Source organism: Lactuca saligna, chromosome 9 (genome assembly GCF_052625555.1).
Source record: "Lactuca saligna cultivar CGN05327 chromosome 9, ASM5262555v1, whole genome shotgun sequence".
Lineage (NCBI taxonomy): Eukaryota > Viridiplantae > Streptophyta > Magnoliopsida > Asterales > Asteraceae > Lactuca > Lactuca saligna.
Genome location: NC_136425.1, coordinates 143,474,628 through 143,546,716, shown reverse-complemented (window position 1 = coordinate 143,546,716; position 72,089 = coordinate 143,474,628). Strand labels below are relative to the sequence as shown.

Genomic DNA, 72,089 nt, shown 5'->3' with positions numbered 1-72,089 from the left:
AAAAAATTATTAGTAAGGTTAAAGTAATCTTTTTATATGTACAATGGGACATATATACTATAATTTGTTAAAAGCATAAGAATGCAACCTATTAACTTTTAAATTTAAGGACTAGACAATAATTTAATCTATAAAATATGTTGTTATTTTGTTCCAATCAATGACATACTTACTAATTGTTTTTGGCTAATATTATACATACCCCTAATTACTTCATATGCCACATGTATGAGTGAGTGTGTTAGTGTACACCCCATAATTTAACTTTTTACATGAGTATGATGTAAATATAATAGAACACTTGTTTTTGCGTCCCTTCAGTCATGTCTTAAATCTATACAAATTAATCATATGTAATTAGATTTTTTTATCCCTTGAGTCATGTCTTAAATCTATACAAAATCTATCATATGTAATTAGATATTTTAGAGCCAATACATTGTGAAAACAAGGAAATAAAACAAATTGCTATTTCTTGAGTTAAATGCAAGGAAAATATAAAGAATGTTGCTATTTCATCCTATACTTTTTTACCGAATTAATTTTTGTGCTAAATGCTAGAAATAAACAAAATACAATGTTATTTCTTGCATTCAATTTATTTGTTGACCAAATTATTTTTTTTGGTAAATTTTAAGTAGTTAGATAATTTAGGAAAAACCAATAAAAGTATGGTGTTTTTCTTGCATTTTAACCCTCTTACGTTAAATTTCAAAATATCAGGAACGAATGTTGAAACTAGAAAAGCAACGACCAAATATTTTGGAGAACCTTTCATGATTTCATTTAGCATGGTGCATATTAGTTAGGTAACATCCACGATAGATAGAATGCATCCTCCCTCATGCATTAGGTAATTACTATTTTCCAGTGAAAAAGAAATTCGTAAATGTAAGTTATAAAGTATATAAACGAAGAGACAATACATGCATTTTTATTAAATTCCATCATGTGTTATATATATATATATATATATATATATATATATATATATATATATATATATATATATATATAAAAGGTGTGGTTTAAATAAGAACCACAAAAGATTAAGAACCCCCATTAATTAGTAAATGTTTACATGATATTCTTATTAAACATGTTAAAATCCTTAATTTTTTTTTCTCTTTTTGATATGAAAAGAGCAAAATTGAAATTTTTGCAGACTAATATTTTCATTATTATATGCTTTCATATTTTAACACAAAACTTATATAAAATACAAGTTTATACAGTCCATTTATAGTTTAATACATAAAATTCACAATTTAATACAAACTATTTTACAACAATTCACAAACTCATAGAAATCAAAAACCTAAACTCTATTACCACCACCAAACGCTGCCAACAACCACCTGTAATATCATCGTAATCAACATTTCTTTTAAATCAGATTTGTAAATTAAGTCATGCATTAACAACTTAAATATTAAATTCACACTTTAATAAAACCATTTAATTCACTCATTTTGAATTAAATGCAAAACTACTAAAAAAAAACTAATACATTCTTACATACTTATAAAACACAAAAAATAAATATATTAAGAAGAATATCAACAAAAAAATTATATATAAATCATTCATATTTTAACATAAATTATAAAAAATTCACAGCAAAATACATTCAATTCACAGTTTAAATAGAAAATTCACAGTTTAATTCAGCAAAATACATTCAATTCATATGCATACCTTCAAATTTATAGGCTATTGCTAATTCTTTCAAAGTTTATTTACATAAATTTTCACAATTTAAATTTTACGTACTTTATTCAAAATTAGATAAAATCATATTTGTGTATAATGCTTCTTTTATCTTATATTTGATAAACAAACAAAAAACTTATAAATTATCACAACATAATATCAGTCAATTCACAACTTAATATACTATATTTACAGTTTCATATACAAAATTCACAGCTTAATATAATCAATTTATAGTTTGAACAACAAATTCACAGTTTAACACACAGAAAGTCACAACTTAATATATAAAATTCACAGTTTAATATACAAAAAGTATGCATTCACCACAATATTATTAACTTGAAACTCTTAATACAATCAATTCACAACTTAATACAATAAATTCTGAGTTTAATATACAAAATTCACAACTTAATATATTCAATTCACAGTTTAAACATGAAATCCACAACTTAATGCATTTAATTAATAGTTTAAAACACAAATATCACAATTTAAATTTTACATAATTTATTCAAATTTAGATACAATCATATATGTGTATAATGCTTCTTTCATTTTATATTTCAAAAGCAAACAAAAAAATTATAAAATAAATCCACGACTTAATACTAGTCAATTTACAACTTAATACAGTCAATTCACAATTTAATACACAAAATTCATAGCTTAATATAGTCAATCCACATTTTAAACAGAAAATACAGAACTTAATACAGTCAATTCACAGTTTAAAACATAAAAATCACAGCTTAATAACTAAAATTCACAGCTTAATGCAATAAATTCACAATTTAATACATAAAAAGTATGCATACACTATCATATTATCAATTTAAAACTATTAATCCAATAAATTCACAACTTAATACAAAAAAAATTCATAATTTTAATATACAAATATCACAAATTAATATAATCAATTCACAATTTAAATAGTAAATTCACAATTTAATGTGATCAGTTCACAGTTTAAAACACAAATATCACAACTTAATACACCAGTTCAATATAATGATTTGTTTATAATTCACAACTTAATACACCAACTTAAACATGGATTTGCAACTTAAAGACTCACAATAATTTATTTAGGTATTTCATCAAACACCTTGTATGTCAAAATTTAAGAATAAATAATATTTATTCCTTAACTTCCATAGAATAGTCTCATGATAAAAGTTTGTTTACTATATATTATACTATGTATTTTATTGTTAAATTAAAGCTTATATAATTTAAGAATTAATGTCTCTATAATTCTTAATTAGTCACCATCTTTATATGATTCTTAATAACCAATAACTTATATGCGTCAAAAGAAAAGTAAAAAAATGGAAAAGAATACATACCATTTTTTTATTATGCTCAGCACCTTTGGAAATGAAAATTTCTCGTTCCAAGCATAGTAATAGATTGATATCCTTGCACACTGTTCAAGCATCTCCAAAACGTCATTAAAGAACTTCAAAATCACTTCTCAAAATCTCCGATTTTAGTTCTAAACATAATTTATTTAAAAGTTCTCGCCAAAACAGATCTCATACGTAACCCACTGATCCTTTGAGAGAACAATTGTTTTTGCCGAAAATCATGACAAAAAAACACTGATCCTTTGATAGAACAATTTTAATGTTGATAAAATTTTGTTCAATGAATAATTTTGAAACTCAAAATCTAAAAAAAATATATACAAATAAAGAAAAAGTTGGGCATATATATCTAAACCGCTATCCTTTGTACTTTTATATTTTATTGGACTCGCATGAGTCAACAAGACCTGATAGTGCACCAAATGGACCACTTTTAGGCGAGCATATCCCATCATACGCTTCCAGATTTTGCAATTTAGAATCCTTGGTTCAGTGCCTATATAGCTTTCTCATGTGCTTCATTCTGTCTCTTTTATCTCACTACAAAACATCTAACAATAATTATTAGTTTCTGCACGAAATTCCAAACATGTTTTAAGAAAATTGTCGCTAATGACAACGAAAAGGGACCAAGAATCTTGACACATTTGCTAGACAACAGCAAAGAGCCAACGACTTACGACTCCTTATTCAAACAAAACAAAACCTTATAATTACTTCAGATCCGTTGAACAGAATCTGCATCTCCAATATGGCGGTAGAACTTGAACTCCAACCTCTGGATTCCACCAACGACAAAGACGACGACAACACAATAAGAACTGGTAAAAGACAGAGTAAAAAACACATTTTTTTGTGAGTTTTTTGGATTATTGAAAAGGGTACGTGTCTGAAACTATATGAATTGAAACCAGGCACGTTATGGAGCACGATTGCACATATCATAACAGCGGTGATTGGCTCCGGTGTATTGTCGCTGGCTTGGAGCACGGCGCAGCTTGGTTGGATCGGAGGTCCGGTTGCGTTGTTCTGCTTTGCGTTTGTGACGTACGTCTCTGCCACTCTTATGTCAGATTGCTACCGGTCACCTGATCCGATCACCGGAGCTAGAAACCGGTCTTTTACAGATGCTGTCAGAGTTATCCTCGGTGAAAAACAAGCATGGATATGCGGTTTGCTTCAGTATGTGAGCTTTTATGGAACTGGGATTGCTTATGTGGTGACGACAGCGACGTGTATGAGGTAAAAAGTAAAAACTCTCCTAATTACGTTTTCATTTTCGTTCATGACAATTCGTGTGATTAGTTAACGTCGGCGACTTTTCTTTCTTTCCATAAGTGCGATTCGTAAATCCGGTTGCTATCATACACAAGGACACGATGCTGAGTGCTACTACAAACGCAACATTTACATGTTGTTGTTCGGAGTGGTGGAGGTTGTAATGTCACAGATACCGGATTTCCATAGCATGGTGTGGGTGTCTGTTGTTGCAGCGGCGATGTCGTTTTGCTACGCTTCTATTGGTTTCGGGCTTGGTTGTGCTCAAGTAATTGGTATGATATGATATGATTAGATTAAGACATTAAGTGATTAATTAACAACAAACGCCTTCATAATTCATATTTCAATCTCAGTTTTGATTTATTTCATGACATGAAAACAGAAAATGGTACGATCGCCGGGAGCATCACCGGAGCTCCGGCTGCTAGTGTAGCTCACAAATTATGGATAACTTTTCAAGCACTTGGGGACATAGCATTCGCGTATCCATATGCTATTATCCTTTTAGAAATTCAGGTTAGAATTAATTTCCGTTATGATAAATGATAATCATAAGATCTATATATATATATACATGTTACATGGTGTTTGATGAAATAAGTTGAAACTTGAAGGATACTGTGAAGTCGCCACCAGCGGAGAACAAGGTTGCAAAAAGGGCGTCGGCGATTGCGATTCTGTTGACGACTTTTTTCTACCTTGGATGTGGATGCTTTGGATATGCAGCCTTTGGGAAGGATACACCTGGAAATCTTTTGACAGGATTTGGATTTTACGAGCCTTATTGGCTTGTTGACTTTGCAAATGCATGCATTATAATACATCTGATCGGAGGATATCAAGTAAATCTTCATTTTCTTGGTGACCTTAAAAGTCAAATTGTTTCTTTTTGTAAAGTTAATTACAACTTTTTGTTTTTATTGAAACAAAAGCTATTCAGTCAGCCAGTATTTGCGTTTTCCGAGAGATGGTTCACCGGAAAGTTCCCCAACAGTGGATTTCTGACGAAGTTCTATGAACTGAAGCTGCCATTGTTGCCGGTTTTTCGATTAAATCTGTTCAGGCTATGTTTTAGAACAGCTTACGTGGCATCAACCACCGGAATTGCGTTGGTGTTTCCATACTTCAATGAGATTTTGGGTGTGTTGGGAGCATTGAACCTGTGGCCGTTGGCCATATATTTTCCGGTGGAGATGTATATAGTGCAACGAAGGGTGGAAGCTTGGAGCAGAAAGTGGGTGGTTCTTGAAATATTCAGTGGCGTTTTGATGGTGGTGTCGGTGGTGGCTCTGGTTGGATCGGTAGCTGGACTCATTGAAGCAAAATCGAAGTAGTTGAAATCGAGTAATCTCATTATATATATAGTAAATCAATTTCATAGGTTTAGATGCATATTTATAAATGAAATGAAAATTGTTAGATGCATATTTATGTGGTTTTTCCAATGAAAATTATATATTTTGGGCCTATTTAATGAGTTATTTAACATTCTATAATTTCTTATATTTGTTAGGGATATTTACAAAAATCTATAATAATAATAATAATAATAATAATAATAATAAAGAAAGAAAATCTACAAAAATAGTCTTTCTAACTTATAAAATAGTCCATGTTTTAATAGAAGTGGACCCTGCTTCTCATAAAATTATATAAATAATTCATGCTAAAAGAAAAATTACATAAATTATCCTTGTGTTATACAAAACTAAAGAAATGATCAATTGTCTAATAACAAAATACTGAATGTTCCCTTTGGAAGAGAACGTTATAAAAATTATATGCAAAAGATAAGATTAAAAAATCAACGCAAGGCGTGAGCCACCCCACCAGTTAACCAAAATATTCCATCGGCACTACATTTCAAGTTCAATAGAAGTGAGATTCATGATTGACTCTCAAGACATAATCATATCTGATTTAAGCAATTGAACATATATTATAGTTTTAGAATTAAATACATAGAAAAAGGTATTTGTAGATTAAAAGTATGAAATGTGATAAACACGAACGTTTTAAGTCCAAGTATTGCGTCAAGGAGTATTTCTGTAACTTTTTTATATACAGACCATTTGTATAATTTTCTCTTACATACAAGGACCAATTCTATAAATCCTACATGATAACCATTACAAAGGCATTTCTTTAATTTTTGTCTTTAGATGGGACACCGAATATTTCTAAAGTATTTTCTCAAAACAAGGTCAATCATTGCTAATTTTAAACGAAAAATCTAGTGAGGGCTCATTTTGTTTTAAGGATTGTTTTAGTAATTTTTTATATAAGGACAACTTTTGAAATTCTTCACAAAAGAGGGACCATTTATGTCATTTTAAAAAAATTAATATTCTTTGACACGACCTTATGAACAAGGAATTAAGTAGAATATCTTGTCATGAGAATTATTTCCACAATTATATATATATATATATATATATATATATATATATATATATATATATATATATATAGCGCGCACGCGCACACGCGCTATTTCAGAAACTTTTTCTCAAAACACGAACCACTTCATCCATTTTATAAAAGTTATGTTCATTGACATAATGTTTAGAAATTGGTTAACCGATAAAGATACATTTACTTGATGCGCTGTCTAAGAGAGAGATCCAAGTTCTAGTATCCTGCTATGTAACATTCATAAAATGTCATAAAATTTTAAACTTTTCCAAACCAACCAAAAATCATAATTGTTTACATAATAGTTTTCGAAACATGTTTATCATCAGATTTTTTCTCAAAATCACAAAACATAATATGAGGAGGTGCACGATCACGACTTCGCTTTTCCGTGATCCTCTGAGGTACCTAAAAAATAATCCAAATCTGTAAGTCCAACGCTTAGTGATGTAACATCGGTTCTCAGGTATGAGAATTTTATTAAAAAGGCAAAATTTTCCCTTAGAACTCGTCCAGTAGAAGGCCACAACTCGACGTGTTGAAAGTCTTTGTGTCGCGGATCTTTTTGGACCAACTCGACGAGTTGATGGCTGATTAAGAAACCATAATTTTTAGGGTGTTGCACCCTATTTAAAGGCCTTAAACCCTTTAGGTGGTCTCCTTACTCGTCTCCCATGTCCAGAAAACTCTAACTCGTGCAATCTCTTCCATATTTGTGTGTAAGAGAGCTTGAAGAGTGTTTTCTTGGTGTTCTTTTGAAGAAGCTTGAAGGTTGAAGTGGTTTGTGTGGAAAGGATGCTATAGATCCAAAATCTTCTTTCTTGTTGCAGTCATTTGGATGTATAAATCGACACCTTGCTTATCTATAGCTTAGATCTCATTCCCTGAAAGTTTATTGTCATATTGGCTCATTTTTGGTTCTGTTCTTGGTTTAAGCATGTCATGAAGTCATAACTTCAGATCTGGATGTCTTGTGGCCTCATTGGGCTTAAAGTTTCAAGCTTTATCTAGATCTAGGCTTTCTTCATGTACTAAGTCCCTTAATAAGCATTCTTTGAGTGTTTTAGCCTCTTTGTGTTATGCATAGATGTAAACTTAGCAACTTTACGTGGTTTTTCAGCACTTGAGTTCCGAATCTACGTTCTAAAGCGTTACACTTAATGAAAAAGGATTGAATATGTTAAGATGGGAAAATTCAACGAGTTGTCTATCAACGCAACAAGTTGGCTGGGGTTTTCCCGATTCTCAAATTACCAAAGGAACTCGATAAGTTGGTAGGTGCACTCGATGAGTTGGGTATGAATGGTTTTGAGAATTCTAACACTCCTATGGTGTACATGCAACCCTAGATACCTTGGATCTATGTTTTCTCTATTATACATGCAAACTTTCAGTTTTCCACGGTATCATCCTAACTAGCATATTATGGAGTATATACAATACAAAAAGCTAGTTGAATGACATACATTTTCTTGTAGCTTGAAACCTTAAGCCTTTAAGAGCCTAGCACCCCAAGTGTGATGCCTCAAATGCTTCACACAACACTACCAACAATAGAGGAACTTGAGAAGAGATTACTTGCACTCATAAAATCAGCTATCCCTCTTGTCTTTCACTTAAGTGTCGATTTTGGTAGCTATAAGGTTTCTTATACAGTGTGACACAACTAGGGTTACACCATGCAAACCCTAATGTGCATGACTTTCCACATTCCTCATGTTGCATGGGTTTTAACCTCCATGGAGTACCCATGGGTCACCACATGGGTTTAGCTCAACATAAGGAACTATGGATCATAAGCCCACTTTATAAGAATGAATGATTAACACAATCAATCCCCATATATTTAATTAGTCTATTTTGATCACAAAATTAATTCCAAATTGATTCTTGATCATTACTAATTAAATAATATGATTTCATATTAATATATTAGAGCTTATAATATATTAATAAATCATAAATATCCTCTTCTCAAAAATCCATCCTACAAATTGTTCTGGTGCCATGCAACCCAAATGGACCATGCTACTATCGGGTCAAGTACATACCAATTATAGTTATGGGCTTAGACACTAAATCCAATAGTCTCCCACTTGGATAAGTCTGATAACTATAACTACAAGTACGACTTAAAACATCGAATATCAATCGTAGCTCTTAAAAGCCTCTGTCGATCTGAGTTGCTCCATTTTAGATAAGTGATCATATAATCCTCTGTTCTCAAGATATCAGTTGGACAAATACATGAAACAATGTCGTACTTATTGTCCATCAGTTTGTTTCTCGATATCCGATTTGTTTGACATAGAGCTTAATCAAACACATCAATTTAGTTTTGACCGGACCCGGTATATAGGTCAAAAACAAAATCATCGAGGGGGCCAAGATATAGCTTTTAATCCTCCAATGACTAAAAGGAATAGATAAACTTCGACTCATATGCTTGCACTAACTACTCATCAAATTGTACACAACATCAGGTTTTATAGCATCAAGTTACTGAAGTGGTTTCGTACTATCAATGCACAAACAATCATAGTCAACAACTCATATCTCTTGGTTTAAAGACTTATATGATATTATCGTCTCACGATCACTCAAGATAAATTCCATGAAGTGATACAAGTGAGCGTGGGTTTAATCCAATACTCAGACCTTATGAGTACTCATGAATGTTGCAACAAACTTTGCTATGTCTAATACAATCCAGACAAATCTACAAGCCAAATTCATGACAGTCTTGCTTCAATACTTACTTCCAAAGTATGATCGACCGTGGATAGTTTGAATAATATAATTATTCTGGAAGTAAAAAATGCAAAATGAAATAATAGTAAATGATTGACACAAGATTGTACCATACTAGTAAAAAAACACCTTTTATTTAAGCATCAAATGTCAGTTACATTTCAACTATTACAAGTTTTGAAAGCTATCTAATAATTAAAACTAATATCATCCTTCAGCCCAATGTGTCTCACATGATGTAAATGCTTAACCATACTTAGTCCCTTCGTGAGGGGGTCTGTTGGGTTCTCATTCGATGATACCCTCTTTGCCACGAGGAGTCCTTCTTCTATTCGATGTCTAATGAAGTGGTATTTTCTGTCGATGTGCCTAGATCTGTCATGATCCCTTGGTTCCTTAGCTAAGGCAACTGCACTCTCAATGTCACATAAAATCTCCATAGGCTCCTTTATAGCTGGTACAACTTCAAGGTCTCCGATGAAGTTCTTTGGCCATATTACCTCCTTTTCCGCCTCGCTTGCTGCTACGTACTCTGATTCACATGTTGAATCAGCTATTGTCCCCTGCTTGGAACTTTTCCAAGTTATTGCTCGTCCATTCTGGGTAAAGACCTAGCCCGACTGAGAGCGGAAATTATCTATGTCGGTCTGAAAGTTGGCGTCACTATACTCCATCACTCTAAAGCCATCACTCCCACTGAGGGTAAGGACCCAGTCCTTAGTCCTCCACAGGTACTTGAGAATGTTCTTTACCGCAGTCAACTGAGCCTTGCTAGGATTCCCTTGATATTTGTTGACCATGCTGAAAGCAAAGGACACATCAGTACGAGTACAAGTCATACCATACATGATCGAGCCAACAACAGAAGCATATAGTATTCGAATCATCTCAGCTATCTCATCCTCTGTACTCGGACTCTAAGTTTTACTCAGTTTGGCGTTGCTCTGGATCAACAAGTCACCTTCCTTGGAATCCTGCATGCTGAAGCTTTTCAACACCTTATCCAAGTAGGTACTTTGACTAAGTCCAATTAGTCTCTTACTCATGTCTCTCAATATCCTTACGCCAAGAATATAGGCAACTTCTCCAAGGTCCTTCATAGCGAAACACTTCCTAAGCCAGGACTTAACCTCCTACAAGGTTGGGATGTCATTTCCTATGAGTAGTATGTCATCCACATACAATACTATAAAGCTAACTATGCTCTTACTAGCTTTGAAATATACACAGAACTCATCCTCGCTCCTCGAAAATCTAAACTCTTTGACTTTCTCATCGAAACAAAGATTCCATCTACGAGATGCTTGTTTCAATCCATAAATGGATTTCTCAAGCTTACACACTCTATTAGGGTACTTTGCATTGACAAAGCCCTCTGGTTGACTCATGTAAACATCCTCAGCCAACTTTCCATTAAGGAAAGCGGTTTTGACATCCATTTGCCATATTTCATAATCATGAAATGCAGCAATGGCTAGCATAACTCTAATAGACTTAATCTTCGCTACTGGTGAGAATGTCTCATCATAATCAACTCCCGGAGTTTAAGTGAAGCCCTTCACAACCAGTCGCGCCTTATAAGTGTGTACTTTCCCATCCATGTTGGTCTTCTTCATGACGATCTATTTGCACCCGACTGTCTTACGACCCGATAAATTGTCAACCAAGTTCCAAACTTGATTGCCATACATGAATTGAGTCCCGTTGTCCATCTCCTCTTTCCATTTAGCAGACTCGGGGCCTGCCATGGCTTCCTTGTAGTTGTTAGGTTCATCTAAATTTACCAGTGTGCTATCACTGATAAATGAATCACCTTCCGCAGTAATATGGAAACCATAAAACTTAGGTGGAACTCTAACTCTATTAGAGCGCCTCAAAGGTACAAACTCGTCAATCGGCTCAACAAAAGTTTCCTCCTCAAGTTGATCGCTAGTGTTTGAGGTTCCTTCACCGCTTGACTCTTGAAGTTCTTCAAGGTCAATTTGCCTCCCACTATCTGCTTGGCTTATGAGCTCTCTCTCACGAAAGACTCCTCTCCTCACAATGAAGACAACATTATCACTCGGTCTGTAGAAGAGATAACCAAAGGATTTTTGTGGGTAGCCAATGAAAATACACTGCTTACTACGAGGTTTGAACTTTTCGTGAGTCTCGCGTCTCACGAAAGCCTCACAACCCCAAACCTTGATGTGGTCTAATGTGGGAGCTTTCCCTATCCACATCACATGAGGTGTTTTGGAAACCTTCTTGGTAGGGACTAAATTAAGGATATGGGAGTCAGTCTCTAAGGCATACCCCCAAAATGAGATTGGTAACAAATCTCGACTCATCATGGAACGAACCATGTCCAATAGGGTTTGGTTGCACCTCTCAGCCACACCATTAAGTTGTGGTGTCCTAGGTGGTGTCCACTATGAAACAATTTCACACTCCTTAAGATAGTCTAGGAACTCGATACTAAGATACTCACCGACTCGATCAGATCGTAACATCTTTATCTTCCTGCCCAGCTGATTCCCCACTTCTTGTTTAAACTCTTTGAATTTCTCAAAGGTTTCTAGCTTATGCTTGATTAAGTAGACATAGTCATATCTAATATAATCATCAATAAAAGTCACATAGAAGTGTTAGCATCACTTGTGGCGGTTCTGAAGGGCCCACACACATCTGTGTGTATGAGATCCTACAAACCTTCACCCCGTTCACAAGTACCAGTGAAGGGTGATTTGTTCATCTTTCCAAGTAAGCAAGATTTCCAAGTGTCATCCGACCTTAAGTCGAATGACTCCAAAACTCCAACCTTTTGGAGTTGGCCTATGCACTTCTTGCTGACATGTCCAAGACGACAATGCCACAAGCATACTTTATCCAATTCATTGGAAGAATCGATATGCAACACATTATTTCCTAAGTTGTCTACAACATTCACAATTTCATATACACCATTACAAGGTAATGTTTTAAAATTAAAAAATATATATATAATAAGCATTTATAGCACCGATTTCATTATCAAATGAAAAAATATAGCCTTGTTTGTACAAACCATGAAAAGAAATAATATTTCTCGCCATATCAGACAAGTAGCAACAATGATTCAAATCTATTTCTAACCCACTACTAAGCAATAAAGAGTAAACACCAACCTTGGTGATAGGTGAAACCTTCCTATTCCCCATGATCAAGTTTATCTTCCCGTGCTCCACATCCTTGCTTCTTTTTAGGCCTTGCACATCAGAACAATTGTGAAATCCATAACCTGTGTCAAGAACCCAAGAATTAGAACGCGATGAGTTTTTAGATAGAATAGTATAAATACCTGCATGGGTGGGTTTAACCTTCCCATCCTTGACATCCTGCAAGTATTTGGGGAAGCTTCGCTTCCAGTGCCCTTTATCGTGATAGTAGAAACACTCTGTTTCTTTAGGAACAAAAGAGGGATCAGTAGAACCAGCTTTGGTCCCACTTGAAGAGGATCCATCAAGAGACTTTTCCGTGCGGCTCTTTGAAGGAGCCTTCCTCATCTTCTCTTTCCCTTGTCCAATTTCCAGAATAAGGGCGGTTGCGGTAGGATTAGATAAAACATTTTTACCTTTGAGATTACTTTCAGCGGTCCTTAAAAGCCCTTGAAGTTTGCTGAGTGTGGCCTCCTCCTTGTTCATATGATAGGTCATGCCGAATTGATCATAACATGGAGGTAAGGAGTGTAGAATGATATCTATGGTCAGCTCCTCAGGAAGGTTCACATTCAACTTAAGCAAACGGTCCACAAACCTTTGCATATTCTGCAAGTAGCCCGTGATGGGTTCTCCATCCTTTATCTTTGTTGTAATCATGGAGCAGATGATTTCATACCTCTCTTGACGAGCACTCTGATGGTATCTATCCATCAGGTCTTGGTGCATCTCAAAAGGATAAAAGTCCTCATAGGACTTTCGGAGTTCAGCTGTCATGGGGACCAACATGATACAAGACACCTTGGTAGCATCCTTCTCATGTGCCCTAAACTCAGCGATCTCCTCAGGAGTAGCATAAGACTCATCGATTTCCTTAAGCTCCTTGTCGAGGACATATTCCTTGTCCTTATAGCGAGTGACCATCCTGGTGTTCCTAATCTAGTCATTGAAGTTGGACCCATCAAAGATGACTCTCCCACAAAGGTTCATGAGAAAGAAGGAGCCAGTAGGGTTTGAATCAAAAGCAGTGTTGGAAGACATCTGAAAAAGAAGAAAGACAAAGTTTAGATTAGATAAAGAGTCCTTAATATAACACCCAAAATGAAATATTAAGGCTAGGACCCAACACAATATTTTACAAATTGGAAGAGGGATTCCATATTCCAACTTTCAAAATATTTGAAGGTAGGTAAATGACGATTTACCAATTTCCACCATGAAAAACGAAATACTTATTAAGTTTTAATTGGATTGAAATTCCTAGATCCTTTAGGATTCATTGAACAATTCAATGGCATGTTTAAATCTCGATTATGTCTTTCAGGTTTGTGACTGAGATATCGAGGAACACAAACAAGGTGTGAATAACCATGCAAAATGTGCTTGGTACTCCCGATGTCATTTATCACCCAATAAACATGTTGGTTAACCACACACGCTCCATTGATCTTATAATAAACATCGAGCCACCCTTCGCCACCCATACTAGTCCAAGTTAATGTGCCTGTAACATCCATAAAATCATGACAAAATTCAAATTTTTAAAAAACATTGAAAATACCACTAGTTATTACAAAAAGGTTTCCAAAACAGTTTCATATCAGAGTTCCCAAAAATCATAATCATAAACCAAGGAAAGTGTACGGTCACGCCTTTGCCTTCCCGCAGTCATCCACCAAACCTGAAATAATAATCAATAAATGTAAGCTCGAAGGCTTAGTGAGTTACCCCCAAAATACCAACCTCATATAACCATAAACATATCATATAACAAGCACCGAACAACCATGCATCTCGAGTCTATAGAGTGACTGGTATGCCCGCACCGGGCCTTCAGTCCACCTGGTCCACTTTCTGAGTCTACAATATGACTGGACCGACCGCATCGGGCCTTCAGTCTATCTGGTCCACTCTCCGAGCCTCGGCACGTTTGGACCGCCCTCGCGGGGCCTTCAGCTTGTCCAGACCGCTCGTCGGGCCTTCGGCCTGACTATGTGCCCTCACGGGTCTGCAGTCTATTCGGTTCGCCCTGGGTATGTTGGCCTACAGCACAAAGCAGTACCCGCCTCAACCCAAACCCCAACCAAACAATCATGTGCACATAAACAGATAATCACTGAACAGTCCATATATAACAAACCAATCTAACAGATCATATCGCATAGCAACATCCTATTCAGGATACCGACCTAACAGGTCACTAACATAGTACCATTCTATATACCAGGATACCGACCTAAACCAGGTCACTAACATAATACCATCCTATATACCAACATACCGACCTAAACCATGTCACTAACATAGTATAGTCCTAATTACCAGGACGCCAATCTAACATATCAATAAGCATATCAAACAAATACAAGTGTAACACTCTAAAAATTCAAACCAATTTAAACTTTTCAAAAACAACCCAGTTTCGTTAAATTATTACAAAAAGGTTTTCAATACAATTATTATCAGAGTCTTCCTAGAACCATATTGTAAAACATAAACATGAGGAGCGGTACGATCACACCTTCGCCTTGCCACGGTCTCCTGAAGTACCTGAAAAACATTAAACCACAACTGTAAGCCCGAAAGCTTAGTGAGATTCCCCCAAAATACCAACCACATATACCACGCATAACATATCATAACCGAACAGAACAACCATGCACTTCGGGTCTACTATGTGACTGGTCCGCCGCACCAGGCCTTCAGTCCACCTGGTCTACCCTCCGTGTCTAGCCATATCCCTCGAGTCTGTAGTGTGGTTGGTCCGCCAGCACCAGGCCTTCAACCCACCTGGTCCACTCTCTGAGTCTACAGTATCACTGGTCCGCCCGCATCGGCCATTCAGTCGGCCTGGTCCACTCTCCGAGCCTCGGTACGTCTGGTCTGCCCTCGTGGGGCCTACAGCCTATCCGGACCGCTTGTTGGGCCTTCGGGATAACCGGTCCGCCCTGTGTATGTTGCCCTACAACACAAAGTAGGACCCGCCTCAACCTAACCCTAGTCAAACAACCATATGCACATAAACATACAATCATATAACAATTCACATCCAATCAAACCGATCTAGCAGATCACATAACATAACATACTCTAAATAGAATACCGACCTAACCGGTCACTAGCATAGCATCATCCTACATACAGGATACCGACCTTAACCAGGTCTCTAACATATACCATCCTAACTACCAGGATGCAAACATAGCAAAGCAACAACATAACACGATACCCGGATTACAATCCGATAAAGGGCCGACCTTGGTGCCTTAGACCCTGTTGACATAGTGAGGATAACTCACCTTGCAATTGTTGATTGAAAAGATAAGATCACGCTGCTCCAACCTCCGACACGAACTCCACACCTGATAATACCAAAAAACTGAACCCAAAAATACCAATAATTACCAAAATGCCCTTGGAAGTCAACTGGTCAACTCTTGGTCAAAGTTAAAGTCCTCAGTCAAAGTCAAACTTCTTGACTGACCCTACTCGCCGAGTCCCTCAACTCTGAAAAATCCCATCTCAACTCACTGAGTCATCCCTTGACTCACCGATTCTCAGCTTAACCATAAAAGGCTAGGACCTCAAGACCAGACTCGTCGAGTCCAAGAACAGACTCGCTGAGTCCAAGGCTATCTTCAACCAACTCGCCGAGTTTCTTCCTATCTTCATGCAACTCGCCGAGTACACCCATGTGACTTGCCGAGTACCACTAGCTCTTAACCCATACAGAGGCTTTCCAAGCCATGCAGGGGTTCCAATCTATAGATCTACTCTTCCACAAGCTATTCCTTACGTAAAGTTGCAAACTTTACGTGAATCTAAAGAGATCTAAGCATAATATACTCTAGGGTTAGGGTTTGGGACAAAAGAACTTCACCACCGACTCTTGAGCATAGACTTTATGGCTTCTGGATCATTAACAACCTAGATCTAAGGTAGCAACCTTAGATCTTACACCAAACTTGAGATAGACCTCATTCATACCATAAAAACCCCCACAATTGATAGATCTAGATGCACAAAAGCTCAAACAGCAGATTATTACCTCAAATGAAAACTCCAACTGAAGAATAAGCTAAATCTCTGCAAAGTCCCTTGCTCCAACCTTCTTGTTCTTCACTTCCCCTCCAAGATTTCCTCCTCCAAGGCTCTATATGCTCTCCAACTCTCTCACAACCGAAAGCTAGGGTTTCTGGACTTCAAGGGAGAGTAAAGAGGCTGGGGAGAGGGTATTATGTTCTTTATATAGGGCTCAACCCTCGGGATTATGATTTTCTCCATACAGCACCAACTCACCGAGTCCACCCATGCGACTCGCCGAGTTGGTCACTTAACACGCGACCTGACACGCGAATCAACTCGCCGAGTCTATCCATCGACTCGCCAAGTTGACCCTCTTACTTACACTATTAGCCCTTTAACTTTACTTCTGAATTTCTAGGATATTACAACAAGTATACAATCTGAGAAAGGGCCGACCGTGGTGCCTTAGACCCTATTGTTATAGTGAGGATAACTCACCTCGAAATGCCGATCTGAACCGAAGAAGCAGATTCTTGAACCACCGCCTCACCGATAATCCCGAACTATCCAAAATAGCAAAAAGAATTCAATAAACGGGAATATAAATCTTGACCACGAATCCCACATATTACAATAGTCCAATTTGCCTTTCCTCTAATTTGGGCCAAGGCCCAACACCGAATCCATTATCCTCAAGTTCATATGACAAGGCCCATCATCGGCCCAACTTTCCAAATTGGGCCCAACCACCTAATTTGGCCTAAACCCAATATTAATTACCAAGACTCGGCCCAAAACACCATATCCATAAAGTCCAGCAAAGGTCCAAGCCCAGCTAGTCCTTAAATTGTTACACATAAAAATTTCAAACCAATTTAAACTTTTTATACATGTCAAGTTCATCAAAACATTACAACTTTGTTTTCAAAATATTGGTTATCAGAGTTTTTCCCAGAAACATAAATATAATAGGAGGAGCAGTACGATCATGCCTGCGCCTTGTCGCGATCCTCTAATGTTCCTGAAACAATAAACTGAAACTGTAAGCCCGAAAGCTTAGTGAGTTACCCCCAAATACCGATACACATACAGTCCATATAGCAATATCAACATTAGCATATCATATCAATAAAACAGAACAACATGCATTGGGCCCACAACTTTACAAGCTGGATTACCCCATGGGCCCTCAGTACGAGTCTGGAATGCCTACCGGGCCCTCAGCTCGTATATGGAATGCCATCGAGCCCTCAGTGCGAGTCTGGAACGCCTACCGGGCCCTCAGCTTGTATCTGGAATGCTTCCGAGTCCTCAGTATGAGTCTGGAATGCCTATCAGGCCCTCAGATCATATCTGGAATACTCACGGGTTTGTTGGCTACCGCACGGAGCAGTACAACCTCAACCCACCCCACATAACATGTCGACATGTAACAAATAAATGCACATATAGATAATCAATCAGTGTCACAGGCAGTCCTACAGATCTACCCGACTAGCATATCAACTGGAATACATTACTAACTCAGCTTATCATATCAATAACTACTGAGATATCAAATCCAATGGGCCGACCTTGGTGCCTTAGACCCCTTAGTATAATGAGGATAACTCACCTTGAAGATGTCAGCTTGGTAAATAATCAAAGTTCTCCGATCACTTGTCAAAGACTCCACCACCTATTACCATAATATGACATGCTCATAAGTCCTTCACCTTATAAGGTGCTCCATAAACCACTAGTCAACCCCTGGACATAGTCAAAGTCCCCAATCAAGGTCAACAGTCTATGTTGACCTTAACTCGCCGAGTACACTTGGGTACTCGCCGATTTCTCTGAAGCACATTCCAACTCGTCGAGTCATCGGAGTGACTCGTCGAGTTCCTTTGAATCTTCGATCAACCCTTAAGGCCACCCATCGAGTTCCCTCCTTGAACTCGACGGACATACATGCGAACGTGTCCTAGTTAAAACTCACCCGACTCGCCGAGTTGTTATTCAACCCGTCGAATCTTATGGCAATCTTCATCGGATTCGTCGAGTTGTTCTTCCAACTCGTCGAGTTCACGACCATCTTCATGTGACTCGCCAAGTCAACTGTGCGACTCGCCGAGTTCATTCAGTCATTTTATCATGCAGACAACTTTTAAGCCATGGCAAGGCCCCAAATTGTAGATCCAACCTCCTTAGGCATGCTTATCATGTAAAGTTGCAAACTTTACGTGCATGCAAGGCTCCAATGCCGTAAAAAGCCTAAACTATGCTTGAAATGGGGTTTTACACATAGGGAGGGGCTCAAACTTGCCAAAACTAATAACTTTATGGTCCCTTAATCCTCAGAGAGTTCAGATCGGAAGTTACAACTTCAGATCTTGGCTTATACTCTAGAAAATGACTTTATAATCCAACCAAGAATCCTAATCTCCAACCAAGGATGTCTAAAAGGAAATACAAGGAGGATAACAGCTTGATACCTTCCCAAGAGATGACAAATGGAGTAGATCCAGATTTCCCCCAAGCTCCTTGCTTCAAACCACTTGCTTCCCAAGCTCTTTTCACCAAAATCCCCTTCCAAGGCTTCAAACACACAATGCACACAAACACATGTATTAGGGTTTGATAAGAGACTGCAAAGAGACTGAAAGAGGTTTGTGTTCCCTTAAATAGGGTGCACAACCCTGGGATTTAGGGTTTCAGCTGCCAGCTCCTACTCGTCGAGTCCCAATATGGACTCATCGAGTAGGTCACTTAACCCGCGATCCTTCCCACTGCTACTCAACGAGTAGATCAACCGACTCTTCGAGTAGGGATTAACCCTAAAACTCGTATTTAGACAATACCTAAGAATCGGGGTGTTACATAAACGGCCAACACTCGAAGCCCAAATAACATAAGCCCAACAGAGGAAGCACGCGGGGCGTACTCCGATTCATGTTGACTGGAAAATGGGGTCATTGACCCTGTACACTGGGCGTACAACTTCCTACGCGTGGTGTATGCGAGTTTCACAAAAATCCTATTAAGTGCTTAATGGCTTAAGCACTTAAACCCAAACTTCAGATCCATCGACCAAAAATGCCTAGGAGTCATAAAGCCTCAAACTTTATCACTTTGGACGTCCATAAAGTTCTTAATCCAAGGTCTTAATCCATTAAGACCTTTCTACTACTTGCATGGGACCTCAAAAGCCATTGGGACCTCATTTTTATCACTCAACGCCCCATCAAGAGTCTAAAAGGACAGATCATTTCATCCAAAACACAACATACATCATCTTGGAACTTTTGGGACAAGAAAGGGTTCCAAAATGCTAAAATGGATAGATATATGATATACAAGCATAAAGTTTGAAGCTTTTTACCTTCTGGAGCTTCAAGGACACTAACCAACTTCAAATCTACAAGCCAATCTTCTTCTCCAACTTCTTGGTGCAATGCCTTCACTCCAAGAGCTCAAAACACCCACCAACTCACACTCTCACACACGAACTAGGGTTTGGGATGTTTCTGAAGGATAGAGGCTAAGAATGGTGAGAGAAAATGAACCATAAGGATGTTTATATAGCTCTCAAACCGGGACATTAGAGTTTCCATCTTTTATGAGTACGTCCAGCGTACACAAGTACCCTCAGCGTACTAGGGCGCGCCCTAGTACCCTCAGCGTACCCTTATGTATGCGTAGCGTACTCCTCCTGGTCCCAAAAATTACAACTTAGCCCTTGGGATCTTATTGCTTTACCCTTCCATCCCAAGGGACTACAATAACAATTTTTGGGATGTTACAGTGTCGGTTGACCGTGCATGCTCCATTAACGACTTGGCAAGGTGCAAAGTGCAATTTTCATGGATTAGCATTAATTTCACATTTTCCTAATGTAACTAAGATTTGGAATATATAAAAAGTTTAGTTGCTTTATTACTATCATTATACTTAATGATAATTCTAGTCCTATCCTACCCATTCTGCTAACGACCCTCCACCAGTCAAGCAAGTGGTGTGTGAGAGTGGACACCCATTAAACTGTCATTTTATAGGCAGTAACCTTATACCCCCCCCCCCCCCCCCTTTATAGACTAGTTTCGTGAATGAGGCCTACTAACGGTAAGATTGACTTTGTCTTATATATATATATATATATATATATATATATATATATATATATATATATATATATATATATTAAACTTTTAAAATTCTAAGGTTTGGAATTAAAATATGCTAAAGTGTAACTTTACAAATTCCAAAACTTGAGGGAAAGTTTTGAAACTTCCCAAAACTTTTCAAGTCCATAACCTATGCGTTTTAATGGCTTTTTAAAGAAGTGACTTTTCATTTTCCATAACTTGAGGAAAAGTTATGGAGCACATTAAAGGCCATTAAGATCATCAATTAAACTAACAAACATGTCAAGTAATGTCTGTGATCTAGATTAAACATATATGAACAAGACAATTCATATCAAACAAATTTCATGTAATTAGCCTAACCATATAAACTAGTACAAAACATAAAACTTTGACGATTATCTTTTTAATTAGATTATCATGATCATTACCACATCAAAAACAGGTTTATAAGTTCAAAAACAGTTTAGGGTAATGATCCTAATCCAATTTCAGCTTTAAAATTAAAAAATCTGCATTTTAGAGCACCACCTCGTCGAGTGCATGAACTGACTCAAGGAGTTGGTCAGTTTTTAAGGGTGACTCATCGAGTTTGTCAGTGGACACGATGAGTCTACTATCCAGTATGCAGAAAATGATTTTTTTCAAGCTTTGAACACAAGTAGCATCAAGTATAATTGAAAACAAACCTAGGTTCTGATACCACTATAGAGTTTTGAGAATTCTAACACTCCTATGGTGTACATGCAACCCTAGATACCTTGGATCTATGTTTTATCTATTATACATGCAAACTTTCAATTTTCCAAGGTATCATCCTAACTAGCATATTATGGAGTATATACAATACAAAAATCTAGTTGAATGGCATACCTTTTCTTGTAGCTTGAAACCTTAAGCCTTTAAGAGCCTAGCACCCCAAGTGTGATGTCTCAAATGCTTCACACAACACCACCAACAATGGAGGAACTTGAGAAGAGATTACTTCCATTCACAAAATCGTCTAGCCCTCTTGTCTTTCACTTAAGTGTCGATTTTGGTAGCTATAAGGCTTCTTATATAGTGTGACACAACTATGGTTACACCATGCAAACCCTAATGTGCATGACTTTCCATATTTCTCATGCTCCATGGGTTTTAACCTCCATGGAGTACTCATGGGTCACCAAGGATCTATGGATCATAAGCCCACTTTATAAGAATGAATGATTTACACAATCAATCCCAATATATGCAATTAGTCTCTTTTAATCACAAAATTATTTCCGAATTGATTCTTGATCAATACTAATTAGATGATATGATTTCATATTAATATATTAGAACTTATAATATATTAATAAATCATAAATATCCTCTTCTCAAAAATCCATCCTACAAATTGTTTTGGTGTCATGCAACCCAAATGGATCATGCTATTCTCTGGTCAAGTACATATCAATTATAGTTATCCTCTCATATTACTGCTACCACACTAAACACAGTCAAACCAACCCTAATCACTATAGGGTAATAATCCATAACTGAAGGTCCAAATCATAATCCTTATCACAAAGGGTAAAAGACCCTTTTACTCTTCCTACTCTAGGCCTAATAAGCCATGGCCTAAGGCCTAACTAACCTGAAGCCCAAAATGACCCAAATAGGCTTCAGGTGAGTATGTCGTGCGTACATAATGCCTACGCCCAACATATTGGATCTTATCCGAAATCGGAAAAGGTCCTATCCCATTACGTTGTGCGTACCAGGAGGCTACGCCCAATGTACTCACCAGGTGTCCAAAACTTAACTTTAAGTACTTAATGATTTAAGACCAGTCGTCTAAACCACAAATCTTGCTCTTGGGGATGTCTTAAATGATAACGTCAACAACTTGATGCCTTTACATGGATCAATAAGTCAAAAATCCAAACCCTAAGGCTAAAGTATGCTTTATTGTCTAAGATCTCATGCATGGATGAATGGAGTGTCCAAGCTCCCAACTTTATGACTTTATAAGCTCATAATGATCAAAAATGATACTCAAAACAATTAAGAACAACCCTAGTCTCAAAAGTCCAAATCTTGGGACCATAACACAACATAACATAGTCAAAATCTAGATCTAGAAAAAGAAGGATAAAGGTATGTAACGACCAAAAATTTCAACAAAATTTAACTTTTCAAAAACAACCCAGTTTAATCATGTTATTACAAAAAGGTTTTCAATACATTTATTATCAGAGTATTCCCAGTTCCATATCATAAAACATAAACACGAGGAGCGGTACGATCACGCCTTTGCCTTGCCACGGTCTCCTGAAGAACCTGAAAAACATTAAACCACAACTGTAAGCCCGAAAGCTTAGTGAGATACCCCTAAAATACCAACCACATATACCACACACATAACATGCTATATCATATCGAATCACAGAACAGCCATGCATATCGGGTCTACTGTGTGACTGGTCCGCCGTACCGGCCAACAGTCCACCTGATCCACCCTCCGCGTCTAGCCATATACATCGAGTCTGCAGTGTGGTTGGTCCGCCCGCACCGGGCCTTCAATCCACCTGGTCCACTCTCTGAGTCTACAGTATGACTGGTCCGCCCGCATTGGGCCTTCAGTCGGCCTGGTCCACTCTCCAAGCCTCGGCATGTCTGGTCCGCCCTCGTGGGGCCTACAGCCTATCCGGACCGCTCGCTAAGCCTTCAGAATAACCGGTCTGCCCTGGGTATGTTGGCCTACAGCACAAAGCAGGTCCCGCCTCAACCCAACCCCATTCAACAACCATGTGCACATAAACAAACAATCATATAACAATTCATATTCAATCAAACCGATCTAGCAGATAACGTAACACAACATACCCTAAGCAGGATACCGACCTAACCGCTCACTAGCATAGCATCACCCTATATACCAGGATACCGACCTTAACCAGGTCTTTAACGAATACCATCTTAACTACTAGGATGCAAACATAGTAAAACAACAACATAACAACAATACTCGGATTACAATCCGATAAAGGGCCGACCTTGGTGCCTTAGACCCTGTTGATATAGTGAGGATAACTCACCTCACAACTGCTGACTGGAAAGATAAGATCGAGATGCTCCGACCACTGGCTAGCACCAACACTGAACTCAAACAAAAGCCAATAATTACCAAAATGCCCTTAGAAGTCAACTGGTCAACTCTTGGTCAAAGTCAAAGTCAAAGTCAACCTTCTGGCTGACTATACTCGCCGAGTCAGTCCGCTGACTTGCCGAGTCCCCCAATACTGAAAAGGACCCCCTTCCAGCTCACTGAGTCATCCCTTGACTCATTGATTCTTAGCTTAACCAGGAAAGGCTAAGACCTCAAGAACAGACTCGCCGAGTCCAAGGCTATCTTCAACCAACTCGTCGAGTTGTTCTTCAAACTCGTCGAGTTCTTGCCTGCCTTCAAGCAACTCGCCGAGTACACCCTTGTGACTCGCCGAGTACCACTTGTTCTTAACCCATACAGAAGCCTTTCAGGCCATGCAATTGATCCAAAACGTAGATCTACCCTTCTACAACCCTTCCATCACGTAAAGTGGCAAACTTTACGTGAATCCAAAGAGATCTAGGAATTTTACACTCTAAGCTAGGTTTTGGGACAAGATGGCTTCACCAATCACTCAATAACATAGACTTTAATGCACTCTAGACCTTCTCCATTCCAGATCTGAGGTAGCAACCTCATATCTAACCTTCAAACTCTAAATACCACAAGCCAAACTTTCCATAGAACCCAAAAATGATGAATCTACATGAATAGCAGCCCAAAAATGAGATAATACCTCAAAGAGAAGCCCCTAACAGCAAGGAAATCCGAATCTAAGCAAAGCCCCTTGCTCCAAGCCTCCTAACTCTCCAAGATCTTCCTCCAACATTCTTCTCCAAGGCTCAAATGCACTCAAATCCTTCACAATCACGTTTCTAGGGTTTTCTGGACTTCAAGGGAAGGTAAGGAGGCTGGGAGAGGGTATAATGTCCTTTATATAGGGCTCATCCCCTGAAATTCGGGTTTTCTTCGCACAACGCCTACTCGCCGAGTCCAGCTTTGGACTCGCCAAGTTGGCCACTTAACACGCGACCTGAGTCGCGACCCTACTCGCCGAGTCCACCCATGGACTCGCCGAGTTGTCCTTTAAATTTACACTTTGAACCCCGAACTTGCACTCCTGGACTCGGGATGTTACAAGATACAACCTTTATACCTCTACAAGCTTGCAAGGATAATGGAAGTTTTGGATCTAAGAGTTTGACCTTCTTCAAGCTTCATTGGTTGACTTCTTCTTCTTCTAAGAGCACTAAAAACCCACAAAAATCACTCAAAGGTCTCAAACTTTGCTAAAGGGGGCTAGGGTTTCGAATATCAACTTTGGGGTGAAAGGAGGTTAAGAATGAAGAGGCTACAAGGGGTCATAAGGTGTTTAAATAGGGTCAAAACCCAAAATTATGGTTTGAGGTTTTCACGAGTATATATGACGTACCTCCACGTATACCCAGTGTATTAGCGAGAGTCTGAGTCCAAAAAATAAAAGAGTTACACATGGTGTAGCTCCCACGTATGCCATGTGTAGGGACTAAAATGCAAACTTTTTGGATTGTTAAGCTTAAAATGAAAAGTAACTGAAATTGAATGTTACAATTCTCCCCTACTTGAATCAGACTTCATCTTCGTAGTCCACCTCCACAAACAATTGTGGATAGTGCTCTTTCATCTCCTCAACAAGCTCCTATGTCCACTCCGAGCCTTTATGGTGTTGCCACTACACCTTCACTCAGCTTACTTCCTTGCTCCATAGGGTCTTTGTCTTCTTATCGAGGATCGTGATCGGTCTCTCAAGATAACTCAAGCGCTCATCCACCTATATATCCTCCAAAGGAACCACTACGGAATCATCAACCAAACACTTCCGTAACTAAGAGACGTGAAAAGTGATGTGAATCTGACTGAGCTCCTCGGGTATCCAAATGATAGATAAACCTACCCACCCGAGCAATAACCTTGAAAGGGCCGATATATCTGAGGCCCAACTTACCCCAATTCCTGAACCGAATGACACCTTTCCATGGTGACACCTTCAAGAGTACCATATCCCCAACCTAAAATTCCATATCTAACTGGGGTCTATCATTGTAACTCTTCTGTCGACTCTACGCGGTCTGTAATCTCCTGTGTACCTATTGGATCACCTCGGTAATCTGGAGCATCACCTCCATTGTAACGCCCGCAAATCCGGGCTAGTCAATTTAGAGGCAATAGGGGTCGAAAATGACTTTTCTACAAAAGGTTATTTAGAATAAATAATCTTAACCAAGTTGTAGAATATGTCACAAGGTTTCCGTACATATAAAGAACGCCGAAATCCGAGTTATAACGAAGAAGTTATGGCCCGTCGAAGTTTCGCGACGGAACCGGTACGGCACCGGGAAGCGTAAATAGTGAATTTAAGATGGAGGACTTTTTAGCCTTAGTGATCTAAATGAAATTCGTAGAATATGTTAATCTAAGAGCGTCGATAAAAAGAACGCCCAAATCTGACTTCGTATGAGGAAGTTATGATTTTTCTAAGATTCGGCTTAGTAGTGTACAGCCCGAAACTCGAATTTTAGTTCGAGTGGTTTTTGGCTTACGCGACCTAAATGAGAGTTGAATATCTCATTAATAGGAACTCAACGGTAAAAAGACATACGGAAACGGAGTCCGTATGAAGGAGTTATGAATTCTTCACGGTCATTTAACAGTCTAAACGCCTCTTACTGTTAAATTTGAGATCGGTCGAGAATTAGCCGACGGAGTCTTAATGAAAGTTGTAGATCTTGATTTTACCTACGCGTGGATATAAAGAACGTCGAAAACGGAGCTCGTATGCAAAAGTTATGATTTTTCTAAGTTTGAAGGCTAATACGCGATAGGGGGTGACGTGGCACCACCAGAATTGGACACGTGGCACCACCAGAAGGGTGCCACATGCACCAACTCGGCGAGTCATGATTCAGACTCGGCAATTCCATCAGGTTTTTCCACTATAAATAGAGGTATCGGGTTCCATTCATTCTCACACCTTCCAAACCTTCTTTCTCTCTCTAAACTCTCTCTCTAAGCCTCCCTAACCCCCCAAAGCCTAGGGTAACTCCCTAGCACGAGGCGGAAGCCCCGGAGTGCCCGACGGCTCCGAGAAAAGAGCCTTTCGGCTCGGGAAACGCTACTCCAGCGAAGCCCGGTTTTGCGAAAAACCCGCTGTAAGTGAGCTACGCCTACGCTAGTTTTAATATAGCTTCTAATTAATTATAGTAACATTATTAGGACCTTAAAATAATTATTTGGGCTATTATTATGAGTTATATTGAGTGTTATTTAACGCTTATATAATAATAATAATAGTCAGACTATTGATTTGTCGCGGATATCGGTAGACTAAACCCTAGTGGTGTTGATAATATGTTTTATCGAAGGAAAGTTGTTTTGAGAGTATCGAAGCGTTGACCGAGTGTTGAGTCACCACCTTTCAAGTGAGTGCATAGTTAATTTCATCTTACACATAGATATGAAGTATTTTATATAAATTACGTGCTATGTGTGCATATTATCTGAATACTTTTTGTCTATGCTGGATGAACGATTTTATAAATGATTTAAACTGTATATGTATTTTATATCTATGATAATGTTGGGGTAAAACATGGGTAGATGATGATGATGGATAAAAGTTGAAATAGTGGAACATTAGTAGCATGAACCTAGTGCCCTATAGGTATACATTGGCAGCAGTGGACCTAGTACCCTATAGATGAGCACTGGCAGCTGCGCCACAACCCGTAGATGTTTCAGATCTACGGTAAACATCCTAGCAGCTGCACTCTAAGGACAGTATCGGCAGCTGCGCCTAATAGGGAGCCTTATGACCATGACAGTAGCGTTTAAAGGTCAATACCGGCAGAAGCGCCTCATAGAAAATGTCCCAATTCTGGCAGTTGCGCCTAAGTGACAAGATTAGCAGTTGCGCTTGACCAATGTGTCATTGGCAACAATGGACTTCATGTTGTTTCCTTAGGATGATCCTTAGAAATGAATTAATGAGAAATAACTGATTCTTAGGGTAGACCCTTAAGAATAAAGAAGATAATGGGGATGGGTAATTGGGTTGATTGTTTGATTATTTAAACATAATAATTATATTATTATGGGTTGAAAACCCTATGTACTCACCAGGTTTCCCAACCTGACCCACTCAGTTTATTTATGTCACAGGTGTTGATATGAAGTCACATTACACTGAGAGATTAAAGAGATGTAGATCACTAGTGTAAATAAATGTAAGTTCTGTTTATACTTATGTTCCTGTATTGACGATGACATCCCAAACGTTTTAAAATGAATAAAATACGTTTCTTCGAAAATGTTTTAATAACGTATTTATCGTGTTTTTCTGCGAACGAATTCCGCAACATTTTTATTAAAAGAAGAACTCTGATTTTTATAAAGCATAAACAAAATCGGTCTTTTGTAGCCGTGAAAATGGGGATGTCACATCCATGCTACCCATAACTAGTTTACCGACCTCACCCCAGCAAATCGGGGTCCGACACTTTCTCCCGTAAAGCATATCAAAAGGGGTTCTATCAATACTGGCGTGGTAGTTGTTGTTGTAAGAAAATTCAACCGATAGAAGATACGTATCCCAGCTACCGCCAAAATCCAATACACATGCTCGAAGAATATCCTCCAAGGTCTGGATAGTCCGCTCACTCTGATCATTAGTCTGCAGATGAAAAGTTGTGTTGAAGTGCAACCGAGTACCCAACTCCTCATGAAACATCTTCCAAAACCTGGAAGTGAACCGAACATTCGGATCCGAAACCACCGAGACGGGAACCCCATGCCATGCTACAACCTCCTGGATATAGACATATGCTAACTTCTCCGCATAAATGCTCTCCTGAATAGGGATGAAATGCGCAATCTTGGTCAATCAATCCAGGATGACTCAAATCGAATCCACCCCTCATGCGGTTCGTAGTAGCTTTGTGATAAAATCTATCATGATCTCTTCTTATTTCCAAACGGGAACAGAGCAAAGAGACATTAATGCATCGCCAATAATGGAGGATGTGTTTCGGTGAATAGAGCGGAGAGACAGAGAAGCAATGCCGGTGATGGAGGGTGGCTACTAGAGTTAGGAGCTGATTTAAGTGTGATGTGAGGTGTTTGAGGGTATGAAAAAACATCATGAAAGAAAAGGTTAGAGTGAGGGTTAAATTTATTTTTAGTAAAATTAGTTTAAAAAATATAAAATAAATAAAACAGTTAAAAAAATCATTTTAGATGGGTAAATTCTCAACTAGCCAAGAAAATAAAACCACAAATACGAAACATGTTTCGATAGTTGTCCGCACCATATCCATCATAGAGACCAATAATTTTGTTTTAAAAAAAATAGTTCTTTGTTTTTTTTGTCCACGTCATCTAATAAAACCAATATCAATCGAAACATATAAAATGATAAATCTAATAAAATCAATGTCAATTGAAACATATAAAATGATAAACTTAATATCAACTTTAAACGTGTAAAATGACAAAATCAATAATAAAAATTAATGCATGAACAAAATTTAATATAGTGGTTTTTTATAAGATTGCGGTAATTACTTTTATTTTGCTAATTTTGACATTTTGATAGTCACAAGAAAACTGCAAAAAAGGAAAAAGATAATTAGAATTTCAATGACAACGTAGAGGTTTCTTGTTAAAAAAAAAATCAACAAATTAATTGATAAGGTAAAATGGTAAATCACATATAATATGATTCTTTTGTATTTCATCTTTTTTTTTTTTTTTAAATTAAAACAAAACCAGGCAAATAATATATAATTCATTAATATTTTGGTATTTGTCCTTTTTAAATTGAAACAAACATTCACTTGTCTACTCCTATATTTTTATCATTTGTACCAATGTAAATAGAACCTTAACATTTGGCTGAAAAGAACAGTCAACTTTCGATACCTGTGGGCCACAAATGTATATTTTATATTAAACCAAAATCAAATCATGTATCTGTCCCATTACTTCTCAACTTTTGTAATACGCAAACATTTCTTAATAACATACCCCTCTATTTTTAATAACCCAAATATTAAGATAATAATGGAGCTACCGAAAGTTAAGCTCTTCAAAAGATTCCTTTTAAATTATAATCAATCAGCCAAGATTTTGCTCCCAAAACAAGAACTGAATCTTCAGCATCTGATCACTAAGATTTCATTTCTATACGCTACTTGTTCGTCTACAAATTTGTTTGTCACTCGAAAAAGATAGTTTGACCATTATGCAGAGCCTTTATTTGTCAAAATCTAGATGATCAATACACCCACCTAACAAAACAACTAAATCGCTCCAAGATTCATCAAAGGTTTTGGGTGATCAAGCAAACATGATCGAAGGAGAAGATAATTATGAAGAGGAGGAAGAAACTCCCATGTTGGGGTTATCTTCTTTAAAGCTCACTGGTTTGCTTCGTTTGATCTTCAATTTCTTCTCCTCTTTTTCACTTTTTGTGCTTGGGTTTCTGTTTTACTCCATGTTGATTTTGATTTCGATATATCATATACGTAACAGTTGAACAAGAACTCATCCATGGAGTTTCTGCCACCAATGATCACAACAACACAATAAGAACAGGTTGATCCAAAGTCAAACACCCTTTTGTGTTTTTCCAAATCCATTTTCAATCAAACAAATCATAACTCTGGATAGATTAATTGGATTCAGGAACACTATGGAGTACAGTTGCTCACATCATCACTGCAGTGATCGGATCCGGTGTACTTTCTCTTGCATGGAGCATGTCACAACTAGGTTGGATAGCTGGGCCTATCGCATTGTTGTTCTTTGCATTGGTCACGTATGTTTCTGCATCTCTTTTATCAGATTGCTACAGATCACCCGACCCCATTAATGGAACTCGAAACCAAACTTATACAGAAGCAGTTCGAGTCATCTTGGGTACTACAAGTCTACACTACACGTTCAAAGTTTATAATATAATTAATAATCTAATCTTTCATGTACGTAGTTTCTACATTTAAGTATTATTATTGGGTCAACAGGTGAAAAACAGGCGTTGCTATGTGGTTGGCTTCAGTTTCTTAACTTCTTTGGGACTGGTGTTGCTTATGTGGTTACAACCTCAACTTGTATGATGTAATTAATTAACTATGCCTCTTTCTCAAATGTTTTCAAAGAGATGTTTATTGTTCATGTATACAACACTTTATACTTTATCCATACAGAGCAATTCAGAAATCAAATTGTTACCATAAAGAAGGGCAGGAGGCTACATGCGAATATTCGGGAAATCTTTATATGTTTTTGTTTGGAGTTATACAGATTGTGATGTCACAAATACCTGATTTTCATAGCATGGTGTGGGTGTCCATTGTTGCTGCTATCATGTCGTTTTGTTACTCGTCCATTGGTTTAGGACTTGGTGTCGCTAAAGTAATTGGTACGTATATTATATTAATAGAATAATGGTTGAATGAAGCTTGAGTTGTTAAAAGCAGTTTCTAATAGTTATGTTCGAAATCAGAAAATGGTAGAATTGATGGAAGCATCAATGGTGTCCCAGCTGGCAATGTACCTCTAAAACTATTGTTAGCTTTTCAAGCGCTTGGGGATATCGCGTTTGCTTATCCGTATTCCATAATTTTTCTTGAAATACAGGTTGGTAATCTGTTAAGAGAAATTAAATATCCTCTTACATTTTCTTCTTACTTATCCTCTTATATTCATATTAAACTGTGACAAGTGGATTGAAATATTATTAATTTTCATTAAATGCGATATATATCAACATTTGATATAGATAGACATTTGATATAGATAGAGTACGAGTCAGAAAAAAAATGTCAAAGCTTCAATTATTTAGAGTTTTAGTTTCACCATTGGATTTGAATCCTAGTGGATAGTGAATCTTTATGCCAACCATTTAACCGAAACCAATAGACGTACAAATTATTATTGAAAGAATAACTTTTTTGTTAGAAAGATCTGTTAAATGTTCGTCGACAAATGATATTTTTTTTTTTTGTGTTTTAAGGATACCATTAAGTCGCCACCACAGGAGAATAAAACTATGAAAAAGGCATCGGTTATTGCGATTATAGTGACTACATTCTTTTACTTTGGATGTGGATGCTTTGGATATGCAGCATTTGGAAACAGTACACCAGGAAACCTGTTAACTGGATTTGGGTTTTACGAGCCTTACTGGCTTATTGACTTTGCTAATGCTTGCATCATTCTACATCTAATCGGAGGATACCAAGTAAATACTCTCACTACTCAATATCCATTCTACAATTTTGACTTTTCAAGTCAAGTCAACGACTTCATATATCAAAATTAACATACGAATCTATTTATAAATATCTTGATTTGAGTATTATTGCTTCTTTTGACCTCAACAGTTAATATTAACGCCTGTTTCTTTCTTTCTTTTTTTGGTAAGGAAAGCTATACAGTCAGCCGGTGTTTGCATATGTAGAAAGATGGATAACTGAGAAGTTCCCAGAATCTGTATTTCTAACGAAAATCCACCACTTGAAGCTTCCATTTTTGCCAGATTTACAACTGAATCTATTCAGATTATCGTTCAGAACAGCATACGTTGTGTCAACAACTGGAATCTCAATGGTGTTCCCATACTTCAACGAAATATTGGGTCTCTTAGGGGCTTTGAATCTATGGCCATTAGCAATATATTATCCAGTGGAAATGTACAAAAAGCAAAGAAAGGTGGAAGCTTGGAGCACAAAATGGATTGTTCTACAAATTTTTAGCATTGTTTTAATGGTGGTGTCAGCAGTAGCTTTAATTGGATCAATTGGAGGAGTCATAGAAGCAAAAACTAGCTAACATGTATCCAAAATGTAATCAAACACTGCTTATTTTATATCACAATATCACATATAACCATAAATACAGTTCCTATCAGACTACTTATCAAATTTACTAGCTTTGTAGTTCTTCTATTTGTTCCTCACTTTAAAGTGGGGATAGAATCATAGAATATAAATCAAGCAAAATATGATGATGAAGATGATGTGTCTGCCAAAACCTGCAAGTTTTTTTCACCATGATTGTTATAATAAAGTCTATTGATTTCAATTGATTTTCTTGGAAAAGATTCAAAGAAGATGATGATGATTATAATCATGATATTATTTACCTCAAGCTGTTCTTCAGTGAATGAATCTTTCTGAACACTCCAAGTGTCTGCATGTGTCCTACGAAACTCTGCAACTGCTTTTGTAACAGTGGATTTAACTGGTGATGATTCCCCAACAAATCGAGCCAATAATGTTGCATGTTCAGGCAACCAACTAAAAAAAAAATCAAGAAATGAAAATTAGAGATACCCTTTTTGGATATAATAAAGTAGAAGAAATATATAAGACCTTTTAGAGTTTAATTACCTTGGCATATCATAAGGAACTGATAACACACATGCAACAAGAGCAAGAACACAACCATGTACAGAAGCAATTGAAGGACCAGAACTTGAGCTTCTGAAGAAATAAAGTAAAAAAAAAACAACTTGATGAATCTTGTTTTGAAGCAATAAGAGATTGAAATTTTGTAAAATCGATAAAAAAAAAAAAGACCTTTGTTTTCTTCTTTTCTGAAGCTTTGTAGCCTCATTGTAAGCTCTTTCACGGAAATTCTTTGATAGTTCTCCATCTTCACCCTTCATTAAGCCAGCTAAAACTGCTGCTGCATGTTCCCTTACCTGTATATATATTAAATTAATAATAAATATCTTTATTTTATTCAAACACAAAACAAAAAAAAAAACTAAACTAATTAAATAACAAAACTTGCCTCCACTTGGTTATCTGTAAGTAGCTTCTCAACTGTTTTCCAGATTTTCTGTTTCTCATCATTGGAGAGGATGAAAGTGTGCCTGTGAATGTGAGAATAACTTAATATCAAATAAAATTATGAAATTTTTTTTATGAAAAGAGCTTATGGATGCATATATACCTGTACATAAAGCTTCTTAGAAAAGTCAAAGTTGCAGATCTGGTCCTCCAGTTGGGATCTTCTGATGAAGATAAAAGAATGGAAACTGCCTTTCTGAGATGAGCATCTGGAAATATTCTCCATTTTAGCAACTCAAAAGCTGCCTTTGCTAGTATTGACAAATCTTTATTTGAAGTTTCCTTCAAAAAAACAACAATAACAGCTTGTAAAAACAATGTGGAAAAGAAAAGAAAAGAAAATCTCAAATTCCACATAGGCATAAGTTTATAAATATCACATACCTGTAAAGAGATCACAGGGTAAAGAAACCCCACAAGCACATCTAGCAGGAATGCAGATCTTCCAGACTTCATTAATGAGATAACAAAATGGAACAACTACACAAAAAAAAAAAAAAAAAAAAGAACAAATATTATTTTTTTTATATAATCTACAACAGTGAAACAAACACAATTAAAAAATAATAATAATTACTGTTTCCATCCATTGAACATCATCAGGTGAGTTGCTATCTGAGAGGGTGTTTGTATCTGATAATTTCTCCAAATTGTCAGAAGGATTTGCATTCTGAATTGACACCACAAGTTCAGTTGCACGTTTTTGTAAAACCTGATCCCAACTATCTCCATGTTCTCCATTTCCCATATTACCCTTCTCATAATAGTCTACATTAAAGGATGCATGTAGTCTGATATTTGAGCACAACACAGAAAGAGCAATAGCAATTGCTTCTCTCACCTGTTTCAACATACAGAAAAAACCAATATGTTAAACTTAAAGTCTTAAACAATTAAACACCCATTATGTATTCAAGGGTAAAATGGTAAAAAAAAAACTCACATGGGCAGTGGGATGGCTCATTCTATCGAGTAACTCCTGGAGCAACTTATGATGGAGTTCAACTTCTGATAATGGCATTCTTGGAGGTGAGACTTCAATCAAAGCAGCAGAAAGGAAAGAGTATCTTTTGGCAACAACAGTAGTGGTTACTGTTTGAGGTAAAGGCTGAATCAAACAATCCAAGATTCTTTGTCTTAAAAGAGGAACTCTTGTTCCATATTTACCCTTCCCAGTAACTGCATATCTTATACAAGCAGCCCATTCTGGAATAGATTCTACTGAAGGTGCAAGAAGAATGCTCTGTAATTGGACATTCATCCAGCTGTCCCATGCTTCTACAAGCCCGATGACATCAGCATGAAGCAATCCTGCAAAAGCTTCAGCAGCAACACACTGTTTGGACCTCTCTTTTGCATTTACAAATTCCTCTAATGCACTTTTCAGTGAGTGTAAAACAGGGACACCACATTCTTGAACTAATCGTTTGAATATTCGAGCAAAACTCGAGTAAAAAGTATCACTTCCAAAAAAGGAAATCCAAGAGGGTGTTCGAGGCCATGAAGATGAAAAGTCAAAGTAGAATCGGGTGATGGATTTGTCAGCTAAACTCTGGAATGATGAATTCCCATGTCCACTTCTTGAAGATGAGTTTTCTGTGTCACTGATGATGTGGACATTTGAAAGACTATCGAATGTTTCACTAAAGAATCCTTCCTCTTGAAAGATATTACTCAAAGTCCCTTCAAGTGAAGACTTTGTGTTTTCTTGTGAATCTGATTGTTCTTCATGTGATAACTTGTAAGGTGACTCTTTTAGTAACATGTTCAAAGCAGAAATGGCTAGGATTCTTGTTTGTGGAAGTTGACTTTTTAAATTCTTTAGGAAATGACCAGCTGCTTCACTGAGAATCTTTGATGATAAATTTGGTTCATTTCTAGATGACATAGCTAACAACAAGAGAACCCTATTTGCCATCAAGTTATACCTATATGAAACAATTAAAAAAAAAACTCAATACATGTTTTGCTGAGTTGAAATAATCATATATTCATGCGTGTAAACTGTATAAGCCAGAATGTTTACCTCCAATGTAAATTAGTTGACTCAAAACTCATAGAACTTATCTCAGAAACCAAAGCTGCAAAATCTGTTCCAGAATTGTTCTCTGATTTCCAGAAAACGTTTCTAGAGATCCCCGAAAAATAGATGTTGTATTTGACAAATAGCTGTTGATAGTTGCAAATTGCAAAGATTAGGTATTCAGTTAGCAAGAAAACACACAGAAAAGTAAGCTATTGAATCATCTGTGAACATTTACCTCATTGATAGCTTTCTGGGATTTCAAGGATTCATGATGAGAACTGCAAGCATAAACATAATGTCACACTAGATTCGATACGTATAATTCGAATGATATAGTAATAATAGTATATACATAAGACACTTGCCTCAAAAGAATTCCAAGAAGGAAAGATGAGAAAGATTTTGGCTCCTGTGTATAAATAGGAAAAGAGAATAACTCATGACTCATGTAAGAAAAGAAAATGGAAAGATAATATGACACTATAATTAACAACAGAATACCAATGTGAGATGCTTGAGAACAGTTTGAGTTCCAAGAACAGCACAAGAACCTAAAACCATGTATTCTGGTGTGTTTGCATTTCTAAGATTTTCAGTGAGTGTATGCACACACTTTGCAATGAGAGAAGGCCACCTTTTGATCATTTTCACTAGAGATCTTCCAGCAAGTCTGAACATTAATATATAAATAAAAAAAAAAAAAACTAAACTTATCAAAAGGGTACCAATGAAAACAATACACTATATTAAAAGCTTAAGAAAAGTAGAAAACTCACGTGCGAACAGTGTCATAGCTATGAACAGAAAGATTAAGAAGATCATCCAACAAAAGATTCACACTCTCTGAAGGAGAAATGTTTTTTATAGTACGAAACAAATGATACGATGATTGTGATGTTCTCCATGTATTGTGCATGTATGCTTTGTCAATGAGGGCCCACCTTGGTCTGAAGCAACAAATCAAAACTAGGAATTAGGAAAAGAAAACATTTTGTCATTCAGAAGAATCAAGAATATATATATATATATATATATATATATATATATATATATATACATATATATATATATGTATATATGTATATATGTTTATACCTTTTCTTCCCTTTAGAACGTGAAGGCATAATGAAATTAACAGGAGGTTCGATTATGGCAACAGATTCCAATTTCCATGCTTGCCTATGATTAGTCCACTCTTCATATTCAGAACTTCCTGTATTAAGTTAGTTAAGAAAACAGGTCTAAAAGGTAATATTGAAAGTCATATTGTTGAAGGGTACATTAGTAAATTACCATAGTTTCCTAAAGCCTCGATGATACGGATGAGGAGTAGCAATAGAATACTGTCATCTGATTTTTTCTCAAGCAAGTATCTGCAAGAGATACGGATATTTTACTTTTTGAATTTTGAGAGATTAGAAGATAGAAAAAAGTGAGATGAGAAAAAAGGAGACAAGATTTATTTATTTACTTTGAGGCGACATGAATGATATTAGCAGCTTTTTCACGCAATTTAATGCTACCAACACTTGAACCCGTTGCTCCAGCAATCAAGAAAGGTGGATTTCCAACTTTCCCATTTTTAAATGAAGGTATAAAATCAGGCAAACATGACAAAACACCTTGTAATGAGGAATCAATGCGCAAAAGTGTCACTTTCAAATGGTCTTTTTCATTTCCTGTAGATCATAATTGATATATAATAAGACAAACATGACAAATTATCATGTTGTTTTATTCGGATAAACATTTTAACACAGGTATACCAGGATCAGAATGGATTTTATCTTGACATATTTTGAGAAGCTCATCTAAAGCTGATTCCAAATGTAGATTTAAAAGCTCATTGGCAAATTGAATTTCTTCCTCACTAGGAATATGCCATTTGGGGCCTGTAAATCCTTCAGTGTTTGAAAAACCTTTATTACTTATCCATTCCTCAAGAGGGGTCAAAGATGAATTGGCTGAAACAGACCTATGAAAAGCAAAAATTCACATTTCAATGAGTTTAAACGAGTTACAAAAGAATCATTTGTTGATTATTCACAATTATAAGAAAAAATGGCAACAGAAACATACTTGTATTGATCAACAGGATAATAGAGAACAAGACTTCCAAGAAGGGATCGAAGGACTTGATCACCAGCTATGTTAACCTTTCAAATTACAAAGTTGCAACAAATTAAGACATATTAAGAACAAGAATCAAAAGAAATTATTAAATCAAAGATGTAAAGAAACCTTCCAAGATGGGGATTCAAAAGCAGAATGTATTGTCTCTTTGAATTGATCCTTGTAATGAAGAAGTGAAGGACCTCCATAACTTATTGCAATTGACAAAACCTTCAGCTGATAATCAATGGATGTTTCTAGAGCTGGAGAAAGTGTGGCTCTTTCCTATCAATATTTATCAAAGAGATTAATCATCAACACAAGTTGCATATGAAACATACAACAAAAGATGTGAACAGAATTATATTTTTATGAAATTAAAACCTTATTCAACGATTGGCTAGTGAAATTCCCACTTCCTCCAAAACCCGTGAGAGGAATTCCTTTTAAAGATGATATAACAGAAGATAGAAGAGGTTCAACAAGATGACTAATAGCAACATCTGGATTTGAATGGATACATGCACAACAAAGGAGCCCAACTTCAGCAATAGCTCCAGGTAGAATATTCGTCTTCAAAAACTTGGAAACTTTTTTAATGGCCTGAAGGGTATATATGGAAATCTTATGAAATTTGAAAAATTCACAAGCTAACTCTAAATAATCGAATAATTTGGAGAGAAAAAGTTGAACCTGATTGTACAAAGATCTTGAAAGTCTTCCAAATAATATTTCCAACATGCAAAAATACTGAGGACCATCTTCAACAAGAAATGTTCCAGATGTTGCAGGTGAATGGGCGTCTTCATTTCTGCACCAAATTACAGGGATTAAACATGTAAAAGTTCCAAACTAGAGGGACTAAAAATGTAAAAGTACTTACAAAACACTACTAGGTTCCAAGTGTTGCAACAAAGAAAACAGGCGACATAAGAACTCATCAAGCCACTCTGAAAAACGTTCTGCAGGCATGAATGACAAATTATCTGTATCATCATCCAAAGTTGCCATCTGAAATTGGTACATAACTCGGTTAATTAATACATGAAAGTATGAAACTTTTCTTCAAAAAAGACACAATTAAGAAAATTTTATGATTACATTGGAAAATATGGAGCCAATAAGTTGCATTGTTGCTAGGGTTTTGGGTGGATCATTGGCATCCATTCCAAGTAAAGCATTGGTAAGTGATATCATCAGAAGATCTTTGAACATGTCAGCATCATTAACATCATCTGTTTCCATTGATGATGAAGATAAAGACATCAAAAACAATGATCTCCCTGAAAAAGCTACCGATGTGACAGCTGTCTTCAACTGATGTGTAGCTGTCATCTAACCATTTATGAAGAAGATTAAGTCATAAGAATGTCCAAATTAAGTCCAAAAATTAAAAAAAAATGTTATGTCACAAACCGTTTCTAGAGCCATGTGGAAACGAGAGACCAAAAATGGCAAAACCAATGAAGGCTCCACATAGGATAAAATAGAAGTTGCAGCAGCAACTGTTTCAGAAAGGTGTTCATTTTTACTATATTGCCCTCGATCGATTAACTTCAAAACAGTAGTGACAAAAGATTCCCTTTCTGGTTGTCCTAAACAGAATTCAATCTCTTCACTGCTATCTGGATTCCTGAATTTATTACAAATCATATTATTATACAAGTAAAAGATAGTCAAAAGTGGATGAAAAAACAAGAGAATGAGATGATGTTCTTACTCTTTCTCTCTTTGTAAACGTTTTTGAAACGTATACACCAAATGAAACAAAAATCTTTCAAGTGAGTATGTCCAACGACCACCATTAGAAGGATGATAATATCTGCAACAAGTATCCAATCATGTGTTTTATAAATATAAATACACATCACAAATCATAAGTCATAAACCACACATATATCATTTAAAGATTTGCAATAAACAAAAATCTAGAAAACAAACTGTTCTAAGAGGTTGACCAATTTCTCAAAGTGTTGTTGAGCCAAGCTACCAGGCCTTAATAAATAAACCTACAACGTATTAGAAACATACATATGTTAGGGACCAAAATAAGAATTAACAAAAAGAAATCTATCAACTATGACTAATCATATATATATGGAATGGATATTACAATCGATTTTGCAATGGCTTTTGATGGAGTGTGTGATCTATTGGAGAACAAAAATCTTGTATTTCTTGGGACATCAATAGAGAAAGGGTATGATCCACCTCCACTTGCCACAGGCACCTATAGAAATGACATGACCACTTTTCAATACATGTTTTCAACTTGAAATCTTTAAAGAACACAAGTGATGAGTAATGATTTTGATTCCTCTTAGAAGAAACTAGAAAGTACCTCAAACATGTTCAAGAATCGACTAAAGATCTCTGGTAAAAGATCCTCCCAATCCTTGGATTTGTAGTTCTTAATAACACGAGCAATAATAGCTGCCCATTGGCTGTTCCAAAATTGACAATTTGGTATGGAATCCCATTGAAGAATACATGCATTGATCCACTCTCTGTAATCACAAATAAAGGTTATCGATTTGCTTCAATAATTGTATAAAGAAAACAAACATCTATAAATTATAATCACCTTGAATAGAAATCCTTGTTATCGATATTTGTAGGAAGGAAAAGTCTCACAAATCCAGACCCTTCAAAAGCCGAGTTATGCCATGGATTTTCAAGTAGAGATCTGCAAATTGACAACATTATAACTTATAAGTTATACTATTATTATCAAAAAACTATCTTGAATTATCATTATTAGTAACTTACTTAAACTCAGACCATATCTCTTGAGCAGAATTTGGAGGGAAAAACCTTCTACATGAACGAACAAGAGAAGTAACTGTCTCAAAATGTCTTTGTCTTATCCTCCATCCCTCTGGTCCTGTGTTTCTGTAGCATATATATGTCATAAAAAAGTTAATAAAAGAGTATCAATGACACTCAATGAAAAGAGTAAAAGACAAGTGACTTTGATATGCATTATAGTCATCATTTTATGAATAGATGTATACCTTGTGAAGTGTGTTTGAATCATTGTATCATAGAAAGGGCGCCAGTCAACTTTCAAAGTCAACTTTTTGCGAAATTTATTCAGCAAGCTCACAAGAACATTACCCCATCTCACCTAAGTGATTTCAGTTTCAGTATCAATGTATAATTTGGGAGATGTTTTGTAAGACAAACAAATACCTGAGCATAGAGTTTGTCTTGTGATGAATGAAACACTTGAAGCCCAAATTCCACAAGAGTAGAAACATCTTCCAATGATACTTCACTTTTTGCCTTTACAAACCTGCATGATTAATTAAGTGGTAAATATAAAAAATAAACTACAGAGATATAAGATACAAAGTATGAAATTAAGCATGTAACCTTAATCATCTGTCAAAAGTTAAGCATAAAGAACATATCAAGACTTATGCATATGTACTTTTATAGAATGCCTGTATATAGTTTGTTTGTTTCAGAAAATTCAATATAATAAAGACTAAAATAGCACAATGCGTTCAGGGTTTTGACCAAAAAACAGATGAAGCCTCAAGATGTCAATGTTTGGGGATGTTAGTCCCCAATTACATCATGGTTCTGAAAGAACCTAATTCTTTAACTTCGTGGATGGGATTAATTAGCATTATTTCATCACATTTGGTTCTTGCCTATTTTACAGAAACTAAAATGTAAAGAAAAGATTAATAATACTCAAAATTGAACTGTTGGCGCTACTAATAGTTGACCTGTCTGAGTAAAGACTCGAGATTTCATTAAAACATTCATCAATGATCAAGAAACAAGTAAAAGATCGAAAATTTATAGTAAAATTAAGTATAAACTAACATAGAAAGAAGCGATCGTTGTTACTTGCACAAGAATGCACATAAAAGAGTGAATATAATAGCGAATTGATACTGTAAAACAATTGGAACTTACAGGTCAATGACTGATATCCATTTGAGAGTGGAGTAGACAGATTCTGGATCACCCTTAGTGTACGATTCTTTCACGGATGATACAACACCAGCGAAGGATTCTTTCTCTTTCTTGGTGGCGACGGCGACCGGAGGCGGGAGCCAGGCGTTATAGCGGTGCATTTCTACCTCTGGGTATCAGGGTATGTATAATTTGTATGTGTTTCTCGATGATATATGTGTATATATAGAGGGGTTGGTCTTTTTCTTTCTGAGCAAGACAGAGATTGGAAATTTAGAGCAAACGGGGGGTAATTGGTATGAGTGGGTAAGGAAGGGAACGGGTGACCGGCAACCCAAGTCGGCGGTGGAAGGAGCTTCGGGTGAAGTTGATTTGCAACAACAATCTTATTAAGGTTTTGGTTTTGGTTTTTGTTTAGTTTTAGCAAGAAACCGTCGACTTTGGGGTCTACGGTTCTCTAAATCCCTATTGGAAAAGAAAATTTATTTTTAACATGTTTTTTATTAAAAAGATTAGAGTACAAAAGCACAACACTAACACAATACCAATTATCTTATATCATAATTTGGGGAAAGTAAGTAATATAACCACTTTATAATGCTATTTAAAAATAATAATAATAATAAATAAAAATTTTATTTATGTAAAATGACCATTTTGTCTGAAATGATCCATTTTAGATTCGAATTTCGTATTCAGTAAATGGGTACAGGATCCGACCTGGTAATGATGTCCCCTATAAATAGCATTTTGAACTCATTTCGGACTTAACTTCGAACTCACTCATTTCGAACTTCATTATAGACAACATTTCGGACATCAATCCAATTGAAATGATATATTCTTTTAGCAAAAGGATGAACACCATTTTTTATATGTAAGTTTCAATTATCTTTATAATTTTATGTCTTTAAATGAGGTTATATGTTAAAAAGAAGATAATATATGCAATTATATAGATGTTGTTTGTTTTCCTTCAGTTTTTAGTGGTTTTTAGGCTATTGTAGGATTACATGTGGTTATATGTGTATACTATAAATCTTAAAAATTTCTAATTCTGACTTGTCCAGAAAATGTGCGGAATGCGTAGAACAAGTCTGGAATGCGTAGAACATGTCCGGAATACGTCGAACACGTCCGGAATGTTGATCCAGAATGTTGATTTGGAAATTGGTTTTGGAATATGTTGATACGGAATTGTGTTCCAGAATGTCATCTGGAACATACAACAAATGCATAATTAATGATTCTTTTAATTGTAGCATGACAGAACATACGAAGTGGTTGTGATTGTAATCTACAAGCATGAACTCGGGTGGAAAGTCATGGCCCGGTTACAACACAGACCACTTTGTGCGGCCATGTTTGGTCATCTTGTTTTGGTGATTATGTTAATATGTTGATGGGTGTCAAATATCACCCTTTACTCTGTCACTATCTTATGTGCATGCAATATAATACTTTTCCTCTAGTTGACATGTACGAACTTGTATTTTCGATACACAACTATTTGGTATGCTTCCACAGGAAAGCTTTTTGTCTTATGATTGATTTATGGTTCAGCGACTATTTTTACCCTAGTTCATGTGTTGCGCAGTTCAACCAACGTGTATTTCAATTTGTCTTACATTCACTTTAACCTTATATATATATATATATATATATATATATATATATATATATATGTGTGTGTGTGTGTGTGTATGTGTATATATATATATATATATATATATATATATATATTATTTTATGCATTGTCCCCCTAACGAGTTGTTGGAGCCTACTCCTCAAGAACTTGCTGCTCTGTGGTAGACTGAGAGTGTGCCATAGATAGATGCTTCAAATTACCTTGAAATTTGAGTTATGGTGTTTATTTTGGGTTTGTTTTAAACAATTTCCTTATCACGATGTAGCATAAACAAGTTTATTTTGTGTATGTTTTAAACAAGTTTATCTGACAGAATAATAATTTTAGAATGTGTAAATCCATACAAGCATGACTACGGTTTATTTAGATCAACGATATCATATTTTTTATTAGTGTTTTGAGTAGTTTTGACATTAGATATATTCTTTGACCCAGCCTTACTTTTGACACTTGACTTAGTCCTACTTGAAGATTCAGTTTTTGTTGAATCTGCGGGAAACCGAGCGTCATAGTTTTGGTTTGTGTGATCGATCATTTGGCAACGACTGCATTTTTTCTGAATTAGACATTCGCCCCAGGAAGGGATACATTTATGATTTCGTAGTCGTCCAACTTGTCGGTAGTCTATAAATGGTGGTAATAGAACCATGACTTCATCTAGTTGTTTGTATTCAACTGGAATTGACACAAGAAACACAACCTCTATATATGTTGATCGATATGTTTCCATTATAAAGTATGATGACACCCATATACCGTAATGTTGATATCTCAGTTTCTTGAATAACGACATACCATGAGAATAAGGTATACCAGAAAATTATCATTTCCCACAGGTGCAGCAATGATATTCCAAGTTGACTATACCATTTTTCATTTGGTAAATCAGCTCATATCTACTTAAATCAATTAGGTATACACGAAAACCGAAGGATTTGGTGATCTTCTTTTCGATAACCTTCTCAGCATACTCAATAATATCTTTTTTGCTTTGAGCTATAAAAAATTATGTATATCTTGTCATGCACAGGAAATTATAGTAAATTACCATCAAAGTATTATAATTTAAATAAATACCTCCAGCACTACGTCGTTGACACCACCATTGTTGCATAATTGCTCGAAAGAAGTCAATCAACATTGTTATGGGTAGTTTTTGTGTGTCTTTTGATAACGTATTGATGGATTCGGCATTGTTTGATGTCATTATATTATACCGAACCATAGGGAAACACAACCTTGCCCATTTGTGGTGACTGATTATGTTTATCCATGTACGACAGTCTTCATTTAGGGCATAATGTATCCTAGCCAATCTTTCTTTGAAATCAAACTCTCAGTATGCTTTTGCAGCCTCCCAAAACAAAATTTCGGTTCTCTCTTGTTTGTCGATCTTTTTTCTCATACTCATCAACAAATGGCGATGATAGAGTTCGTGATATGCATTTAGAAACATGGCTTAAATGGTCATTTCAATTGAATTGGCTCTATCAGATATGATAGCTAAAGAGAGCATGTCCCCGATACATTCTTTGAGTCTTGATATAAACCATATTCATGAATCCTCACTTTCAGTTTCCCAACATTAATTGCAATATGTAGGATTTGGTTATTACCATTCATGACTACTAGTAGCAACATCGTGCCCAAGTATTTCCTTTAAGGTATGCTCCGTCAATGGTAATAATAGGACAAAAACATGTTTGAAACTCTCGAATCCACACAATAATTATTAATAGATTAGTCATTAAAGCAGACACACATGTAACAATAATTACAATAACTCATTATATAAGAAATAATACCACGGAACCGATAGCCATAAAAAAAAGTATTCAAATTGTTTTCATAACTTGTTTTTATATGTGTAACCGTCCCTGGATTCTTTTTCTCTAAATTGTAACAATATAAAGGAAGTCTTTGTAACAACTAGATTTTTCTCATACTTTATAAACAAAATTCACCCAAAATTTATCTAATATTATACATTAAAAACCATTGAGTAAGTATTTACAAACATAAGTAAGTATGAACAATACATACTAAAACTGCACCCAAGATTTGTTTGGTGTCATAAAGTTTTTTACAAAAAGGATGTTAATTTTATCCAAATTATCTTCTACGTTTCATGATTTTCTTTCCCTTGCTTTGTTTTATATTTTATGCTCAACACAAATCACACTCACAATTAAGCATACACATAATGAAAATTTTTATAACATGTTCAAATAAAAAAATGAAAAACAAATCTAGAGATCTGAAAAATGGTGAAATAGATCTTGATAGATCTTGGCAAGAGCCTAGCGGATATGGATAGATGGTTGTGGAAATGGATAGATCTGAACAAACCTAAGGTGAAACGCAACAAATTTGAACATAATTTGGGTGAAAAATGACATTGAGACCAAGCGAGACGGTAGTTATTCGCTCGATGTCCCATGGATGGCGCTAGTGATGCAACATCAGAATCTGGGTATCGGGTCTTATGTGTTGGATTTTGGATCTTGGATCGGAGATAAGATTCGTTAGTTGGTTCAAACGGGATTCCTAACTGCAACAGGTAACAATACCCTTAGAACCGCCCCATGGAATGTTCCTTGGGAGCAGGCTTCGACGATCAAGTTAGATTGGTGTGAGTGAAGAGATGGTCTCTTCTAGCCATAGAGATCAATGTAGGTGTGATGGATAAGTGTATGGTGTAGTGATCATATCTATGATGACAAATGCGGAATTTGAAATGATTTAGTGAATCATATAAAATCATTAACATGAAGAACACAAGGGTGTAAATAATCTCGTTTTAAGCTCTTATTAGTCTATAAAGTATTACAAAGTGGGTTATGCAAAAATACTCTCTCTAAACTAATATCTCACAAGTTCTTAAGGACAACTCATTACACACATACAAAAGGGTGAGCAACTAGAAGCATCCAAGCATGACTTTGCACCCTAACATTCTCCCTCTCAAAGTTAGGATTAGATGTCCCGACTTCAGTTTCCAAACGAGCTCGCGCGATCAAGACCAACTCCCCCTCGAAGTAATACTGGTCTTCCAATCCGCAAATGAATACCCAAGAAGCTTCGAATACCATTTCTTCATTCTCCCCATTTTTATAATCAACAAGTGATTATAAAAACCCACTAAGGTTGAGAAGCATCCCGCGAATAAACTTCACAAATCTCCCCCTCGATGTGTGCCAAACATGAAACCGCACAAAACTTTCATGAAAAACAATCACAAAAAGTCATGAAAGTTTTCCAATTTTTGTGAAAATTTTTGACTTTTAAGTGAGAGTTGCAAGAATTTCGAAAATCCAGGTAAAAGCCGCCAATATCAAAATCCTGCAGAGACCCGTTGCGCCTAAAACTCTCTAAGATGCGACACTTTGCTCCAAATGTGAAACTAGGCATAAAGTGCTAATTCGCATATACTACAAGACCTGATACGTAAATTCCTCCATTTCTTAGAATTTTCAACCCAATTGCGAAACTGGGTAAATTCAGCCAATTCTTCGAAACTTCAGGGATACGAAATTAAAATCATGCATTCTTCACAGATTTTGTCCCCATTTCAAATGTGGGTAGAAAATGCCAATTCTTTGATATTTGAGGGATTCGAATCGACACAACTTATTTCTTGTTCATATTCACTTCGAATCAGTTACGATCAGAGACCTTTGAACCTAGCATGTCGATACCCATTTTGAACCCAGTCGATCCTCCCATTTCTATCCATCGATCTCAACCTTCTCATACGCCATACTCAATTTACCCATTCGAACCTTAAGAGTTCGATTCCAAATCACTTACAAATAAACCTTTGATTTCAGCCACTCAACCTCGATCCCAAATCTTCGATTGTCGTTATAACCAGTCAATCTTGACTTGACCCAATAACCTTCAATATCAGTCAAATGCAGTCGAGTGTCGAGTTTAACCCAAACCTTCGAATCAACATCAAGTGACATCGAGTGTTGACTCCAATACACAACTCGAACCCAAGACATAATCAACAATATCATTGAAATCGAGTTAATCGACTCTTGACTCAAAACATATACTCCGTCTAAATCTACATACTCGACTAAAAACACATGCACCGTCGACTCCAAATAAATTGCTTTCGTTATCAGTTCTAGTCCATCGAACCATAAATCCAACATCCTTCACTTTTATAATCACTAACAAAGTCCAAACTTCTCAATCAAAGTCAATAATCGAAGTGGACTTTGACTCCAAATCATTTGTCTCCTTGTCGTTCTTTCATCAGGTCGAATATGACTTTGACTCACAGTAGGAACGTTCGACCCCAAATCAAGTCAGTCGAAATTATTTTCATCAAATTGAAGTCATTCCGAGACAAGATTCAGATCAATTACAAGTTCAAATTCCGATTTCAATCGAACCTTCTTCAATCCTGACTTTTTCTGCTATTTTTCTTTGACTTCATCCTTCAACAATCGATTCCAATACTCCAACTCAGTCAAAATCACAAAATACAAATCGACCAATTCCAATAGAGAAGTTCAACAACTTCAATCCAAACCACATTTCGATTCCAGCTCCTCTCGATTCGAACTAATGGCCTCCTATGAACATTCCAAAAATACCAGATGCGAAATAATATATGAACAAAAGTCAAAAGAGAAAATTCACTTTCAACAACCCATCGATTCTATTTCAATCGATATGAAATCGAAAATAGAGCTCACAATTCTATTTGATGCAATCTCCAGTTAGAATCAAGTTTTGAAAGAACATTGTTTGTAATGTTTTATCCACTAAACATACAATCAAAAGAAATTTGGGCTTAATTGAATGAACAGTGAACAACATGAATTGTTTGGGCTTACAAATTGAATCACATGAACATTGAAGAAAAATGATTTTGGGCTCAAGATTTAATCAAAACAAAATTAATGTTTGTTTTGGGCTTGATCTATGAAAAATAATTGTCATATCAACAATGGGGTTGAAACAGAATAGATCCAACGAATCAAAACGATCAAAAAAAGCGAAACACACGAATCGAAATTAAAATTGAATTTCGATAAAACCTGGATCGTTCTTCATCAGATCATCAAAAATCAAGAATGTTTTGGAATCCATTTGAGTATTTGTGACACCTTCTTGACAATTCTTTTTCCGTTTGCTACACACGAATCAATCATTGATGATCTTGGTTCTTTTGTTGGAACAAAAAAAATCAGCAAATTGAACATTGTACCAACCCCGATGCATTTTGTACAACTCATTTCTCCAAGAACAAGCTCTATCATCATGTTGAATTCGATCTTTAATGATTTTGGATTTGAAATTCAATTCCACAACCAAATTTGATGATCTGTCCTTGAGTAACCAAATCATCTTGGCTTTGATCTTCTTCTTCTTCTTCATCTTTTTGATCTTTTTGGGTCTTGATGAATTGAATTCAAGAACAAACCCACTTCCCACAACTTCAACTTTACAAGTTCGGATCATGTCTTTTGGAGTTTGATACTTGTGAATTTCTTGGATTGATGGCTTTCGATAAGGAATCATTCCTTCAAACGAATCACAAGAACACAAAATATCATCGATTTGAACTCCAATCAAACAAAAAGGTTTTTCTTCTTCATGAAAATCAACTTGAATCTTCTTATCTTGAACTTCAAGAACATCATGAAATTCTTCAAGAACATTCGAGTAATAAGCAAGAACATTATCACCATATACATGCATTCATCAAGACGAATTACTTCATCATCTTTCTTCATCTTCCTTCTTTCATGATAAGTTGTTACCAAACGATTAAGCAACACCTTATGATGATCATGATCAGGAGGACAACCATTGAACTTTCCACATTCACATTTCTTACTAGAAATGAGTGAACTTTTGTTTGAAATACCCGGTTACAAAACAATTGAGGATTCCTTCAAAACTGAATGACCATGGATAATCATCCACAAACCAATCTTCCTGAATTGTTTCTTCCATCTTTAAATCCGAAAAATGAAAAAGATCATAAGAAATTGAATTTTTTTAGAGAGAGAAACTGACTTTGAACGGGTTTCTAGAGAGATAAGGCAAAAATCACTTGAACTCTAGTGAAGAAAATTGAATTATGAATCAAATCAAGGAACAATTCGATTTCTAGAATCCAAAAACTTTCTAAACATGAAGATCAAATAGAAATGGAGAATCACCAAATCAAAAATGTCATTATGGATCAATTCTTGATAAAATCAAGAACACCCGCTATGATACCAATTGTAGTAAACCTATCTATGATGACGAATGCGGAATTTGAAATGATTTAGTGAATCATACAAGAATCATGAACACGAAGAACATAAGGATGTAAATAATCTCGTTTTAAGCTCTCATTAGTATAGAAAGTATTACAAAGTGGGTTATGCAAAAATACCCTCTATAAACTAATCTCTCACAAGTTCTTACATAAAATGGGTGTCACTCACTTCCTATTTATAAGAAAGACAACTCACTACACACATAGAAAAGGGTAAGCAACTAGAAGCATCCGAGCATGACTTTGCACCCTAACATGGGGATGGTGCCTGATATGAGGAAGCTCATTAGAAGTTGCTTCCACATGGAGGATTAACATTCTATTTATAAATGACAATCAAGTTAAATGGAATTAGATCATGCATTGGGCCATCCCAATTCAGACCCAGCTAGTTAGCGCTTGTGCCAGCAAAATGGGCGATCGTGCAGCGGTGCCAGGCTGGGAATGCTACAGCCAGGCACTGTTGGCCAACACTGTCGCCAGGTAGCCAAGTTATCATGCTATTAGGTCATGCAAATGGACCCAATACCAACACACACACACACACACACACACACACACACACATATATATATATATATATATATATATATATATAAAGTGAATACACCCTAGAAGGTGTATAAGCTTAGGTACCTCAAGCCACCATACTTATGTTGTTTTCTGTCATATATGCATTTTACTCATACAAGGTTCTTAAATTTCAACCCCTAACTTGATTTGCTTCCAAGATTTTCAAAAAATTTACTATTATCTTCTTCTTACATCACATATTTCTACCAAACACCTACAAGTTTATATATATTATAGCTGCAAATGAAAATTATGAAAAAGGAAGATAATAGTAAATTTTCTAAAAATCTTGGAAGTAAATTGAGTTAGGAGTTAAATTTTAAGAACTTTGGACGAGTAGAATGCATATATGATACAAAAACGACATAGTATTATGGATTTGGGTACCTAAGTTTATATACCTTCAAGGGTATATTCACTTTTTCCTATATATATATATATATATATATGTGTGTGTGTGTGTGTGTATGTGTGTGGGTGTGGGTGTGTGTGTGTGTATGTATGGGTGAAATTTCTTACTAGAATCTTATGTAGGATTTGGAGCAATATGATAGTTAGGATCCTAACCAACATTTTGATCAAGATTATGGAGATTATTAGTCCTTATGTTTTCTTTTTATTTGTTTATCTTTTTGGTCTAGATCCTTAATGTGTCAAGAAAAGCCCCGTTAAATCAGAATTATTATAAAAAACATGGATAAAAGACCCGATCTTCAATAATTATGGGATAAAGGAGACCTAATCAACAAGGATCCCATAGTAGAAGATTATGTCGAGATTTTAGGATTTTGGCTTATTCCTATTAGCAGATTTAAGTATATATAAGCAGCTAGAGTCACTAAAAACACACACAATCATTATCCTTTTACTTGTACTTTGCCAAAACACTTGTATTACTCTGCAATTATTAGATCAATCAATAAAATATCAAAGGCAACCAAATATTTCTAGCTCCTGAGGTTTAGTGTCGGCGATCTCATCCGAGATCAAGGGCTTTCCTTGTAATTTTTGTGTCTAACACCTTGGAATCTTGGTTGAGATTCCAAATACAATACAAAGCCCTTACTAATTTGGTTGATTCTTGCTTTGTATATTTTTGACTAAAACAATTTGGCACCCACCATGGGGTCGTGTTATTTCATTTTTTTCTCTAATTATAATCGCTCGGATAATCTCTCGAAGCTATCTCCACTTTCCCCATCAAATCGTCAACTTCTATTTTGTCATAACTCTCCAGAATGCCTCCTGTATCTGCATCGCTGACTATGAATCCTTAGACCAAGATTTTGGAATATGTGGCAAATCTTTATTCTCCTCTGCTGGGAATGCTACCCGACATAATGATAAAGGAGCCCCTCAACCAACACTTGTCCTGATTTCCAATGATGAGTTTTTCTCTACTCTAGGCTAACTAACAAGACACATGAGGAGACAAGATAAAAGCAACCAGAATCTACAAAGAGATATGGAGTAACCTAGGGCTGAAGTGAGGAATCCTGCAAGGATTGCTCTGACATCTGCTCCTCCAAGAATCACTCCTTTTTCCCCAAAAAAAACCAAACTTCAGTTTGATAGGATCTTCATAGCATCTTAACGAATATTTGATCCCTATTTGAGTGTTATAACAACATATCTACCACACAATTCCATGCTCCAACACACTTGGATGCAATCTTTGCAACTCCTAACTCGAATGTTGGTATCTTTAATAATAATGATGTTTTTTTCTAATGTTAACCAGAATGAAGGTATGAGCCCTCTCGTTAAGCAAGAAATCAGGAAATTGAGACCAATAATCTCAATCGTTCTCAAAGTGGTGCCCCTTATACTTGAAGTGGCTCCTGCGAGTCACAGAATGTCATGATTCACACCTATCATTAATGACATGGAAATCCCTAAGAGATTCCAGACACAAAATATAAAGTTGTATGATGGGTCTACGGATCCCAAGGAGCATGTGGCCCACTACTGAGAAAGAATGGAGAGCATTCCCATCCCAATGGAGCTCAAGGAAGCTTATATATGCAAGGGATTTGGATCAACACTAACCGATCCAACCTTAAAGTGGATCCTAAATGTTCCTCCATATTCTAATACAACATTTTTCACATACTGTTAATCTCTTTAATAATCAATGTCCTTACAACAGATCCTTTGAAAAACTTACAAGCAATCTCTTTAGGATTTCCCCAAAAATATGACGAATCAGCTTCAAGCGATCTGGGATCCCACCTTTGATCGAGATGAAGGTGTAGTTTTCATTAGGAATCGCAGGGTTGCCGATCAGGTGAAGTAGTAGTTTCTGGGCACAAAGGATTCACTCGCGATTATAGGCCCTCTAAACGTAGCTAATGATTCACTACTCGAGGAAGACTCCAAAGCCGGAAGACTACTTTCATTTCCACTTTCGGAAGATACCTGCCAAATGCAAGATTATCTTAGTAGGATTTAGGAGACAAAAGCAATATGGATGAAGAAGAATTAGAAGACTAACACTTGGGAGGATCAATCCAAGTGGTGTGCGTTCCACACAGATTTTGGCTACAAGACTAAAGATTATGTCCCTTTGAGAAAAGAGATCAATTACTTACTCAACAAGGGACACCTGAAGGAAATCCTAGGAAGAAAGAATCCCAGACCTAAGGATTGGGACCAGGATCCCGCCAAGATTCCGCAGAAAGCAACATCATCCTAGGCCGACCTTGGATTCACGAGATGAAGGTGATCCCCTCAACATACCACTAATGCAATTAGATGCCTACACTTTAGGGGCAGTGAAGGTTCTTGGTGACCATCAGGAGGCCAAGAATTGCTACATATCTTCAATAAAATCCTCAATGAATCTTGAGCAAGCATAGCAATTAAGGAAAGAAGCACCTGCAGTCTTGGAAGCAAAAGCAAGAAATAAAAGAACTATGATTATATCCCTTTAACCTAGAAATCAAGGGGTCATTGGGGACAAATCTTCCCCAAGATCTTAAACATGATCTTCTTGGACTCCTAAACAAATAAAGAACAACATTTTCCTAGAAACATGAAGACATTACATGTATAAATAAAACCATAATTACTCACAAACTAAACATTGATCCTTTTTTCAGTCCAATATAATGAAAAAGAATGAAATTTGCACCGAAGAGAAAGGAAATAATTCAAGAAGAAGTGGAGCGCCTACTAAAAGTCAAAATGATTAGAAAAGTTAAGTTTCAAAAATGGTTGGCAAATATGGTGGTGGTCCAAAAGAAAATTGGGACATAGAGAATTTCACACCAGTGTACAAAATCTTGACCTTCATTAATGTGTCCTCAGGATTCCAACAAATTCAAATAAAAGAATCAGGTTAGGAGGACACACCCATCATGACACCAACATGTATATATTGTCACATTGTTATGCCATTTGGTTTGAAAAGTGATAATCCTAATCTAGATGCGATCTTTTCTTTTTCGGAATCTTGTTTTTGAATTTTCTAATTTTCTAAAGGGAACGACACATTCACTAAAAGGCGTAGTGCATCTATTCAATTTCTAAAGTTTTTTCATTTTTCAACTATTTTCATCTTTAATCTTCTCCTTTTTCCAAGCCATGAATTTCCAATGTTTATCAAATACAAATCATTTTAAATATCTTTTAGCTTAAATTATATTAATTAAGCACTAAATATTAAGATATTACCCCAAAACATATGGCTAATTTGGGAAATATCATTTTAATTACCCAACATGTCGTAAATGTTGAAGTGGCGAAAGCAGTCGATGATAGTTCATGGTTGTGAAACAAAATCTTTTGAACTAAATGTACATCAAAGGGAAGATATGTAACATCATAAGATAGGGGAAGCTGTGACAAAATGGTAGCAACAACGATGGAAGAGAAATTAGGTCTCAAGGTGTAAAACTAGCCAAAACCTTACCAATTCACGTGGTTAAAGCATGAATATGTCATCAAATTAAGTAAATGTTGTTTGGTTGAATTTTCAAATGGGAAAAAATATAAAGATGAAGTTCGGTGTGAAGTAATTCTCATGGATGTTTGTCACGTGTTATTAGAAAGGCCCTAGCAATACAACCGATGGACCAAACACGATGTGTTTTTTAATACATATAGTTTCAAAAAGTACGAGATTGTTGGATTTTTATTCAAAAATTATTTCTAAAACACCAGATTAACAACATAATACTTTGAAATTTGAACAACATAAAACTAGTTTTGTTGAGAATAAATCTTGAATGATCGATAGATTCAACAGGTAAAAGAATCGAGAACATAGAACAGATATCAAATATGTCGAATGATTAATATCCACAGTATTAGAAGAGCTCGATAAAGAACTGCTATTGTAAAGTCATGTAGGGTTTACAAAAGACGATTAAAAGATACGATGCATGCATGCACCTTAAATAGCTAAACCCTAATAATAAACAACGGGTGGACAGCCCAACCCGGATACAAAACATACTAAGCTATAAACCACAATGACGCAACATATAAGGCCCATCAATCTCCCCCTTTGCGTCAATTGAGACAGGTGACCTTCACTGTGGAGTTTGCTTCTACACTTCAAAGAGTTTCAGAATGACGCTGAGTAGAGCTTTGCGAACCTGGATGTACCACAGGATCATATCCAAGTAGCATTTCTTATCTCCTTTGTTGTTCCCTCTACATTTAGCGATAAAAGTCCAAGATGTATTGCAGGCACGAAGTGGTGTAGAGATGCTTATCGACAATATAGAAGCAAACGTTATGAAAGTCAGCATCACTTCGCTCTTTCATTTGAAATGCTAAGCACTAGCCATCCTTTCGTATCTTCCTCGACTTCATTTTATCAAAGTCTTTAGGAGCTTCTTTGGGGAGCACAGACGGTCTCTTTTGCAAGACAGATGCTATCTCAACGTCCATTTTGCGAATCTATTGAATGTATGAAATTAACATTTGTTTAAGATGAGCAACAACGGGTTCATACTTTTGTTCATCCTTGAGCAACATGTTGAACAACATAATCCATTCGTATGGGTTCAAGAAAGGTAGATCAGCAAGTGTAAATCCGCATACCTGACTCACAGAACCTCTAGCAACCTTAATGTGAGCATTCAGGAAGCTATCAGTTTTGATTGGACCTGTAACCTTCACAACAGTTATCTTCTTCTCACTCCAGGTTTCATACTGTGGCTTCATAAGCTTCAAGTACAACGAGAAGAGCAAATGGTCTGACCCGCTGTCTGTTAGAGCAACGTTCGCAGCTTTGACAAAGCTACGAAACTTGAAAGCCTTCGGTGTTATTGGTAGATCAAGCTGCGAATATTGTGTGTTCTGCAAGTTGAAGGAAACAACAGGCTCTAACCAATATTGGCTTGGAATATCTTCAGTGTCACTCATTATTCGCTCCAAAGTCCACAATGGAAATAAAAGCTTTCGGCTTTCCATTGTGACTTGAGCTTCCCGTTTAACTTTTTCTTTCTCTTCAAATTCTCTCACAATTCGATTGTGTTCATTCATTTGAGCTTCACGAGCCTTCCATCTTTTTAACTCATGCTCATCAGGCTCTTCTTCTTCACTATCATCAATGATTCTTTCATCATTGAGCTTCCCTTTGCCTTTCGAACCCGAAGCTACATTAACATTCGTTTCATTTTCAGATTTTGGCTTGACAGTTGGGTTCACAGTTCTATCTGCTGGTTTCGGGGTGTCTTTCTTTGATGGCTTCACAGTTTCCCCCTTGTTTTGGAATTGAGCTTGACTCCGAAACACCTTAAATTCTATTTAGCATTGTGAACACCTGCCTAAGCTTTTCAGCTAGATGTTTCTTAACTGTGATCGTGATCAGAGAGTCATGAGTCTCGATAATGTCAGAGAGTAAGGCGTTCACATATGCAATGCAATTCTTTATTACAGCCTTTTCAGATAAGAGTTTGTTGATCTGCTTCTCATCATGCTCCAGCTTGACAGTTAGAACCTTCACTTTTTCCGTTTTCACTGCGAGTTGATCCATAACTTGGTTCTCCATAGCCAAGTCTTCATGAAGCTTGTCTATTTTAGAAGAGATGGAGGAGTTGAGCTCAGAGTTGTCGGGTTGGATGCCAGTGCGAACTTCTTCAAGTTTTTCCTTCTATGTGCGAAGAGTTAAACCAAGACTAGAAATAACTTCATTCGCCCTTGCAGTATTTGATTCAAATGAGCTCTGAAAAGTGCTCATGAAGGATCTAGCATCAATAATTAGTTTATTGACTTTTTCGGTCGTTTCTTTGCATACAGATGCTGAAGTCTCAACAACTTTATTCGTATTTTCGAGATTTGCAGTGTGTTCTATAGTAAGTGTCTCAAGAGAAGATTTGACCATGGCCTGAGAATAATCATCGCTGGTTGAGGATTTAGAGGATTGAATCAGCAAATCCAGCTTCTCGTTAATGGCCTTGAGTTACCCTTTAGTGGCTAGAGCTTCATCATCACTTTCTGTCCTAATGTTGAATGGACTATAAGTAAAGCCTCCAAAGTCTTCTTCATCTTCACCAAAAATGGTATATGGATCATCCTGGCGAAGAGCTGAGATGAGTGGTGTAGAATGAGAAAAAGTGAAACCTAAAGCACCTACCTCCACATCAGATGCATTGATAGACACTTGAGGTTCAACAGTGGTGGTGGTTGTGGTGGCTGTTGAATTTGTGAATTGTGGGGTTAACTGTGTTAGAGAGATTTGGGTCTGCGAAAAGTTCCATAGATACAGGTGGGCAAGGAGCAATAATAATTGGAGTGGAGACAGTAGAGGTGGGTGAAGGAATAGAGAAATCCTGGAAAAAATTATCTCTGATTGGAACAGAGGTAGGTATTTTAAAAGTTACCTTAGGATTAGAAGTGACTGGATGCGAGACTTGGGGTTGACACGTTGCAATAGTATCGTCATGTTCGTTGTGAACATCTTCTTGAACAGTAATATCTGAAACCGTGTTTGACTGCGAGTCTTCATGGTCACTTGGCATAGGAGTTCATGGCCTACGATCAACTTTCTTTACCTTCTTCTTTTTCGGAGCTTGAGAATGTTCAGATGGACTAGCTTTCGCACCTCTTTTCTTTCCTCATTTCTTTGGTTTTTCTACCTTGTCAAGGACCTTTCATACTTCATTGGTCATTAGGCAAAAACCAGAGACTGGTAGACTACGATAGGTTCACAGCACTTCACTTGCAACTGGGACATCGCGAAGCATAGATTCTGGAATTGAGCCAATAAAGGTGAACTCAGAATTATCTGCAAGAATGATGTTGGTGGTGTGGAAAATCTAAATAGCATCCATATAGGAATCTTCAAGGATGGGGATGTTAAGCTTATCAATAGCCCGTTGAACCACAATAGTCTAGAAATATGCACATGAAATCTCACTGTGTCGTGTAGTCGAAAGGGTACTTTGGAACAATTTAGCCCAAAGCACTGAGCCATAGTCCAGATTAATTCCAGAGAAGATCTCGTACATAATTGACATGAAAATTTGCTGGCACAGTCGGAGCCGATAACCCTCTTTGAAAAACTCTTGAAGATGAGGGTGAACAAACCGTTCCACATTGGCGGTAGGTTTGGATTCTTAAACTTTGAGACGGTGGTCATAGTTTCCCTGTACCCCATATGGTAAAACATCTCCAAGATGGCAGAGTTCGAGACGATCTCAGGGTCAACCAAGTCACGACCTTGAGGAAGCCCTAGCAGGCTACAAAACTGGGATTTGGTGATTTGGGTTTTCTTGTTGAAGATTTTGAATGTAATCATCTCCTCAACCTTTTGGTAACTTGTTGTAGAGTACAACTTGGATAGATAAACCAAGGGAACTATCTCCGATTTCTTCAGAGCGATGACCAGTGGAGAATATCTCAAGCACTCGATGATTGGCTGAAGAAAACCATCATATTTGGTTGGATCAAGGTTCATAATGAGGTTCTGGTTTGCCTTGATGTTGAGAATGGATGATTGTGCCATTTGTTCTGCAACAGAGGGGGTTTATGATAAAGCTGCCATGGAAGCTTGATGAAGACGATGATGAACAGTAGGAGTATAATCACTGGGAGGATTTTGATTTCTTTGGAAAGTGGTAAGTAATTATCGAATCGTCAAAATCCTTTTATACCGTATAGTAGGTGAGAGAAATCTGACGGTTGGTTATTTCAATCATTGAAACGTCGCCTAGAATATTGTGAGTGACAGCTGTGGCATGATAAAGTGTGTCAGGCAGGATGTCAGTTTCAAAATTTTCATGCGCCCAAATCTTATCCATTTAAATTGCCATTACATACTAACTTTCGCAATTAATTGCCATCAACTGTTCTGTGAAACTGAAAGTAATCATGAGTGCCACGAACCATACTTTGGAAAATCACACGGATCTTCGTGCGAGAGTGTGCCAAAGATAAATACATAAATCAACATTATTCTATGGGATTCTAGTGATGTCTATTAAGACATGAAGCAAATGGATCCCGAGCAATGATCTCTTCCTTCAGAGTCAAGAGAGACTCTAAAGTGTCTGTGTCATTTCCTATTGAATTACGATCATTTGTTTGTTGAGAAATAGTGAAAGACTTCTTTTCATTAAGCTTAAAGGGTAGCTTTATCTTCAACCAAACTACGAAACTTGACATAAGTCCGAACGTTCGGATGAAGTACTTGTTTGACCAGTGTAGCCATAAAAACACGTATGCTTTGGAATTATTTTAAGTGACTAGGATAAGTATAGAAATCTCAAGAAAAAAAATAAAAACTAGATCTATTGGGAAGAAACGTCTTAAGACTAGAACGTCTCATTAAGATCACAAAAAAAATCATGGTATTGACCACGAAGGTGGTTATTCGTTAATTCCATGGTGAATAAGCTAGAACAGTTAATGTGTTCACCATCAATTCGTAAATGTGTTGGATTTTAGGTTTCACTCAATTCATGGTGATAATGTATTTAAGATCATAAACACAGAATTTGTTATAACCATAAACCTCAGTGGTAATATCTGAGAGTCTCAAGGGTTACATTTATTAATGTGAAAGTGATGGAGAAGTGGTAGGAGGTGGTTCCAAAGAAATAGTGTGCATCTGCTATGCGAAACTGACCAAGCAGTTAACTCTTAACTCCATGGAGAAGAGTCAGGTAGCTTTTGACTTATGTGAATGAACAAACTTATTGGGAAGAAACGATTGGTGTTATCGATTCATTAAGGCTTCAACATAGAGAGTCTTTGAGGCTTTGCACTACATGCAGCAACATGCTTCTATGGACACTTAACTAGTGCATAGATTAGAAAATTTATACCTGCCCCATCATTCGTGATTGAGATCACCAAGATATTTGCCTTCAAACCTGCTCAATTATTTAATATTTTTGGTATTTTTGATTATTTTACAAAAAGAAATAAATGATGAAAATAAAGTTTGTTTTTTTGAAAAAGAAATAAAAACAGAAAGAAATAAAATATTTTTGGATTTTCAATATTATGAAAAAGAAATAAAACTAGAATAAATATTTTTGGATTTTCGATTTTTTGAGAAAGTAATAAAAACATAAACTAGTAAGGAGAAATAAAGAAAATGTACAAAGGTTACATGAAGTCCCGAACCACGAAAGAATAGTAGATTGCGAGTCACTACGAACATTCGCACCAATTCACAGTGTGAACAATTGACTATGAGTTATTGCGAGCGTTCGCACCAATTCATAGTGTGAACAGTGGACTGCGAGTCACTACGAGTGTTCACACCAATTCGCTAGGTCTATCAAAACCTTATGACTGTGAAGGTGGTTTTGGAACAAATTTGGCCTCTATCATTCCTAAGCCTTGTAGAATGCAATTAAAGGGTTGCTCAGGTAAGGCTTTCGTGAAGATGTCAGTTAGCTGATTAGTGGATCTTACAAAGTGTATCTCGACATTTCCATCTTCCACATGATCTTTGATGAAGTGATACCTCAGTGCGATGTGTTTGGTCTATGAATGTTGCACTGGGTTAATGGCACTCTCAGAATCGCAATACAAAGGGATTCGTTTCATATTTATGCCATAGTCACGAAGCTGACTTTGAATCCATATAACTTGTGAAGTACAAAAGGCAGCGGCTATGTACTCTACTTCAACAGTTGATAAGGAGATGCAAGTTTGCTTTTTATATTGCCAACTTACGAGTTTGCCATCAAGGAATTGGCATCCTCCCGTAGTACTCTTTCGATCTAAACTGCAACCTCCGAGATCAGCATCTGAAAACGCTTGCATAAAGAAGCCTGAACTTAAAGGGTACCATATTCCTAGTGAGGATTTTCATTTGAGATACCTGAATATATTCTTAACAACATTCATGTGGGGTTCTCGAGGATTCGCTTGAAACCTGTCACAATAGTAGACAGAAAACATGATTTCTAGACAACTAACTGTCAGATACATCAATGAGCCTATCATTTGACGATAGAGTGTCATATCAGTAGCTGGCTTGTCCAGAGACGGTGTTAGTTTCGTTCCGAATGCCTTTGCAACCTTCACCTTCGAATCTCCCACGGTTCCAAACTTAGAGATTAAGGTCTTTGTATAAGCCTCGTGATTGATAAAGATACCTTCCTGACTTTGTCTTATATTCAGACCAAGGAAAAAGTTAATCGGGCCCATGGAGCTCATCTCAAATTTAGTTTTTGTCAACTTTCGGAACTTATCAGTTAAGATGGGGTTAGTTGATCCGAAGATGATGTCATCAACATAAATTTGGATGATCATCAAATGGTCACCATATTTCTTGTGAAATAAGGTTGGGTCGACCGATCCTTTTTTAAATTTAGCCTGTTTTAAAATGCGAGTAAGAGTTTTGTTCCAGGCTCTTGGAGCTTGCTTTAGACCATAAAATGCTTTGTCCAGAATGTAACAGTGACTGGGATACTTTTCGTTTATAAACCCTGGTGGTTGTTCCACGTATATTGTTTCTTCTAGTTCACCGTTCAGAAATGCACACTTGACATCCATCTGATATACTTCAAAGTTCTTTTGCGCTGCATATGTCAAAAAGATGCGAACACATTCCAACCATGAAACTGGTGCGAAGGTTTCTTCGTAGTCAATGCCTTCGTCCTGACAATACCCCTTAACTACAAGTCACGCCTTGTTCCTTATCACATTTCCCTCTTTGTCCAGCTTGTTACGAAACACCCATTTTAGACCAACAACAGATGCATCCTTTTAAGTGGAAATACGTCTCCAAACCTTGTTTCGTTCTAATTCATTGAGCTCCTGCTGCATTTCTTGCACCCAATCAGAGTGATCAAGAGTAATTTGAACACTTTTAGGTTCAATTTTGGAGATAAACAAGTTGAACATGAAATATTCCACTTAAGAGAATAATGCAGCCTGTTTTGCCTTTTGTTGTGCTCTCGTAAGACCTCCTGAAGACGAATTTCCTATTACTTGATTTTTTGGAGGATCTCTGGTCCATTTGTTCAATGGAGGGTAATTTAGATCATATGTTGGATCCAGTTCAACATTTACTTCTTCAAACTCTGATTGCACATTCGAATCATAATTAACATTTTCATTCTCCTCCTCAAATGATGTATGTTCTACTTCTTCATTCGGAATAGGATTCTCCCCCTGGAGAGGACTTTCGTGGGTCATTTGAGGAGTTGAATGCTCCCCCTGAAAAGGTGTATCAGGTGTAGAGGTTGATGTATAACTCTCTCCCTGTGGTGTAGCATTCACATCTTGTAATTGAGACGGAAGTTCAAAGTCTTTCGGAGTGGGGTGCTCGTGTTCCATATCTTTCGCAACATCATCAATGATTTTCTTTAGTTCATATTCCTTGTTGCCTGCTGCTTTCGATTATGAGGAGATTGCATTTTTTCTGGCTCATCGAATAAGTTCATGATCTCCTCGTAGAGATTGGAGAGTGGAATTGCAGCTGGATTCGGCTTGGAAAAGATCTCCTTTGATTGATTGTCATCCTTCTGAAACTTCTTCAAATAACTTTCACTAAATGTGACATAGTAGGTTTCTTCTATCTTTTTATATTTTTTGTTGAGAACCCTATATGCCTTAGAAGTCACAAAATACCCCAAGAAAATACCTTCGTCAGCCTTTACATCGAATTTGTTCCTTTGATCCTTAGAATTGATGATAAAGCACCTGGAACCAAACACATGAAAGAACTTGACATTAGTTTTTCGATTATTTGTAATCTCATAGGGAGTAACAGAGAATCAATTATTGAGGATATATCGATTTTGTGTAAAGCATGCAATTTCTATAGCATCCGCCCAGAAGTAAAGCGACAAATTTGCAAATGACAACATGGTTCTTGCAGCTTTGCACAATGAGCGGTTTCGTCATTCAAAGACCCCGTTTTGTTGAGGAGTACGAAAAGTTGTGAGTTACTCCTTTCTCCGTAAGAAATTATTCAAACGATTGGTTTTTAAATTCCAAACCGTTGTCACTGTGAATATTACAAACCAAGTTTCGCATTTGTATCTCAATCTGCTTTATGAAATCCTTGAGGTTGGGAGTGGCTTCTGATTTCTGCTTAAGAAAATGCACCCAGGTAAATCTAGAAATTCATCAATAATTATGAGTATATATTTGTTACCACCAATGCTTTCAATTGCAGAAGGACAACACAGGTCTATATGCATAAGTTCAAGTGGTTCTATGACTTTCGTATTCAGAATTTTTGGATGACTCTTTCTTCTTTGTTTCCCTATTTCGCAAGCTGCACAAAGATGTTATTTATCAAACTTCAAGAGTGGAATCCCTCGCACATGGTGACCAAGAACCAATTTATTGATGTCTTTGAAATTGAGGTGTGAGAGTCTTCGGTGTCATAGCCAACTATCATCAGTAGAAGCTTTCGTAAGTAGACAGATGACAGTCTTCCTTTTGATGGGGTTCGGATTGAGTGGATACATCTTGCCTTTGCGCTTTGACTTTAGGAGCACTTTTGGTCACCTTTTCGACAATCTCTGATCACTCATCATCAAAAGAAACTTTTAAAGATGTACCAACCACCAACTGCGAGAAACTTATGAGGTTGTGTTGTAAGGCTTCCACGTATGTGACCTTGCGAATTGAAAACTCCCCATTAGTGATCATCCCATAACCCTTGATTTCTCCAATTGAGTTGTTGTCGTACTTCACTTTTCCACCATCTTTTAACGCTCGAAACTCTCTCAGCTCTTCCTTTCTCCCTGCCATGTGACGCGAGCAGCCACTATTTATATACCATTCGGAGTTAAACTGCTCGTCATGAATCACCTACAAAAATCAAAGAGATTTAGGAACCCAAAGTTGTTTGGGTCCACATGAGGCTTTCACGGAATCAGGAAAAGTAATAGCAACATCAACTAAATAAGATCTTTTAACCAAGGTGGTTTTATCTTTCTTTTCAAGTTGAAAAACAATGATCCTATTATTTTTAAATTTTTTATCCTTCGTGGATATTTTATGTTGCTTATTATGGATATGGTGCTCCTCAACTTTCTTTTCAGACCTCTTAAATGGAATTTTAGGCTCCGAAACTATCTTTCCTTTGCCTTTAACATCTTTCGATGTCTTGGCTGAATGTGAAGCATTTGTGTTTGGAGAGAAGTGAGACTTTGTTTTCCCCATAGGTTTCGCATTATTTGGAAATGATGGTTTTTGAATAACTTTTTGTTTCGAAACCTGTACAGACTAAGACTGATTTTGTGGAAAAATCTTAGGGTTCACATGTAAAGAGACTTTCGCATTTGGATTGGATGAATTTTCTTGATAGGAAAAGTTGGGATTTTTGGATCTCCAGAAATGCTTTCTTTCCTTCAGATTTTTGTTATATCTCACGTTTCTTTGACGTTTTTGAGCTGCGAACTGCTCAGAGGATTTATGAATATTTGCCATAGATTTTGGCTTCTAAGAGGAGTTTCAGTCTGTATAGATGATGTATCACTTGGAACTTTCTTGGTTCCACTTGGACTCCCCTTTTCGTAGCTCGAGTTGACTTTTTTCAGCGGTTCTGCTACGTATCTGCTCTTTGTTTTCCAAGAGGTCATTTCAGAGAGCCCTTTGGTTTCTTCTGCATTGTCGATTGGAGCTGACCAGAAAAATTCATCACAACCATCCTTATTGTCGTATTTGACCATGAACGTTAGTTATGCTGTCTGATTTTTATTCAGTCCCTTGGTCGCGAAAACCTGATTGGGAACAATTTGAACTTTTGGAAAAACGATTGCTTTTTCTCTTAAAACTTTTGATTTAACTTCAAAAAACCTACAAACTCAACTGGATTTTCAGAAATTAAGACTTTCACAGGTTGAGGTTCGCTTTTAACAAATTCAGAGCAATCAACCTCATCCTCCAAAGAGATTTCACTCATATCACTATCATCATCGAATTTAGATGTATTTTTAACATTAAGTTTGTTTTCTGAACTCAACTTAGTGTTTAATGTGTCAAAAATCTGTAATTTTCTCTTTGTCATTTTCATCCAAATTTTGTTTTAACATATTTTTGTGATCTTTGGACTTTATGAAAGATTTAATTTTGTCCAGTCCTATTTTGTAAGCATCCGATACATCGTCAAATGAGACGATGGATTCGCATATGAAACAATATGCATCGATTTTGTCCTCTTTCAATTCAAGAAAGGGCAAAATCATCTTATGGATTTTCTTTCCAATTTTATAATCAAGATGTAACTGGGTAATATTGAAATAAAGTCTTTTAGAAATTAAACAAAAAATGTGTGACATCCCCAATTTCACGGCCAGAAAAGACCAATTTGTTTATGCTTTGTTTTTAAAATCAGAGTAATCGTTTAAAGAAAATTGTTGCGGAATTTGTTCCCAAAACAAAATATGATAAGAATTTATCAAAGCATTTCTTAAAGTAAAGTATTTTCATTATATAACAAAATCTCGGGATGTCATGTTCCGATACAGACGCATAAGCATAAACAGAACTTACATTAATTACATTAAAGATTTTACATCTCCTTTAATCTCTCCGTGAAATATACCTTCGTATTGATACATGTGATACAAAGAAAACTAAGTGGGTTAGGCTTGGGAACCTGGTGAGCATATAGGGTTTTCAACCCACAATAATATAATTATTATATTTAATCAGCAAACAATCAACCCAATTACCTATCCCCATTATCTTCTTTATTTCTTAAGGTTTTACCCTAAGAACCAACTATCCTTCATTCATTCATTCCTAAGGATTTACCTAAGGAATTGGCACGAAGTCCATTGCTGCCAAAGTTTATCTATCAGTCACTAAATTCATAGCTATCAGGCGCTAACTCCATAGTCACCAAGGTTCACTTAACAGTTGCTAACTCCATAGTCGCCAAGGTTTACTCAACAAGCGCTAACTCTATAGTCGCCAAGGTTTACTCAACGTGCGCTAACTCCATAGTCGCCAAGGTTCATCAAATAGGCATGAAGTCACATCGTCGCCAAGGTTTATACAATAGGAGCTAATTCCATAGTCACCAACTATCCCATCTACCCATGTTCTACCCAACATTTTCGTAGATATAAATACTTACATAGTTTAAATCATTTAACACCTGTATAAAACATCAATTTCCATGCCCATTTCAAATAGACAAATAATATATAAACACATAGCACGTATTTTATAAAATACTTCATATCTATGTGTATGATGAAAGTGACTATACACTCACTTGATCAGAAGATGATCGGACAACACTACGGCTTGTAGAAGTAGTATTCTTTGGTAGATCTGGAAGATCTTCATAAAAACCGGGCTCCTCGCGGGCAGGGCTTCAGCTCAGGAATAATGCTCTTCGGGATCTTCGGGACTTCGGAACTTGCTTTGGGACTCAGGAATGATACTGGGGCTTCGGGATATAATTGGCACGCAAAACGATGCAAAACTTAGAGAGAAAGGAAGAAAATTAGCAAGGAAAATGGCTGATCTCAGGTTCTATTTATAGGCTACTGGGTCTGGGATTACGTTGGGCGTACTCGGTACGTTGGGCATACCATGCCTTACGCTAGGCGTACTAAACGTCACTGCATGTGTCACTTGGTGGCACTTGAGTATTGGTCAGGCAACTTGCACCCCTCTGAGTATGCTGCGCGTACTGAAATTACGCTCGGCGTAATTTGACTCATCAAACTTCTAAATTGCGTAACTTTTGCATACGAGCCCCATTTTCGATGTTCTTTATATCCACGCGTAGGTCAGACCATACTCTACAACTTTCATTTAGACTCCGTCAGCTAATTTTGACTGTATATTTATTATTATATTTTTAACAAGCCGGGACAGGAAATGTCCGTTAAAAATTCATAACTTCCTCCTCCGACGTCCGTTTTCGTCTGTCTTTTTACCGTTGGACTACTATCAATGAGATCTTCGATTCTCGTTTAGATTGTTTTGGCTTGAACTCTCTCGATCCCAAATCGAGTATTCAGGCTGCATACCGCTAAGCTGAAACTTCGGAAAATCATAACTTTTTTATGCGAAGTCAGATTTGGGTGTTCTTTTTTTATGCACGCTCTCGGTTTAACGAAACATACGACTTTCGTTTAGATTGCTAAGGCTAAATATCGCTCTAAGGTAAATTCACTTTTTACGTCATTGAACGTCGTGCCGGTTCTATCGCGAAACTTCGACAGGTCATAACTTCTTTGTTATAACTCGGATTTCAACGTTCTTTATATGTACGGAATCCTTGTAACATATACTATAACTTAGTTAAGATTATTCATTCTAAATAATCTTATATCAAAAAGTCATTTTTGACGCCTATCGTCTTTAAATTAACTAGCCCTGATCTACGGGCGTTACAAAATGTTTTGTTGTTTTAAAAGCCCAAAATTATCTTTTTGCAAATAAGTCAACTTATCTCTAGACCTAGACAAATACGACTCTAAATTTTCAATCCACATGTGTCTCTCTTCACTTTTGTTCGAAACCCTGCCGAGTTGATCGATTAAGTTAGAATTATTCAAACGGGTTCTTTTTAAACTTTCACCGAAACTAGAGGTTGTATACTTTAGATCATCTAATTCAGTTTTATATTGAGACATAAGAATATTTGGAGATTTAAGAATGTTGTGTACCTTATTTATCACCTTCTCGTATTCGATGATCTGCTCAGGGATGGGTTTCGCAGCGAAACAACTGTCGGAGACACGACCGCCTTCAGTAGCGTATCCTCTAAGCTCCGAACCTTCATTTGTCACTATAAAGGACTTTCCATTGAACTGCGTATCATCATCTTTCACCACGAATCTCCTCCCATGAGTCGGCCTACGAACCTCTTCATCCTCAAAGTCAGTTGACCATACTTCGAATCTGCGAAACTCATCGTTATGTTCCGGCACAATTAAAGCAGGTTTAGCGTCATTAGCACTTTTCGTCTTCTTGATTTCCTCTAGCTTTCTAAGGAAATAAGCCTCATCATCCTCCTCTTCCTTCTTCTCATTCTTTCTCCGCAGCATGCACTCCTTTGCTAGATGATTTTTGCCATGACAATAATTACAGTCATAGCCGGAGTCACCTACGAGCTTCTTTTCCCTTTTCGCTTCTTCCTTTTGAGAGTTGTTCACACTCTCATCCTATACTTTCTCAAAACTGTAACTCCCTTGCCATTTTTGGTTTTTGTTGCGGCCGAAATACTTCTTTGTGAATCTCTTTGGGTTTGAAACCGTCATAGCATAATCTTCCTTACAGAGTTCACAATCGGAGAGATCAGACCCCAAACCGTCATCAATAACCTTCTTTCCCTTTGCCACAAGCTCTAAAGAACCCATTCCAGAAACAACCTTTCCTTCACTTATCACTTCGTCTTCATGTGTCCTCAGAATACCAACGAGCTTTGCCAAGGAGTAGTTTTTGAACTGCTCGCACTACTAGAATATAGGCCTTTTATGACACGTGAACCATGACCTGCGGCGATTTATGATACGCAAAAGTGTGTGCCCTAAAAATAATGTCATCTTTGAAAAAATGTGAGGGAATTAAGACGCGCATTTTTGCGTGACCTAAAATTAATGTCAGCAAAATTAAAAAAAAAAAAAAAAAAAGAACACGGAGGGCGGCCATTAAAAAAAGTGTGTCGTCCAGGAATGTCGCTTTATAATTCTTAAAATGAACGCCCCTACTATTTATCTTATAACAAAATCGCAGGGGATCTAAGGGTTTTTTAACAGGACACACTCTAGAAGGTTCGTTACATCTGCTCACTTCCGCTCATCTCCGCTCACCTCTTCCCATCGGTGACCTCCGCTTACCTCTTCCCGCCGGAAACCATTTATAGATCCTCACGCTCACAAGACTATGATTTAGGGCTCGTTACATTGTGCTTGTGTCAAACTTACAAGGAGATTAAGGGTTTTATGACTTCTCCCTATCGCCATCTATGAACTAAAGAAGCCCTAGATAGGTACGATTCAAGAATCGTGTAAGGTAAAGGTGGTCGTTCCTCCTCCACAAATTAACTCGCAAAGTATCTTTTTTGTTCCTCCCATCAGGTAAGTTGATGGTCCCTCATTCTCGAACATCTATATTCTCGCTCTTTTTTGTTTTCTCTCGATATTTCTTCTCCATTCTCCCTTTTCTGTTATCCTTTTTCTGCTGAATGATGTTTCTCTATTGAGGAACATCAATTGAATCCATAAATTAGAGGTCCCTGAAGCATTGAGTATTGAGTAACAATGCATATGGATTAAGGAGAGCCTAAGCCGACCCAAGGGCAGGGCGACCTGGGCCACTGCCCAGGGCATCAACTCAAGCACCTCCTGTGGTTTCAAGTAAGAAGTTGTATAAGCATTCATAGCATGCCTTATATCTGTTCAATGTTATGTTGAAGCTACTTTTTAAAATTTTCCTGTAACAAATTCTCCCTGCTTTGATTTTCCATAGAGACCGGAACCAGAGGGAAGACCAGGGTTGGAATCAACGGTATGCTTTCTCAAAATCCTTAGGTTTTTCACTCTATGTTTCTAGATTTACTTTTGAACATATACTTCATCAGATAAAATAATGAACATAATGGTCTTAATATTTCTACATACAGGTAGAATTTAAAGAACATCAACCTTGCAGGTTTTGGACGAATTGGAAGGTTTATTTTGAGAATGTCAACATTTAGAGATGATATTGAGGTTGTTGCAGTCAACGACCCTTTTATTGATTCCAAGTACATGGTAAGGGTTTAAGCATATGATGATTTTGTAAAAATTACATCAGATTATTTGAAAGATAACTGTGAGATGATTCATGATTTATGATTTCCCTTTTTAGGCTTACGTGTTGAAGTATGTTTCTACTCATGGCTTATTCAAAGGAACCATCAAGGTTATTGATGAGTCCACTTTAGAAATCAATGGGAAACAAATAAAAGTAACCAACCAAAGGTATATATTTATCCCTTTTGTTACTTGTGAATTTAATTTTTTTTATCCTAAGAAATAAAACTCATGTTTTGTTCAAAGATCCATCAATAATTCCAAGGGGTGATTTTAGAGCTGACTATGTTCAGAGATCCAACCACAAGAAGGTAAATGTAAACCAACAAATTTTGGTTCACTTCTTAAATACGTTTATACTGATTTTTTTGGTGTGAATGACTTGATGTGCAGGGTGGTGCTACGAAGGTGGTGATCTCAACTCCATCAGCTGATGCGCCTATGTTTGTTGTAGGGGTAAATGAGACCACATACAAACAAACATGGATATTGTATTCAATGCCAGCTGTACAAGTATGTATTTATCCCCTTTGGCCAAGGTACTTTTCTTTTCTAGTATGTATGGATAAAATAGATGAATGGTTAAATGCTCATTTTAAAAAGAAACAACTCTTAATGTTTTTTATATAATGGTTCTCTTTTTATTTTTATATATAGGTGGTTCATGAGGAGTTTGGTATCATTGAAGGTATGATGACAAGTGTACATGCAATCACATGTGTTGACATTTATTCAGACCTTCATTTTTCATTCTCTTTATATATGAAATTTTCATTTAAATTTATTAAATTGTTGTTATTTTATTTGTTATCAGCTACATAAAAAATGGTTGATGGATCTTTAATAAAGGATTGGTGTGGAGGATGTGGCACAGCACAAAACATCATCCCTAGCTCCACTGGTGTTGCCAAGGTATATATTATTCTTATATAAAATGAGATTGTAAATTTTTATATTCTTTTTTATAAATCTTTTTATATTTTATAAAAAAATTAGGTTGTGGGAAAGGTGTTGCCAGAGTTCTTTTTTATAAATCTTTTTATATTCTTTTTCATAAATGAGATTGTAATTCTTGGAACTTTTTTTTCACTTCCATGTCGCATAAAATGATTTCAAGTTGTGGAGTTTGTATCAGATATGAAACTTTGGTTCTTCGTGTCCATGAACAACTGATAGTTGTAAAATCTGAATTTAACGGTAAGGACAATTGAGAAATAATAAGTTTTTTTTTTGTTGTTTTAAAGATCAATTCTCCATTTTGTAGGGATTAGGATGTGTTATATGAGTTTTTTTAAGCTTTTGTAAGCAACCAGTAAGAAAAGAAAAGATCGAAGAAATGTTGAGTCTCATCTGTCATAAGTGTGTCGGCAGGAATGTCCAGGTCGATATATTTTTTCTTATTCTTGACCGAATTAGGTTGGAATGTGGTTCCTTTCTAGGAAAGGGTTGGATTTGGTCATAACGATTGTCGACATTGTTGGTTAATGATGACGAAGGGGATGGGATGCATCATTAGTTAAAGTAAGTAAAGAACTAATTAGGTATTTGTGTATAATTCTAGTTAAATTAATCTATAATTTAGAAAGCAAGGGTATTTCAGTACAATCATATGAAAAATTGATTTTTTAATATGTTCTACAATATTAAATTGATTTGAACCTAATTAAAATTTGAGCTTGGATATAAATGTGAGTTTTAAAGTTTGAGAAGGATATATATGCAATTTTAAAATTTGTAAGGATATATAAGTAATATTCAAAGTTTTGAAGGATACAAATGAAAAATTTCCATTATTATTATCTAGTTAGTTAGGAATTGTTTCCTTCATCTGTTTTAATTAGGAAAATTTAAATGTTCACTATTGGACTCAGAACAAGAACCATAATTGAAAAATGTTCCAATTTTGAAGTAAAAATCAGAAAGCACATGCACCATTTTTGTAATTTACTGATAAGAAAAGGTGGTGGGGTGATGGTTATTGTGTGTTTGCAGATAATACATATGACACAACTAATAAGTGGCTTCTGAAAGAGAATCTACCAACAAGTGGTTGAGTTTATATTACAAAACTCAGGACAAAAATATTTCATTCTTGATTCATTATTCCATGATCCTCACACTGGTTGTAAGTACACATACATATCCATCATCACAATCACATGACATGACATATTGTGATTGTGATCCAATACTGATAATTATGTTGTTTTATTATTTATCCATTTTAGATTTCTGATTAATGGTTATAACTTATATGTTATATATTATCTCATTTTCAACCAGTGCTTATGTGCCAGGGCAGCCTTCCAGGTCTGGTGGTATGTTTTGTGCTGATTAATTATCATTCTCTGGATATGTATATGTATAGAAAGGAATTTTTTAATATGAAAAAGGATAAAAGTGTAATGGTTTGGTTGGTTTTCTTTTCTGGTTTGAAGTGCCAGACACTCTCCTACAAATTCAAAAGGAAGATGGCACCAG

General features: G+C 36.5%; 3 protein-coding genes, 1 long non-coding RNA gene and 1 pseudogene across 5 annotated transcripts; 3 read left to right on the top strand and 2 right to left on the bottom strand.

The window, feature by feature from the left end:
• Positions 1-1,265: 1,265 nt before the first annotated feature.
• LOC145017613 (uncharacterized) lies at positions 1,266-4,009 on the bottom strand. 2 transcript variants are annotated; one of them, XR_013666594.1, is made up of 3 exons: positions 3,796-4,009; positions 3,069-3,629; positions 1,266-1,358 (listed from the first exon to the last, which is right to left on the bottom strand). It is a non-coding gene; the product is annotated as an uncharacterized LOC145017613 (long non-coding RNA). The 2 variants fall into 2 exon arrangements; XR_013666595.1 differs by lacking the exon at positions 3,796-4,009 and having other exon boundaries at positions 3,069-3,148; positions 3,497-3,626.
• Positions 3,643-5,839, top strand: LOC145017612 (putative amino acid permease 7). The gene is made up of 6 exons (XM_078975607.1): positions 3,643-3,913; positions 4,004-4,331; positions 4,428-4,642; positions 4,753-4,886; positions 4,985-5,212; positions 5,303-5,839. The coding sequence occupies exons 1-6, from the start codon at positions 3,841-3,843 to the stop codon at positions 5,702-5,704; spliced, it is 1,380 nt and encodes a 459-aa protein (XP_078831733.1). The 5' UTR covers positions 3,643-3,840; the 3' UTR covers positions 5,705-5,839.
• Positions 5,840-30,028: 24,189 nt separating this feature from the next.
• Positions 30,029-32,884, top strand: LOC145015115 (putative amino acid permease 7). Its single transcript, XM_078973565.1, has 8 exons — positions 30,029-30,396; positions 30,506-30,568; positions 30,659-30,892; positions 30,997-31,090; positions 31,180-31,394; positions 31,479-31,612; positions 31,989-32,216; positions 32,405-32,884. Exons 1-8 carry the CDS (start codon positions 30,321-30,323, stop codon positions 32,804-32,806), a joined length of 1,446 nt encoding a protein of 481 aa, XP_078829691.1. The 5' UTR covers positions 30,029-30,320; the 3' UTR covers positions 32,807-32,884.
• Positions 32,822-42,292, bottom strand: PA200 (proteasome activating protein 200). The gene is made up of 34 exons (XM_078973564.1): positions 41,900-42,292; positions 41,162-41,264; positions 40,984-41,096; positions 40,739-40,861; positions 40,554-40,655; positions 40,311-40,476; positions 40,083-40,199; positions 39,911-39,978; positions 39,690-39,791; positions 39,386-39,602; positions 39,071-39,304; positions 38,853-38,980; positions 38,663-38,780; positions 38,354-38,572; positions 38,099-38,254; positions 37,937-38,013; positions 37,624-37,832; positions 37,329-37,536; positions 37,151-37,230; positions 36,953-37,070; positions 36,634-36,804; positions 36,359-36,527; positions 36,223-36,266; positions 36,093-36,135; positions 35,858-36,000; positions 34,775-35,759; positions 34,409-34,672; positions 34,216-34,311; positions 33,935-34,113; positions 33,773-33,854; positions 33,556-33,680; positions 33,367-33,459; positions 33,120-33,273; positions 32,822-33,008 (listed from the first exon to the last, which is right to left on the bottom strand). Exons 1-34 carry the CDS (start codon positions 42,058-42,060, stop codon positions 32,967-32,969), a joined length of 5,409 nt encoding a protein of 1,802 aa, XP_078829690.1. The 5' UTR covers positions 42,061-42,292; the 3' UTR covers positions 32,822-32,966.
• A 26,058-nt stretch (positions 42,293-68,350) lies between these two features.
• Positions 68,351-72,089, top strand: part of LOC145016773 (glyceraldehyde-3-phosphate dehydrogenase GAPCP2, chloroplastic-like) — a 4,336-nt pseudogene continuing 597 nt past the window's right edge.

Coding starts and splice junctions, on each gene's coding strand:
- LOC145017612 (XM_078975607.1), top strand. CDS start 3,841: ATGGCGGTAGAACTTGAACTCCAACCTCTGGATTCCACCAACGACAAA. Junction 3,914..4,003: donor CGACAACACAATAAGAACTG/GTAAAAGACAGA, acceptor AATTGAAACCAG/GCACGTTATGGAGCACGATT. Junction 4,332..4,427: donor ACGACAGCGACGTGTATGAG/GTAAAAAGTAAA, acceptor TCTTTCCATAAG/TGCGATTCGTAAATCCGGTT.
- LOC145015115 (XM_078973565.1), top strand. CDS start 30,321: ATGATCGAAGGAGAAGATAATTATGAAGAGGAGGAAGAAACTCCCATG. Junction 30,893..30,996: donor AGCAGTTCGAGTCATCTTGG/GTACTACAAGTC, acceptor TTGGGTCAACAG/GTGAAAAACAGGCGTTGCTA. Junction 31,395..31,478: donor TGGTGTCGCTAAAGTAATTG/GTACGTATATTA, acceptor GTTCGAAATCAG/AAAATGGTAGAATTGATGGA.
- PA200 (XM_078973564.1), bottom strand. CDS start 42,060: ATGCACCGCTATAACGCCTGGCTCCCGCCTCCGGTCGCCGTCGCCACC. Junction 40,862..40,983: donor ATTCAAACACACTTCACAAG/GTATACATCTAT, acceptor TATATGCTACAG/AAACACAGGACCAGAGGGAT. Junction 34,114..34,215: donor ACCCTGTGATCTCTTTACAG/GTATGTGATATT, acceptor GTTTTTTTGAAG/GAAACTTCAAATAAAGATTT.